Genomic DNA, 72,089 nt, shown 5'->3' with positions numbered 1-72,089 from the left:
CTGAATGGGGCATATTATATATTACAACATTCTCACTGAACAAATAATTGCACACATAAGTAAAATTTTAATATTGATATTTATTACGAAAGAAGGCGATGAAGAAGGATAGCAGCGCAGTATAGTAAAATAAATACTGTCTTTGAAATCTCAGATGTGGATTGGAAGTCCAAATTAGACATTTTCTGAACACATGCAGTTGACATTCATACTTACTCTTCTGTAAATGAGGATGTATTAGTGTGCTAGGGCTATGGCCATAACAAAATAGCCACAGACTAAGTGGCTTAAAGAACAGACATTTATTTTTTCACAATTCTGGAGGCGGGAAATCCAAGATGAAGGTGTCAGAAGCTTTGGTTTCTTCTGAGGCCGCCCTCCTTTTTTTTATAAGGACACCAGTCATATTGGATTAGGGCCCACACTAATGATCTTATTTTAAATTAATTACTTTAAAAAAGCAATTTCCAAATGTAGTCACGTTCTGAGTTTACTGGACTTTAGAGCTTTAACATCTGAATTGTAGAGGAATATATTTCAGCCCCAAATGGGTAATGACATTTATAATATATGATCTTTGTGATGATTAGATAGAATTAAAGGTGTAACACACCCAGGCATATGATATATGCTTTAAGATAATAAGGCTTATGATATTTTGAATTATGTTAACTGTAAATGAAATATAATTCGACTGCCCTGGTACTCTTGTGTTTTTCAAAATCTGGCAGATGAAGGGAAACCTATCATTTGACAAATTATATAATTTCTGTGAACAAGGACTGCCTATTTTACATTAATAATTTAAAGAAATGGCTTCCTACATAAGACAACAAGTGACAAACCTTCCACAAAGGCAACAAGTGACAAACCTGCCTTACTCCTTGCTCTGAAATATAAATGAGCCCTATTGGATGGGAGAGGATAAAAAAGAGATGGGAGACATTTTTAAAATTAATACATTTTATTATGTTCTTTTTCCTTTATAGGTAGTATTTATGTTTCCTGGTTTTAATTTTTTTAAAGTTCCCTCATTGAATAGCACAAGTATTTATTCCCATATTCTCCTGGAAGTCTAATAGTTTTAGCTCTTTCATTTAGGTCAGTGACAAATTATGAGTTAAGTTTTGTGCTATGTGTGAAGACAGTCAAGGTTCATTATTTTCCCATCCAGTTTCCCCACACAATTTATGGAAAATAATTTTTTTCTGATTCAATTACTTTGACACTGTGACATATTTTTATATGTATTACTTCTACATACATTATAAACATCAAAAGATAATTACACACTTTTTAGCATTTATATGGTTATTAAGAATTGACTAAGAAATAACAAGAAAAAAGCCAAAAGAAAGAAATGTGCTTTTGCATTTAGTCAGATATTTACCATTACAAAAATATCTTTATTTTCTGAAGACTAGAGTTTGTGCCTGGCATCGTTTTTTCCCCTCTTTCCATGTAAACCTTCCTGCATTGTTTGTGTAGTTCAGGTCTGCTGAAAATTAATTTTCTAGTTTTCTTTACCTAAAAAATATCTATAATAAACCTTTATTCTTGAATGATATTTAACTGATTGTAGAATTCTGCTTTGATATTTCTTTTTAACACATTGGTGTTATTCCACTCTCTCATATTCTTCATGGATTTTGATGAAAAGTTAGCAATTGATCAAATTGTCCCCTGTATGTAAGATATCATTTTTAGTTTGCCTCTTTCAATATTTGCTCTTTATGTCTAGCTTTCAACAGTTTAACTGAAATATTGCCAAGCCTGCATTTCCTTTTGCTTTATATCATTGATGGTTTGTTTAATGTCATTGTTGGTTTAGTATCTTGAGTATGGACATTTCTTGTCAAATTTGGGAAAGTTTGGAAAATAATATCTTCCAATTGATTTTCCCCATTTTGTCTATTTTCTCTGTCCAGTTACATGTATGTGTAATAACCATATGTATATAGAATGTTCAACGATCATTTGCTATCATCTAGTGAGCCCCAAGGTTCTGTTCCTCATTTTGTTCATTTTCTTCTGGCTGGAATTTGCTGATTCTTTCTATTAATCAATCTTCAAGTGCACTTTCTCTTTACTCTGTCATTTCAATTTGGCTATAAAATCACCTACTTTTTTATTTACCAGGGTGTCAAAAAATGTATACAAATGGACACTTTGATCAACGCTACTCAAGTAGTAGTTCGTCGTAATCAGAAATGTCTGGATGCTGATCGTAACCACTTTGAGCACTACTTCCGTGTTTCCCTGAAAATAAGACCTAGACGAACAATCAGCTCTCTTGCGTCTTTTGGAGCAAAAATTAATATAAGACATGGTATTATATTATATTACATTATATTATACCCAGTATTATATTATATTATACCCAGTCTTACAGTAAAATAAGACCGGATCTTATATTAATTTTTGCTCCAAAAGACACATTAGAGTTGATTGTCCCACTAGGTCTTATTTTCGGGGAAATAAGGTTATAATCATAGAAGTCAAACGTGACTTGTATTCATCTTTTGCTCTCAGCATATATTGAGTAGTACAACTTTAATATTTTTGTTCCTTTTTTAAAATGTATATACATTTTTGGCACCCTCTGTATTAAATTTATTGGGTGACATTGGTTATTAAAACTATATAGGTTTCAATACATCATCTGTATATTGCATTGTGTGCTCATCACCCAGAGTCAGTTCTCCTTCTATCACCATATGTTTGATCCCATTTACCCTCATCTACCACCCCTCCCCACCCTTACCCTCTGGTAACAACTAAACTATTGTTTGTGTCTACGAGTTTTTGTTTCTTTGTTTGTCTTGTTCCTTTGTTGCCTTAACTTTTATATCACACATATGAGTCAAGTGAACCTCCTTACTGTTTTCCATAGTGACTGTATCAGTTTACATTCCCCACAGCAGTGTACAGGGGTTTCTTTTTCTCCACAGCCTCTCAACACGTGTTACTACTTGTCTTATTAATGATAGCTATTCTAACAGGTATGAGGTGGTATCTCATTGTGGTTTTGAGTTGTATTTCCCTAATAGCTGATGAAGTTGAACATTTTTTCATGTATCTGTTGGCTGTTTGTATGCCTTCTTGGGTGAAATGTCTGTTTAGGTCCCCTGACCATTTTTTAATTGGATTGCTTGGTTTATGTTTTTGAGTTGTATATTTTAGATATTAGCCCCTTATCAGAAGTGCTGTTTGCAAATATTTTCTCCAATTCTGATGGTTGCCTCTTTGTTTTGTTGATCGTTTCTTTCGCTGTGCAGAAGCTTTCTAGTTTGACATAATCCCATTCATTTATTTTCATTTTTACTTCCCTTACCTTGAGGTCAAATTCATAAAATCCTCTGTGAGCATAGTGTCCATAAGTTTAGTACCAGTGCTTTCTTCTATGCAACTTAATGTTTCAGGTCTTATGTCTGGGTCTTTGATCCATTTTCAGTTAATTTTGGTATATAGTGACAGATAGCAGTCTACTTTAATTTGTTTGCATATGACTTTCCAATTTTTTCAGCACCACTTATTGTAGAGGCTTTTTTTCCCTCCATTGTATGTTTTTTGACTCCTGTGTCGAAAATTATTTGCCCATATATATGTGGGCTTATTTCTGGGATTTTGATGCTATTCCATTGGTCTGTGTGTCTGTTTTTCTGCCAATACCATTGCAGTTTTGATTCTTGCACTTTGCAGTATAAATTGAGATCAGAGGGTATGATACCTTCAGCCTTGTTCTTTTATCTTAGGATTGCTTTGGCTACTTGGAGTCTTTTGTGATTCCATACATTTCTGATGATTTTTTTGTATTATTTCTTGAAAAAATGCCATTGGAATTTTGATTGGCATTGGATTAAATTTGTGTATTGCTTTGGGTAATATGGTCATTTTAACTATGTTGATTCTTCCAATCCATGAACATGGAATATCTTTCCACTTCTTTGTGTCTTCTTCAATTTCTTTTAATAGTGTCTTATAGTTTTCAGCATATAGGTCCTTCACATCTTCTGTTAAGTTTATTCCTAGTAATTTTATTATTTTTGTTGTAAGAAAAAAGAATGTGGAAAAACCACAAATTCATAGAAATTAAACAACATGCTATTAAAGAATGACTTGGTCAAAGAAGAAATAAAATGAGAGCTCAAAGGATGCATAGAAACAAATGAGAATGAAAATAAATCATATCAAAATTATTGGGATGAAGCAAAAACAGTATTAAGAGGGAAATTAATATCATTACAGACCTATCTCAAGAAACAAGAAAAATGCCAAATAAACAACCTAACATTACATCTTAAAGAACTAGAAAAAGAAAAACAAAATGAAATTCAAAGTCAGCAGAAGGAAGGACATAATAAAAATCAGAGCAGAACTAAATGAAGTAGAGAACACAAAGACAATAGAAAGAATTAATGCAACAAAAAGCTGGTTCTTTGAAAAGATTTAATAAACGGACTAACCCTTAGCTAGACTGACGAAGGAAAAAAGAGATAAGACACGAACAAAATCAGAAATGAAAGAGAAGTTATGATGGATACCACAGAAATACAAAGGATCATACAAGACTACTATGAAGGACTATATGCCACCAAATTCAATAACCTAGAAGAAATGGACAAGTTCTTAGAAACATATAGCCTTCCTAGGCTGAATCATGAAGAACTGGAAAATCTAAATAGACCGATCATCAGTAAGGAAATTCCAACAGTCATCCAAAACCTACCCCAAAGCAAAAGTCCAGAGCCAGATGGCTTCACTAATGAATTCTACCAAACATTTAAAGACAGTTTAATACTTGTCCTACTCAAACTCTTTAAAAAAAACTGAAGAATCATCAATACTTCCTAACTCATTTTGTGCAGCCAACATTACCCTGATACCAAAACCTGGTAAGGATAACATAAAACGAGAAAACTATAGACCAATATTTCTGAGAATATAGACACAAAAATCCTAAAGAAAATACTAGCAAATTGAATACAACAATTAAAAAGATTATACCTCGTGATTAATAGGGTTTATTCCAGGCCACGGGGATGGTTTAACATATGCAAATTGATCAATATGATACACCACAGAAACAAAATAAAAGGTAAAAATCAATGCTTTTATCAGTAGCTGCAGAACAGGCATTTGACAAGATACAACATCCATTTATGATTAAAACACTTAATAAAATGGGTATAGAAGTACCTCAACATAATAAAGGCCACATACTACCAACCCTCAACTAATATCATACTGAATGGTGAAAGACTGAAAACGTTTCCTCTAAAATCAGGACCACCACTGTTATTCAACATAGTATTGGAAATCCTAGCCAGAGCAATCAGGCAAGAGAAGGAAATAAAAGGCATCCAAATTGGGAATGAAGTAGTTAAATTGTCACTTTTTGCAGATGACATGATTCTTTATATAGAAAACCCTAAAGACTCCACAAAAATATCTATTAGAAGTAATAAAAGAATACAGTCACGTTGCAGGATACAAAAAGCAATGTACAAAAATCCATTGTGTTCCTATATATTAACAATTAAATTTCAGAAAAAGAAATGGAAAACAATTCCTTTCACCTCCTTTTTTTTAATTTGTCATTTGTAATATTTCCATTTTTAGTGTTTCTAATTATCATCTGAGGTCCACTCTCTGTTGAGGTTAACATTTATTAAACATATTTTATTTTCCTATGTTGGAGGACAGTTGTAATAGATTAATTTTAAATCCTTGTCTATTAGTTGAAACATCTGGTTCATAACACAGTCACACTTTATAGATTTTCTTTTGAGAATGTATTTTTGGATTATATCCCAAACATTATGAATATTAGATTGGGGAGCCTCTGGATTGTTGCATTTCTTCAATAGTGCTGTTTTCTTTGTTTCAGAACATAATTTTCTTGTCTGAGTTTCATAAACTCTTCTTTAGTCCTTTCCTTTTCACAATTCCTGCACTCTGTTCAGTGCTGCTGGTGTTAAAACTTTCCTTTCCCTGTGTAAGAACATTGTGAATTTTTCCACATGTATCTCCACCACATTTGTGCTGCCTCATGACTTGCTGTAATAGCTACAGGCTAATACTGTGGAGAGGGTGACTTCTGTGTGTAGCTCCCTCTTTCCTCTCATTCATGTACTCATTCCCCAATAGCCAGTTTGCTTTTACTTACTTTACAGTACTCTCGAGTAGTTGCTTTTGTATTATGTTCCAATTCTATAGTTGTTTTTCTACAGGGCATATTCTAATATTGTGATAGTTTATCATAGTGAAATATAAAAGTTGCATAAATTTCTTGGTGCACATCTGAATTTGTGGGCTAATAAAATTCAGAACATTATATCAACTACATAAATAACCAGATATGAGCAACAAAATAGTGACTATGCTACAGTAAGACTGAGCAAAGGAGATAATTGTCTTCTAGGTGTGTTAAGTTATGGAATCATTTAGGTGAGCTAACTGAGATTAATAGCACTAATACTGAGGCAACAGTGAAGGAAATTTTTCAGATTAATCATGAAAGTTTCCAATAGAATAGAAATGAAAGCCATGGTAGCATCTGAAACTTCTATGTTCTTTTAATTACAGGAGTGCAGAATAGCCTGTGGTCAGGGTGTTGGTGTGATTTTGGGTGGTGGTGGTGGTAATAGTGGTGATGATAAGAATGATAACATCGCTGGCGGTGTTAACGGCGGTGAGAATATTAGTGTTGGTGGTGGTGGTTGAGGCAGATGGTGTGATGGAAAACCCTCCCTAACTGTGCTTCCATAACATTTTGCTCATATTTTAAAAAGAATTCTTATCATGACATAATAAACTTATTCCCTTGTTTGTATATTAATTATTTGATAAAGAGGAGTAGGCTTGACCGTGTGTGTTACCTTAGATAGCACTTTAAATGTTGTTCAAAGGTATAGAATTGTAACCACTATTTGGGGTGTGCAAAAACGTAACAATATTTCCCATTAAGTAAAAGTAATTTTACTCTGAGCTCTCCTAGTATTGATCAACTAGAACATATTTAGGAAATATTTAATAGAACTTCCTCTCTACTTACATCCACTCAATATTTTTCAAAGAGCTGCACAGCAAACCAAAGATTGATGACTCCACATATGGTCCATATTACTGTCTATGGGCATCCTATGATACTAGCACACATAAACCTTTACATTGCTTAGGCATGAGGTTCCTATGCTATGCTTGGAGGCTGAGGTGGGATGCATGATGTCCAAGGTCCAGCCTAGTAACAGGACCATCATCGACCCATACATCTCCCCTTACCACTTTATCTACTTCTACTTACCTAAGGTGTGCTATAAAAAGAGGCACGTAGGGCTGACAATCATGGAGCTTTCTTCCCTTCCCAATATGGCAATATCTACCCTCTCTCTGCTTCTTGCTTTTTATTTTCATCACCCCTATTTCTTTAGAATAACCCCACTCTAGCGTCTGCAAACTAAGCATAACAGGTATCCTAGAAGGAGGTTATCATTTTGGAAACTTTGTCTTCTTCTTTTCTCCTAATCTCCCTTTCATTGAGCCAATACAAAAGCTGGTACCTGATTGAAGTGGAGTATGTTGGGAAAGTGTAAGAGAAAAATGTACGGGGAAAATTACTAGTAACACCTTTATAAATCATCCTGCTGCATCCTCAGTGAATATTTGTGAAATCAATGAGAATGAAATTAGATACAAAAAAAAATCTTAATTCCATTTTAATTTGGGTGTCATCTCGGGAGAACTAATCTAGTAGTATTATTATTTCTCATAGTTCTCTAAATTATCATTATTTGGAATTTTTGTTAACCTTTTCCAGGTCCCTTGTAGTCACTAGTATTTAGAACTAGAGACTCCGAATTTGTTCGGACTCAGCAGGAAAGTATGGGATTGGGAGTATAGTGGATCTTTCCACACCACACTGTGCTACAAAGAAATCTGGTGGGAAACTTGTCAGCACTCCCATCTGCGGGATTAAATCATCCTTGGGCGGGTGGATGAAAAAATAACTGAAAAGGGGGTTTAGGCTGATGAGAGTCACTGGGGCTGTGAACAGAAGTTTCCAAATTTGGAAAGTGATTATCTTAGCCCACATTTCATATCTCATTACACCCTCCTTGCCTCAGTAAAAGTTATCATTGTTATTGCTTAGTCCAACCCGCAGGCCAATGCACTCTTTTTATGGATATTACAAGTTTATTGTAGCAAATTCTTCAGCATAGAAATTCTTCTATCTTATTCTGAAGATGAAAAATGTTACTTTGGCTTAGCCAGCTTGAAAAAAAAAGACCCAAATTTTCCCATTAGTTCTGTTCCTTTTTCTCTTGATAGTATCTAAAATAAATTAAACGCATGTGCTGATGTGCAGCACACATCAAACTCCTTACTTTGCAGGATTTAACTTCAAATATGTCCCTAGGGTTCATCCCAATTGAAGTAATAGCCAGGTCCCTACCAAAAAAATCTCTTGAAAGGAGCACAGTTTTCCCTTGTGAAATGGTTTCTCTGACAAATTTCTGCCTAAAGTACTGCTCCTCAAATGTAGTGTGTATATAAAACATACCGCGTCTTGTTGAAATGCAGATTTTAGGCCAAAAAATCCTAGAACTTCAGATTCAGTAGGCTTGGGGTGACACCTGGATCTCCGCATTTTTAATAAACCCTCTGGTGATTCTCAGACAAATGCTTTGCAAAGCCCACTGTCTGCCTGAGGTGATGCTTCTTGAGATGGTTCTCCCCTCCATCCAATCACAATAGAAGACAGAAGACATTATTTTCTTGTTTTGTTTTGTTTTGTTCAGTAACACCTCTCCTTGTCCTATAAGAAAACAGGCAACTCTAAGAACCTGCTTTCTATTTTCTACTTCAATCCTTTTTCACATACTTTTATTTCATTTTTCTTTCTTTTTTTTTCTTTTTATCAAAAATAAAATGTAGAGCTTTTTCTGGTATCCACTTTTCTTCTTCCTAACAAGTTAGGATATATTTTTCTGGTATTCTCTTCATATATTTTTCTGCTGCTATCTAAAAATTTATTAATTATTTATGAATTCTCTTAGTAAGCAACAACTTATGGTGTTGGGATGAATTCTGAATTCACTACAGTAGAACTCTGATGGTTAAATGGAGTGTATATACATACACTATTTTATAAATACCCCTTTGCACTAAAAATGTTATTAAATCACATCTGAAGGGGGAAAACAATACATTTGGAACATTTGTTACACTTTTTTATTCATAAAAAATCTTACTAACAGAATTTGAGGAGGCCTATGTTTTTTCAAAATAATTAAGAAATCTAATTTAGTCTATAGATGATGAAGATCACTAAAAATGTGAATATAAATAAAAATCCTGCAGCCTTTATTTGAGTGTCTTTCTCTTCAGAGAATATTTAAAAGTAGTTCTTGATATTTTCGAGATAAAGCGTGAGGAACTGTTTATAATACAATCTTTCTGTTGGTAACTTAACAACTTAATTTCCAACATAAGAAAAATTTAATTATGTGAAGCACATATTGAATTATAGAGCTGAGAATAGGTAAAATTGGGATACTAGGGCACTTCACTTACTCTAAAGTATTATATTTAAACAAGTAAAAAATCTACATTCAAGATAGTTTAGTAAAATAGTAAGCTGTATATGGTCAGTGCACTAATCTGATTTTCATCTATTTTCTTTTATTAGGAATATATTGAACATTAGTGTTTGGATGTTTCTGTTATATGGTCATTAATAATTGACATTATTTCTTCACTGATTTTCACACATATAGTAACATGGCACAGTTTGTTAATAGGTAGCCATGTGAGTTAAGTATCGGTTTATTTCTCTGTGTTGTTTTAATTTAATTTTTCTTCTTAACAGAAGTTTTATAAATAATGACATTTAATTTTCTCCTATCTATTCTGTATATTCAGAAATTACTAAAACCAAATGGAATACTTCCTAAAGTAATCACCAACCTTTCACTGTACAAGTGTTTATTAGTGTACAAAGTAATGATCTACTAGGGAATGTCAAATAAATCTTGTTACTGCTCAGATTTGGTGGAAAAATCAACAAGAATATAAGTCAAGGAGAAGAAATAGTATTTTAGACAGAGAAGAGTTTATAAATCACCCCTTGTCTTTAGAGATTGATAGTGAAATTGTAAACTGCGTGTAGTTTTGACTGAATTTAAACCCATCGTTCACTACATCTCTAATAAGTGATTTCAGTTAACATAACCTTGGAAAATGTTATGTTTCAATGATAAAAAATAAGGGGAAATGAGAAACTATCAAATATGTTCTTTGAAAATGTTCTCATTCATGAGACTACGGTGGTACATACACGTCCCTATTTGGTGCATGAATGTTTGACTGCTGTTTTAAAGTCCCCACTGGTCATATGTCTACAGACACAACCAAATAACTGATTAACTAAACCCAGAATATGAAAGATTCAATTCCGCAGACTCAGGTTAAATGCTGAAACATACAGTACTAAAATCATTGTTGATCTGTACCTTTCTTCAAAAATATTACCCTATTCGTCATATCTCTATACCAGGATGTTTATAACCATATTTCCGTAACTCTGTGCATTAGGGTGTTTCCTTGTAACTTTTCATCATCTCTTCAGCATAACTACAACATTGAAGAAGGTATTTTAAATAGAAATTATCAGTCAGAAAATACTGCTGCACTATCAAAACTATGTTTTCACTTTAATGACCCCCTTAAAATATATTTTGTTGTTATAATCATAGTTGGTTTTCTGTAGGGAAAATTAAGACTCATTATAATTAACATTATATATACATATATTATGTCAAATATTTGATATTTGAAATAATTTCTTTAGTTATTAATTTGTACTATTTACTTTAAATTTTTGTTAACATGATTAACGCAATGTGTGTATACAAAATCTTAATCTAAGTTTGTAAATTTAAGGATAGCTAATTAATATTATAAGTATCATTTTCTGTTATAATGCCATATCACTGACAAATTAGCTTACTGCATTTTAAAACAATTTTTGATTGGGAATTTTTTGGTGTTTTCATACAATACTTGATTGGCAGCGGCGTGATAAAACCAATTGTCCTTATATGGTGATGTCTAAGAACTCAGTAAGCCTACAGTTCATGCTAGAGGTCAAATCTCAAGACTAACGTCTGTTGTTGAGTCTTCCATTTCACAGGGAATCCACCACATAATCCCTGTGACCTGTGTATCCGTCCGTGGGATTCAGTGGAAGACTTTTCTGCAAAGTTCTCATCAGTGAATCAGAAGGCAGAAATAGCAACTTCGCCATCACTATGTCTGACGGCAGGAAGGGAAGTTGTCCTGTAAGTACAGGAATGTTCAATAAGTTGAATGAGTTTGTCTGTTTGCTTATAAGTGTCTGTTTGGTTTCGTTGGTTTGATTTTTCGTTTCCTTGAGGGGATTGATTCTCTTGAATTTTCTTTCATCGTGATATACTCACCAAAAAGTAAGGACATAGTAGTGGGAACTTACAGACCCTGTTCGCCCTACACATAACACTGAAATGACAGTTGATAAGCATCAAAATAAGCATGACATTCACACAGTGACCCACTGGTTAGGTCTGTTCATTACACTGAATATGTTGATAATGTCTAATCTTTACTAAGTTAATCTAAACCATTATAAATAGATAAGAATATATACATTCTAATATTTTAAATGTGTGTAGGATTATTTATTTCAAGATAAACCTGTAAAAGTTGGATTACGAAGACAAAGCTTTTGAGCATTTTTATGGCTCTTGGTTTGTAGTGCTATGTTGTTTTCCAAATGGGATACTATATATCAATTTATAATTATCCCTATACTTCCTTTAAGACTTAATAGTTATTAATCTGAGTTGTCAGGTTATATATCAGGTAAAGTGATATTCTTTTACTTTACACTTCTTTCATTACCATGAGAGATGAACATTTTTCCATGTTTGTTTACCATTTTTTATATGAAGTAAATTTTTCATTTAACTTCCCCAATTATCATTTGGGATTCTAATGTTTTCTTGTAAACTAAATGAATTATTTATATGCAATATACAGTAGTCAAGTATAAGAAGAAAGGGCATTGCGGGCAGGAGAAACAGCACATGCTAAGGCCTTTTGCAGAAGTGTGGCAAGAATATTTGAGGAACAGCGTGGAGATCTAGATGTCTAAAGCAGAGTGAAGTTGTAGGAAATGATGTTGGAGCAGTAGTGGGGCAGGTCCTGCAGTGCCTTATATGTCATTGTAAGAACATGTTCACGTTGAGAAGATTGGATGCCACTGTGGAATTCTGAGCAGAGGATAACATAACCTGGTGCACATCGTTACAGGATGTTGGCAATCATGAAAAAGAAATAGTAAATTGTGCCCATACAGAAACTTAAATCAACTTGGTATAGATGAATTTGGATGGAAATGAGTTAGCATTGACCTCTTCGTACCTGTGGTTACACCTAAGTCATGGCTTTAGTGAGAGGCATTAGACAAGAGATTAGAACTGTCTGCACGTGAAACTGACTCAGTGCTGTATTCAGGAAATTCAGAGTATAGGCTTGCAAGAACTCTAATGTTTCAGAACAGTGTTTGATTATAATAAAGCATTATAAAGTATGCTTAATTCCCAACCTTGTATTTTGTTGGCCTTTGCATAGCATAGATATTTCAAATAATAGACTAGAACAATAATTCATCACTGTCTCCAGTAAAAGGCTACAAGACACTCGTACTTGACAGAGGAAAGAGACCATGGACTTGTAGAGCACTGTGGAATGGACTACCGAATTTAGGTACCGAATTTTGTCAAATAGTATCAGTTCACTAGGAAAAAAACACTGACAGTTTGTCACTTGAGGAAGGACTTTTCACTTTCTTATCACTACAAACAAATTTCTCTCCCTTCTGCATGGGCTGTTTTCATTTTCCAAGCCTTTCCTTTATGGAAGTCAAAGGAATGTGTGTGTGGCCCTCAAAAAGGAATCCACCATTCTTCAGCTTTCTCATCCTGGAGAATCAGCTTGGTTTCTCCTTAAGTCCAGATTCCTAAATTCCCGGATTTGAGTCGTGCCACACACCTCAATCCCAGAATCCCATTCTGATTAAAGAAGAGGTCTGCAATGCAGCCTTGAAAAATGCAGCCATGTAACCTAGACTTTTGTAAGATGAAGCAGCTTCCCCAATTTAATTTCTAAATTTCACCTGAGTTTTGTCAAATATTGGTATAACTCCTACACTCTTTACTCCCATGTCAGGGTTAATACTTCAAATTTATATTCTTTATGCCATAGCTCCCCATATTCTTGTTGCAATATTTAATGAAGATTTGTACTAAGCAGGAATGCTGGTTGTAATCCTACTTCCTGGAAACTACAAGGCTCTGACGGGACATTGTGAGGGCAAAGCATGTTGAGCCTCATAAGTGAAACTTATTTTATGGGGAAAGGGAGAGTTTTCCAATGGTGTGCTTCACTATTTCTATAGGGAATTGTAGGTTCTATAGAATGATCAAACATGCTTTATAAAGAATCAAATGTACCTTCTAAAAATTAAAAAATATAACAATAATAAATGGAATGTGCTCTTAAACTAAAATGGGAATGTGGGAGCATAGGCAAGAAAATCCCCGCTGTTTTTTAGAAGATTGTCTAACTTACCATTATGCAACAGTCACCTAACAAAGGACTACATGTATTTAATATTAAATAATCATTCTTATCAGTGATAATACTATAGTTTAACACTGGAGTAATGCCCAGTTAGGTGCTGACTTATTATACCATTCTGCCTTTTCTTGAAGAAGAAGAGATTCTCTCAGCTGCTTTGTAGGAGATTTTTCAGTGTTGACAATATTACTACTATGACTACTACCACTACTATAATTAATATTATTACTTCCTGTAAACAGAATGTTCACCTATTAGTAAGTAATGATCTTCATTCAGAATTAGAATCTATAAATCTCACTGGGATAGATTCCTCAAAAATCTATATTTAATCTTTTGAATTAATCATGGGGATTCTAATTAAACTGACTAGTAGAGATAAGCACAATATAATTTCTAAAAAGAATTCTAAAGGAACAAGTTCCCCTGAAGCTACAGAGTGCAATTTCAAATTTTCTTTTTATATTAAAATATAAAAGAGATAATATATAATTGTGTTGTAAATTATACACTTTTAAAAATCCATTTTAATAAGGACTTGAAAAGCAAACTAGTTAAAAAGAAACAGTAAGTCCTGTGCTTGTGTAATATAGTCTGTTTCTTGGAGATAGTATTTTGATTCAATTATATCTGCAAGCACCATAATTTCTATTGATGAATATGGATTGACATAGTAGTTTAAGCCTATAATGAACTAAATGTTACACAGAATACAATTTTCCTCTTCATTTACCTTAATTTATTCTAGTTGTAAATGCCATTGACTACCATGATTACAGAATAAATCTCACTGTAGGATCAATTACTACAGTGTAGAATAAAACTTGTAGTTGTTTTGTAATTATATCCACTGGGCATTCCATTTTAATTTAAAATAGCTTTTGCAAAAATACTGAAGCCTTAATGAATGATGTACAAGATTATATCTGAACCATTTAACATGTAATTGTTAAAAATATTACAAATTGTTATTTTTTTTAGTCTGGTTAATATTCTAAATATATACCTAAATAGTATCTTTCTAGATTCAATGTGTAATTTGCATATTAGATGTTAGAAAATGCGTTTCTCAAAATTAAAAATTATATTTCATATTTCTGAATTTTAATGACTTTTTTCCCCTTATGAGACAGACTGAGAATATCATTTAGTAACTTTCTTCATCATTAAATATAACTGAAATATTGTCTTCCCAAAAAAGGTGGAGTAATTTAAACATCAAGTCAATTTTAAAGAAAGAGCATTACATACCTCTTTTACTTATTATAAATATGAATTTAAAAATATGACTTTCTTAAATCAGTGTTTCTCAAACTTTTTGGTTTCCAAATCTCTTTACCTTCTGAAAAAGTTATTGTGGCCCACAAAAAGCTTTGGTTTCTGTATCTTATATCTATGAATATTTACCATTAGAAATTAAAACAGAGCACTTTTAAAGTAAAATAATATTCATGCATGCATTCTAATAGTTGTCAGAGAAGTGACCTAATCACATTGTTGTTTAACTTCTGGAAAACTCTACTGTTCACTCATGAGAATATGAAATTCACAAGACCGAAATATTCTTAGGGTCCCCTCACCACAACTTGAAAACCTCTGCTTTACATTAATGTAAGCAATGATTTCATTAGAACCTAATTTAATTTTGAAAATCAATTATATATTTCTATTGATTGTAATAGGCTTTAGTATATCTATGACATTTCTTTATATATATATATTAAGTTTATTGGGGTGACAATTGTTAGTAAAATTACATAGATTTCAGGTGTACAATTCTGTATTATGTCATCTATAAATCCCATTGTGTGTTTATCACCCAGAGTCGGTTCTCCTTCCATCACCATATATATGATCCCCCTTACCCTCATCTCCCACTCCCCACCCTCCTTACCCTCTGGTAACCACTAAGACATTTCAAGTAACATTTCTCCTTTTGTAATAGCTCTAAGACCATGATTCATTATTTTTAAGTTACTTCTTTTTCTTTGATTGAACAAGTGTAATTGAATACAGATTATGGAAAACAGGTACTTAAGAAGGGCATGGGGTCACTTCTTAAGTTATATAAATGTCTAACAACTATGATGTACACCTGAAATACAAAATCATAGTGAATGCCAACTGTAACTGAAAAATTTAAAAAGTGGGAAAAGGTGAAAAGAGGTGAAGAGGAATAAGAGGTTCAAATTTCCAAGTATAAAGCATAAGTCATGGGGATGTAATCCACAGCATGGGGAATATAGTCAATAATACTGTGATAGCTGGTATGGCATCAGATGGTGGCTGGACTTACCATGGTCATCGTATCTTTAGGTATATACATGTTGAACAACTATGGTGTACCCCTGAAACTAATATAATATTGCATATTAACTCTATTTTAATAAAAATCTAAAATTAAAAAAAGACATAATCAGACCATCCAAATCAAGCAACAATTTTTTTCTGTTTTCACCAACATTAAAGCATAATAACATGAACTGATTATTCGTGAATACACATAGAATTAATCTGCACAGTTCGTTTCCTGAGCATAGATGCTTCGTACTGGAGATTGTACATACTTTTTACATTATTTTGTTCAAGTGCCTGTTTCAAGGTATTTTCTTTTAAATATGATTGAAATTCACACTCTGTTTCTTTCTGTATCTCAATTTTCTAAAGGCTAGGAATTTTTTTGCTCTGAAATTAAATTTGGTTATGGACATTGTGAGTAGAGCCCATTTATATTTAGACCGAAGAGCGTCCCTACTGTCTTCTCCTGCAATGAAGACAGACTAGCCAAAATAACACTGTGCTAGGAGCTGTGTTATTCTGATGGCCTGTACTCACCTCTATAAATAATGTCCTCTATAAATAATTTTAATTGTTAATACTTGATATGTATTAGAGTGCAGGGCAGTGGGCACTCTTATACATTAAAGCAATCTTCTTGAGGAAAAAAGGGAGTGAAGGAGTGGCTTTTGTGTGAAAAGGTATGATTTTATACTTTCCAGAAATTTTATATTACAAGCCCAGTTGTTCAGCAGGGGATTTAAGTGCCACCATTATTATTGTTTTTTCTATATAGTTCCAGAACTCCAGCTCATGTTTACAGGTGATTGTTCACAGATAACATCTACATAAATGTTTCTTTTTAGCAAATAAAAAAGACTTCATATAGTAAATGTGATTATTAATATTATATTTAAAATATACAAAATACTATTAATCACTAGCTTACTAGATAAACTGCTAGTTTTGGGGCTAGAGAAAGAGATAAAACAATTACATATATATGATAAGTATACATATGATTAATACATTGATAGAAATATGGAAAGATATAAGAGTTGACATTTTTATACTAACATTTAAAAATAAATATTACAGGCCTTCCTGCATTTAAGAAAAAAAATCATTTCTGTTTACCATAGTTGTCTTAAGTAGAATAAGAATGGAATGCATTAAAGGCTTGACTGTTGCAGGAAAGTTAGACTTGCCAAGCTTATTGACTATAAAGATTAAAAAGAAAATGAATTGTCGAATGGGAAGTGCAGGAAAAATGGGAACATTTAAAAGCTGCCTAATGAATTAGTCGAGGTGACAATTGGGCAGTGACAGGAAGTAATGTTTCAAAGAGAATCTGAGATGAGTAAGCACTAGCCAGTACTCAGGCAGAAGAAAAAGCTGGTATCAGAGAACGTTCTCAAGGAGATTCACAATGTCGAGTGAAGTGAGTTTAGAGAGAGTGATATGCGTGACGCTGCTCAAGTGAGCACATTCCATATTCCAAAGAGGTGCAGCTCTCGCTCTTGCTCTCACGCTCTCTCTTCTCTCTCCCTCTATCTCTATCATCTCTATCGCTACCTATCTCTCCATCTGCAGTGTGAAACTATGTAATACAGTTCTCCTCACATGAAAAAAAAAAAGTACGGTTGTGTTTTGACTGTCAAGGAAGATATTGTTAACAATAATTAAAGACATCGAATTTAAAGAAGGACTGTTTGGGCAAAGCAATTCATAAGCCGTGTGACATAATATTGTTATTGTCAGTGCTGTCATGATTATTATTTTTACAATGCCCTTAGCCTTAATTCAACTGAGATGTACAGTTTTGGGGCGCGGAGGGGGTAAGAGATTTGTTAGGGAGTTAGGAAAGAAATATTAGCTGAGAAATTATAATGAAAAGAATATTAACTCATTGGTAATTTCATTACTTTGTTATTTTTCCAGAAAGTTGATTGTTTTCTATTAAGACTGAACAATTTAATGTAGTTTTTATTCATAAACTGTTAAAATGGCATATTTATCAATGTTGCTTTTCCCTTTGTTTCTACTTCTGACATACACATGTTCACAAACCTGCTAATACATTATTTATATCTGTAATTATCCAGCTTGATCGTTTCATCAAAACAGAAATAGATAAAAATTAAATGGTAACACATGCTTTCATTACATTTGAATAAATGTCAAGTAGACCTCCCAAACATATACTATACTCTCTTATAAGAGTGATTGTCATGGAGCTGTGAAATTGTGATTCTCTTGTTCCTAGTTTATGTTTATTTTCATTATAATACATTATTGGCTGGAGTTATTTGTCAATCTAGAGCCTTGCCACTAGGAAATCAATAAAAGAACAAAACAAAACTATTCTTTCCATTAAAAAAGATGATGAATAGGTCTATCACATACATAAAAGGGATGAAATGAAACCATTGAAAATATAACTCCCACAAAACTTTAGAATAAATGGTAAAGGGCCTCTAAAAGGTTTTCTTCATAAAAGCAATGATAAGATGAGATAAATAAAATGTCGTAACGAACTTCTTTTTAGAAATCTGGAAATTAGCCAAAGGTTTGCATACAGCAGTTCAGGGAGTATTTATTTTTTTAAAAAGAGGTTGACTTTGGGTAAGTATAAAGATCTTCATGATATAATTTCCCTATCGTTATATCAGTCTGTCCAGCCCTATAGTAGATTTAAAGCCAACAGATCACAATCAGGCTGAAACCAATAGGCTGGCAGGCACCAGCGGAAATAAAACCCCATTCCAAAAGACTATTCTCATGGGAGCTACCGGGTGGTCCTTTGTAAGACCCCACTTGCAAATCTGTCTATATGTGACCTGACTGGGAACTCTTCGAGAGGAATCACCTTTTCTCCTGGGGTGATTGTCAAAAACAGTTACAGGGCACCAATTAACTTTGGTTTGCCTGCGGTGAAAAATAGGGGTTGGGTAAAAAATAGGCAAACCACGAAGCTGAAAAGGAAAAGTTGAGAAATATGATGTCCGTAGAGTCTTTGCAAAGCTCTAGCATATTCCTGGGAAGCTGCAAGGTCACACACATGGCTAGGTCTGTGCTTATCCACAAGACGGACTTCCGACATCAACTTCTCACCTGGGCCTCATGTTGAGACTCTGTTCAAGCAGGAAATAAAGAGAAAGGCAGAATTGTCACCTGACTGGCTGCATGTTGAAGGCATGCCTCCCTACACACACACACACACACACACACACACACACACACACACACACACACACACACACGCACACGGCCCTTCATAAGAGATTATGAGACATACAGATTCCAGACATTGAAGGAAATCTCTGTGCAATCAGTAGTTAAAACTAAAGTAACTGAGCAGAGACTTCAGTGGCTACACTTGGCAAAAAATATGGACTTTACAAAATTAAAATATCTCAAAAAGGTGTTAAACAAGCAGAGAATAACAACAGGCTCTGGAGAGGGTTGGGGATCTGATTTCCAGAATGCTGCATCATGGTATATAAAATGTTAAGAACTCAGCAAAGAATTACAAAACAAGCAAAGTTGAAAACAAGCAGTTTAGTTGATATGCTCTTTATTTTCTAGTGCGATAGAATATTAAAGAAACAAATATTAAAGGAACAAATTAGTACTGCATTCCCTCTTTCACTGTAAACAACTAAAACACTGAAAAATATTTAACAACTGTTTGTAGATACTGAATTAAAAGCAGTACAGGGCTGTCTCCCTACATGAGGGAAATAAATGTGGTGTATTCTATGATCACAATGGATTTCTTCGCAGAATTATTTTGTGGACAGAAGTTTAAGGAATTATATGGTTAGCAGAACGCAATGGTGTCATTGAGTTGAGAAGACAGTAGTCAGAGTAGAAGAAGTTAAAGTGTCTGGAATCCAAGGAACAGAGAGATGGAGAGGAGAGAATGAGCTGCCGAGGTATATATAAGGGTCCTATCGATTCTGTAGCTGAAAAATAAGCCTCACATCAAAAGAGTGAAACTCTCGAAGTTTAGGCAAAGGATGATCCTTAAGTGTCCACAAATTGCTACTAGAATAAGTAAATTTAACAAGGTTGCAGCTAAACGATTAATATAAAAAATCAGTTGTGTTCATATATGCTTGTAATAAGCAACTGAAAATATTTGAAAACATGTATAATAGCTTCAAACTGAACAAAACAGATACAATACTGGAACAATGAAAACAGTGTAGAGAGAGATTAGAAACACCTAAGAAAGTGCAAAATATACCATGTTCATGGTTTGGAATACCTACTATTGACAAGTTACCCACCCAAATTGATCTATGTAGACTGAACACACTCTCAAACAAACACATCTCTATTCACGAACACTGTATAAACTGAAGGCTCTATATAGAGAGAGCTACAGAGAGAGATAAAGGCAGAATATATACCATACATACATATAATATACACATATAATGCACATGTTAGATACATCTATATAATTGAAGGATCTAGAAATGGCCAAAAGAAAAATGTTGGAAAACACCCCTATTTGATTATAAGACTTACTAAAATACTACTGTAATCAAGATGATAGTGTTATACCGATACATTGACATGTGTTTATCAGTGGTACAGAATAATCAAGAAATAGACCCATTATTTGTCACTTACACCAAAACAAAGCTGAAAAAAAAGTAATAGAACCATACCTATATGGCCAATTTATTTTTTAATTGATTCCAAGGTAATTAGAGAATAAAAGAAGGCATTTTTTAAATTAAAGTTTATTGGGATGACAATTGTTAGTAAAGTTACATAAGTTTCAGATGTACAATCCTTCTTTAATACATCATCTATATATCACATTGTGTGTTCACCACCCATAGAGAGTTCTCCTTCTATCACTATATATTTGAACCCTTCTATAATACTGGAACAATGGGATATCCATAGGGAAAAATAGGCCTCAGCTATTATTTCACAACCTACATAGAAATTAAATTACTACTGTTATGGTGGGAATGTTAAGTGAAACAAACATATAACACACATTCTTATATTGTTAAACATACACCTGCCATATGACCCAACAGTTGGCATAGTCATTTATGTTTCAGCAAAAAATAGATGACTATGAAAATATTGTTTCACAAATATTAATGGTTAATTTGTTAATAATATGCAAAATGATTAATAATACAGATCTCTATTAACATGATTTTTGTGATACACATACTTTAGAATACTGCATAGGTATGAAATTAATTTAACAAGAACAACTTGAATTAATCTTTAAAAATTATGCTGAGTTAAAGAAGGCAGACACAAGATTTACATTAGTCAAAACTCATTGAACTTAATACTTAAAATGAATTAAGTTTATTGTATGTAAATTATACATCCAAAAGTATGAAAAATGGTATTACAGAAAAAAAGTGTCCCATTATATTATCAGGGAGCTAAAGTTAGAATTTGTTATAGTTTCACAGAAATGTTTTCACTGACATATATTTAATTTGACATCTTTAAACCCAAAATGCAAAGCAAAAACACTATATGAGAAAGTCTTCATTAACAACCCATTTAATCAATTACTTTCAGATGAATGGATGGATAGATGCTAGATAGATAGATAGATAGATAGATAGATAGATAGATAGATAGATAGATAGATAGATACATAGATACATAGATACATAGATACATAGATACATAGATACATAGATACATAGATAGATACATAGATACATAGATAGATACGTAGATAGATACATAGATACATAGATAGATACGTAGATAGATACATAGATAGATAAATGTATTGTTAGAGACTGCTTAGAGCTATAAAAGAAACTAGAGTTGGATAAGAGGAATCACTGGAACAGGAGGATGCGGTCCAATTACAGCATACAAATCTGATGGTTAAGTGAGACTTGAGGAAAAGTTGTTAGTGCTGAGGGAGCTAAGATGGAGCTTTGCAGGCAAATGGAGCAGCAGGATTGATGGCCCTAAAGTGAGAGCAGGTCAGAGAGCTAAGATCAAGGATGGGGTTGCAGGGTGAGGGCGGGGTGTATTAAACATGACATTCTAGTTTTGTATAAAATATTGGGCTAAAATACCTTGAAAATACATAAATATGATTGTCCTTGAGTCACAGAACTTGAAATTCAATTTCTATTTGGGATAAAATTGACTACCCATTTCATATTCCCTTTCATCTCACAAGCACCTAGCTGGTTGTGGTTCTTTGCCTACTGTGTTTCCTTGAAAATAAGACCTAGCGGGACAATCAGCTCTCATGCATCTTTTGGAGCAAAAATTAATACATTATATAATTAATACTTACATAAGACCCGGTATTATTGTATTATATTATATTATATTATATTATATTATATTATATTATATTATATTATATTACATTATATTATATTATGACTCGGTCTTATAGTAAAATAAGACTGGGTATTATATTAATTTTTGCTCCAAAAGACGCATTAGAGTTGACTGTCCAGCTAGATCTTATTTTCAGGGTAACAGGTTAGTAGGCTGACCCAAACGCTCATTTCTAAAGGGTCTAGACCATGGGCACTCCTGCCTAGTTTGGGTAGTTATAATTTTCTGTTGACTTTACTCACAATATGGTGTTCTCAGACACATCCGAGGAATCTTCTGTATCCCCGACGTATCCTTTCTATCTCCATTGGACAATAGTAGCACAATTTCCCCTTAGGAATGAGCATCAATCACCCAGCCAGCACAGTGAATCCTTTCTTTGCCTATTAGTTCAGAGTCATGGGGAGCCCAAAGTGGGAGGATAATAGTCTTTAATTAAGTAGAATCAGTTAATAGTACCTTTTTTTGGTAAATTTCTTAGAATTTGTCTGTTTTAAACAGGGTGTATGTGAATAAGATATTTATATATATTTTTCTTACCAATTGTTATGCCATTTTCTTTCTATTTCTTGCCAGATTTCCCTAGATAGTACCTCTGTTTTAATGTTGAGTACAAGCGCTGAGGGCAAATTGTTTTATTTCTTTTACTTTTTTTTCTGAGCTTAGCTGAGAGTATCTAAAATTTTGCAATTAAGCATTACATCTGCTCTAGGATTTCAGTAAATTCCCTTTGACATTCCGAGGACATTCTCTTTTACTTCTAGGTGGTTAATAGTTCTTGATTTTAATCACTTAAATGTTTTCAAATGCTATTTCTGTATCTATAAAGATGATCATATATTTTTTTCTTGGGTTTCTTAATGTGGTAAGTTACCTTAATTAGTTTTTGAATATTTAAAACAAACTGGGTCATCTTTGATTTCCCTTCCTTTTTATGTTGATCAGTTTGACTTCCAATTATTTTTGAAGTTTTTTTCCCCTATATTTGTGAATGAAATTAGTTTGTAATTTTATTTTCTTATAACATTCTTATCATGTTTGATCACTGAGTTATGCTGATCTCACGAAATGAGTTGGATGTGATGCTCCCTGAATTCCAACTATACAGGCATGTGTCACTTAATGACCAGGATACGTTCTGAGAAATATGTCATTAGGCAATTTCGTCATGCAAACATCATGGAGTGCACTTACACACACCTAGATGGCACAGCCTACAATACACCTGGTTATATGGTGCAACCTATTGCTTCTAGGCGACAAACCTGTACAGCATGTTACTGTACTTAATACTATAGTACTGTAACACAATGATAAGTATTGTATATCTAAACACAGAAAACATGCACTAAAAATACAGTATGAAAGATAAAAAAAATTGTACCCCTTTATAGGGCACTTACCATGAATGGAACTGGCAGGACCCGAACTTGCTCTGGGTGAGTCAGTGAGTGAGTGGGGAGTGGATGTGAAGGCCTAGGACATCACTGTACACAACTATAAACTTTATAAACACTACACTTAGGCTACACTAAATGTGTAAAAATATTTTTATTTAATAATAAATTAACCTTCGCTTACTGTAACTTTACTTTTTAAATGGTTTAATTTTTTAACTTTTTGAATCTTTTGTAATAACACTTATCTTAAAACACAAACACATTGTACAGCTGTACAAAGTGTTTTCTTTCTTTGTATCCTCATTTCATAAGTTGTTTTTTCTATTTATTTATTTTTTTCATCTTAAAAATTATTTTTGTTAAAAACTAAGACACAAATAGCCATTATCCTAGGCCTATACGGGGAGGGATCATTAGTATCAGTCTTCCACTTCTACATCTTATCTGAATAGAAGGTCTTCAGGGGCGATAACATGCAGAGCTGTCATCTCCTATGATCACAATGTCTCCTTTAGGAAAACCTCCTTAAGGACCTGCCTGGGGCTCCTCTTTAAGGAGATGTCATTTATTTTTGTTTTTATTTATTTTTTTCAGAAATATGTCCATGGTGGTTTGCTTGGTTTCTGTTTTCATCACATATTTTTTTGTGAGCTAATAATGAACCATGAACATTCTTCTCTATTAATGAAAACCTTTGTGTGTTGGGGTCCATGTTTTCAAACTTTTTAAGGAACTTGTTAAGGTCTGCAAAAGTTTCTGCTAACACTTTGACTGTGAATTTTCCTTCTCCTGCACTTTCTTTTCTCTTGCTTCTTAGTGCTTTCCTGTTCCAGTTCCATCATCTTCTCATTAGTCAATTCCTCAGGAACCAACTCGAGGAGCCCCTCCGTGTTATTCTCGTTCACATTCAAGTTAGGCTTGTTTGACATCTCAGCACAGAGTTGCTGAGTTTTGCAACCTCCTCATCTTTGGCAAATCCTTTGAAGTCATTGATGAGCCTCTTGAGTGTCTTCTTCCAGATGCCATTTATACACTCCTTGGTGACATCATCCCAAGCCCAAGTAAGATTCTTGATGCAGTTACAGACGTTATAATCCTTCCAGAATTGCTTCTTCCTCACTTGAAGCAATAGTCTAGGCAAAGGTTACCCTCAAATAGTAGGCCTTCAAAGCTGGTTGGATCAAAGAGGTGGTGATTGGAGGAGGAAATGCCACTTTGATATTTGGATGAAGATCACCAGTAAATGGGAGGTGTCTGGGAGTTTTATAAACAATATTCCAAATCTTGAAAGGTATGTTATTCTCCAAACAGTATTTCTCCATTTTGCTGACCTAGCAATTCAGGAAGGAACAAACTGATGGTTTCCAGAGCGGATGGTGGTGATTGGATGGGTGAAAAAGGTGAAGAGAATTAGATGTACAAGCTTCCAGTTATTAAATAAGTTAGTCTTGAGGATATAATATGCAGCATAGGGAATATAGTAATAATATCATAGTAACATTGTAAGGTGACGGATGGTTACAAGACTTATTGTGGTGATCACTTTGTAAGGTATATAAATGTTAAATCACTATAGTGTACTCTTGAAACTAATATGTCAACTATAGTTTAATCCAGTTTCTGAAAAAGTTTGTGTAAGACTATTATAAATTCCACTTTGAATATTTTATTAAAATCCCATATGAAATAATCTGGGCACTAATATTTCTTTTTAGGCACAAATGTAATTGGTTTAAGTACAAATATAATTGCTTTAACAAATATATTACTTTTTATATTTTTTATTTCTTCTTCTATCTGTTTTGATATATTGTGTTATCAAAGATAGTTTCCAGTCCATTGATTATACCTATTTAGAGTTATTCACAGTATAGTTTTATACTTTTAATACGTGCAAGATCTACGGGATTCTCCCTTTTTTTCCCCCCTGGTATTGGGAATTTGTGTATTCCTTATTTCTCAGGCACAATAAGTAAGGGTTTATTGGTTTAATTTATCGTTTCATAGATACAGTTTTTGCCTCTGAAGTTTTTCTCTTTTGTCTATCTGTATTCTCTTTCATAGATTTCCACCTTAATCTCTCTTCTATTTTATGTTTAATTTGTCTTTTTCTGGTACAGTTCTTATAATAGAAATGTTAATCACTTATTGTAAATGTTTCTTTTCCTACTTAATTATTGAATGCTATACATTTCCTATTGTTCACTGAATTAGCTTCATCCTGCAAATTGGATATGATTTGCTTTAATTATCATTTAATCCAAAATATTTCCCAATTTTATCTATGATTGAAGGATTCTTTACTCCTGTAGTAAGTTGCCTAATGCCAAAATATTTGGAGTATCTTAGGAGGTCTTACTGTTATTGACTTACAATTTCATGCAATTTCTGTTAGAGAATATATTCTGTATATTTTCATCTCTGAACTTTTTTGAGTCTTGTTGCATGGTCCAGAAAATTGTTCATCTCATGAACATTCCATATATACAAAATATGGATATTCTGCAGTTTTTTGTTACAGTGTTCTATAAGTGTCAATTAGATTACTTGGATGATAGTGCTGTTCTAATTTTCTATATTTAAATAATCTGTTCTTTATTGTTTTCTTTCAGTTACTGACATATGCATTTTAAATTCTTTAGCACTGTTTTATTTCTCCATTTAGGCTTATCATTTTTGCTTCATTCATTTTTAAGTTAATTTACGAGGTGCACATACTTTTAGAATCATTTTATCTTCTTGATGAATTCACACAGTTAGCATCCTAAAATTCTCTTTTTTTTTAAATTAAAGTTTATTGCAGGTGACAATTATTAGTAAAGTTACAAAGATTTCAGATGTACAATTCTGTAATATGTCATCTATATATCACATTGTGTGTTCACCGCTAAAAAAAGACAATCCAGAACTGAAATATAAACATAAAAAAGAAGATATAGAGGAAAAAATTATAGAATACCACCATACTGAAATAATAGACAGCAACAAAAAGGCAAAGAAAATGAAATCCTCTTAATCTCTGAAAATATTCCCTACCTTGAAGTATATTTTGTTTCATATTAATATGCCCATGTTATTATGCTTAGAGTTTATCTGATATCTCCTTTACCAGTGTATTTAGATTTAAAGTGCCTATACAGTAAATTGATGTTATCTATTTATTTTAATCCATCCTAATAATGTTTACTTTTATTATCAGTAAATAGTCATTTTTATGATTAGTATAATTATGTATACAATTGTGTTGAAGGCCACCATTTGCTAAGTTATTTTGATCTACGACACCTGTGTTGTGATCCATTGTACCTTCTTTCCTAGAGATCTTTGTTTTCATCTTGTAGAATTTTGTTTCATGCAGAAGAATTTCCCTTGATATTTCTAAAAGTGTGACGCTACTGCCAACAAATTTCCTCAGCTGCCTTTTAAATTAAAATGATTTCATTTGCTATAACTTTGAAAGTATTTTTCTGAGATATAGAATTCTAGGTTAACATATTTTTTAAAACAATTGGAAGTGTTTCTTCCATTGTCTTTTTTAATTATTATTCATAAGAAACCAGCCATCATTCATATATTGTGTTTATTTAATGGTAACCATTTTCTCTAGCTGCTTTCAAGATTGCATCTTCTTTTTAGCTTTTAGCAGTTTCAGTGTGATTTGTCTAGGTGTGTTTTACTTTCTTATTATAATATTTTTCTCAATATGGTTCAGTTTATATAATTTCTATTGGCCTCCAAAAATTATGAGTTTTATTCTTCAGGCTGGCAATTAATGGTGAATTTTCTAGATCTTGTGAAGGGTTGATTTTAGGTTTTATTTTGGCAAGTTTATTTCAGTTTGTCTTTAGTCTTAAACTGTATCCCTTAATCCTATTATGTAATCTTTATCCTTAAGGCATGATTTTTGGACCTTTTTCTGACAGTATGAGGTTTTTGCCAAAATCCTTTAACTCAGCAGGTTTTATAGTATTCCTAATCTAGTCTATACAGCTCTGGGTAGCTACTTTCCCCCCAGTTCAGCAATTTTAGCCTTCCTAATGTGGTTTCCTGTTGTGTTCCTACAGTGTGCAGTCTCAGCCTTCTTTTGCACTACAAGGAGCCAGCCATAGTTTTAAGATGGATTTGTTATAATTGGTGGGTCACCCTTCTGTTTCTCTCTTCATGCTAAGACTCTCCTCAGTGTGCAGCCACCTCGCAAACCCAAATTCAAATTCTGTTTCCATAATCCAGTTAGGTGGCTTGTATAAATTGGAAAATTTTCGGTTATGTTGCTTAATAAATATGTTTTTAGTTCTTTAGTTTGTTTCCTTCTGTTTTTCTGCTTGCTTTGGATTTCTCATCAATGTCTTTAAAGAATTTCATATATATATTTTATATGTTTTGCTTATATATACAATAATATATACCTCAATAATTTATGTTTTATTATTATAATTTGATAATGATTGATTAGATATAATTGTTATGAATGGAAGTAAAATTCCTGCCAATCAATTTTTTCTTTAGATCTTTAAAATACAATAATACTGAATTCATTTTAAATGTAGAATAATAATTCTAATAGTTATTAGTGGATTTTTTAAATAAAAAACAATAGTATTAAATTTAAAAACTGGCTATGAAAGTAAATTGATTATATTATTAATAATAATGTACTAAATGCTTTTGTTCAATGCTTTAAATTTATAAATGTACTTATCATTTATTTGATCTAACCATAATCCTACAAACCAAGCATTACAATATCTCATATACAGGTGACAAAAGAGGTATCAGGAAAATAAAGTCACTTCACCCAAGTTTTATTATTGGGCAGCACCTATCCTAGTTTTATACAGCAAATCCAGTGTTGAGGCTCAAATACCAAGAACTTTATCTACAAAGATCTTTTGAAGTTCCTTAAAAGAAAACAGGTTGTTAAAGCTGTGGCGGTCAAGACTAGCAGCATACAGGAAACTTTAGGTTGGGAAATAAGAAAATAGGTGTACCATTTGTGAAGTCAGAATCTCCTGCATTGTAGACCTGGGTCATGTAGCCTTTACACTGTTAGTGAATAAATGAGAATTTAGCTCTTTTCAGTCCTTTTTCAATGTGAAAGAACAGCAGTTTGAAAGTAGAAATCCTGCTTAAAACCTCTTTGTATTTTATATTCTTAAGCCATTGGGACCCTTGAGATAGTACTTTTATTCCAGATGCAGTCTTGCTCTCAGTGATGGAATTCGGCATTCCACCCCCTCCCCTGATCTTTAATCCTTCTCTTCTACCTCTCCTTGTGCAGTCATTATTATCCAGTGAAATTTAGGTATCTGTAATAATCACTCTCTGATACAATGCGCACACACACACACACACACACACACACACACACAGCGTATATATTCATACGGCATCCTAAAAACTTGAAATAAATGAGAATCTGTTCATCTATATTTTATCTTTTTGCTTCTCATGGAACAAGGGTCTAAGATAAGTGTGCGAAAGGGAAAATAAATCTGTGAAAAATCCATAATATCATTCTATACACACTAGGCTGAAACACACACCCATATAGAGCACACACACACACATACACACTCACACATGCGCGCACCTATTTTTAGTTCTAAGAGGACTGTGTTTCAAAATAAAACAAATTCATCAGTCTTAAATCTCTTGTAGATAATGCTTCACCTGAATTACCTTCTTCAATAATTCAGATAATGCCATTACAAAAGTGCAATCTGCTGAGGTAGATTATCTTACAGGTTTTGTAACGCAAAGCTTTGTTCTTAAGGAGTTTTTGAACCCCTTTCACTGCTTTTGTTTTTCATCTTCCCTGTCTTTAAATTAACTTCGCTATCTTCTTTGTTTCATTTTCAAATAACTTGGTAAAATACAAAATAACTAGCTACTTGAGACTGTTCACTAATTATTTTACAAATTAAAAGCTTATATCGATGACATCATCAAAATGGTGGCGTGAGGTGAGCCTCTGTAAAGCTCCCCTGGAGTTTACAACGAATCGAACAACAATAACTCCACAAAGGACTCCCTGCACAGCAGACAGGCAAGATGAAGAGGCTCACTACCGAAATCACCTACAGGTGGGAGATTCGTGCGAATGGGGGGAGGAGGGAAGGGAGAAGCGCGCGGAGACGTAGCCGCTCGGGCGCAGGACGCAGACCCAGCTCAGTGCTCCGAGCTCGCTGCTTCCCGGAACTACCGCAGCTGCGGGAGAGGGAAGAACTCGGACTGCTAGGGCTCCGCCAGGGCTCCACAGGGCTGAGGGGACAGCATATAACACGGCTGAACCCAACGCTCACGGCAGAGACCTCGGAGAAAAGACTGAGGGAAAAAGGCTGAAAACGGTGGTTTAAGCCCGCACTGCCGAGCAGAGAATAGAAGCCTTAGGCACTGAGACTAGCTGCCCCCTCCCTACGCTCCCAGAGCTCGCCCCACCCCCACCTGCCTGGTGCTAGAAACGGGACAGTAGCAGTGTCAGATGAAAAGAACAGAATATTTGCTGTTCTGAGAACTTTGGACCACAGACACAGATTCATAGCCCAACTAGTTCCGGCAAAGGGGAGGGAGCTGTGGAAGCAGGACCAGCTGTGGTGGTGGTCACTGCCATTGCTCTGGACCACCTCTCACAACTCACCCCGCCCCTGACCCCACCTATCTGGATGGATCCCTGCAGGAGGAAACAGAACTGCTGAAACATACAGGGTCTGAATCTGGTGCAGGAAGAGCATTGGAACTTCAAAACCTCTCCACGTACCCACCAGGACACTGTGCCCTGTGACCCAGGCGAACTACTAACAGAGGAGAAGCCCATCTCCCAGGGAATACCCCCATTGTGTGAGAAGCTGGAATAGTGCAGAGAAAACAGCACTACCATGTGAGAGAGAGAAAACAAGGCTGCAGTCGGAGAGAAAATAAAACATTCTACCAACAAGTACTGGAAAACAAAAGAAAGACCTCTTCCTATCAACCTGTTGCAGAAGCCACTCCTATAGATGTCTAGGGAGAAATAATAAATCAGTAATTGCCATGAATAACCAAGGCAACAAGACAGCTCAAAAAGAAGGAGAAAACTCTCCAGAAAAGTAACTTAAAGATATGGAAACATGTGACTTAAATGACAGAGAATTCAAGATTGCAGTTCTGAAAAAACTCAACAAGATGCAAGAAAACACAGAAAGGCAGTTTAATGAACTCAGAAACACAATCAAAGAACAACATGAGCATTTTACGAAAGATATTGAAATTTTAAATAAAGAACCAAATAGAATTTCTGGAGATTAAGAATTCAATAGAAGAAATTAAGAATGAAATAACCAGCTTAGGTAGCAGAGTTGACCAGATGGAGGAAAGAATCAGTGACATCAAAGATAGCAACCTGGAAATTACACAGATGGAAGAAGAAAGAGATTTAAAAGAAATGAAAGAACTCTACAGGAACTTTCTGACTCCATCAGAAAGAGCAATATAAGAATAATGGGCATACCAGAAGGAGAAGAAAGAGAGAAGGGAACAGAGAATATATTCAAACAAATTGTCGATGAGAACTTCCCAAATTTGTGGACAAAACTGGACCCTCGAATCCAAGAAGCAAATAGAACACCTAGTTACCTCAATCCCAACAGGCCTTCTCCAGGCGCATTGTATTGAAGCTGTCTAAAATCAACGACAAAGAAAGAATCTTCAAGGCAGCCAGAGAAAAGAAGATGGTAACCTACAAAGGAAAGCCCATTAGATTATCATCAGATTTTTCTGCAGAAACTCTACAAGCCAGGAGGTAGTGGAACCAAATATTCAAACTATTAAAAGAGAAAAATTATGAGCCAAGAATAATATATCCAGCAAAGATATCCTTTAGATATGAAGGAGGAATAAAGACCTTTCCAGATATACAGAAGCTGAGGGAATTTTCTAATACACGACCTGCACTAGAAGAAATATTAAAGGAGGCTATTCGACCACCATCAACAGGGACAATTTGTGGCAACCAAAGCATAAAAAGGGGGAGAGTAAGGCCTGAACTGGAATATGGGAATGGAAAAAGTAAGCGTGCTGAAGAAAATGGAATACTCTAAATATCAAACTTTCTTTTACGTAAACTTAAGGGTAACCACTCAAAAAATCCAGAACTGAAATATATACTGTAATAAAAGAAGAAACGGAGGGAAACATCATAGAATACCACCACACAGAAATAATAGACAACAACAAAAAGGCAAAGAAACAATGGAGACACAGCCTTACCAGAAAACTAAAGATAGAATGACAGGAAATCCTCACATATCAATAATCACCCTAAATGTAAATGGACTGAACTCACCAATAAAAAGGCACAGAGTAGCAGATTGGATCAAAAAACTAAACCCAACCATATGCTGTCTCCAAGAGACACATCTCAGCTACAAGGGCAAGCATAGACTCAAAGTGAAAGGGTGGAAATTGACACTCCAAGCAAATGGTACCCAGAGAAAATCAGGTGTGGCCATAATGATATCAGATGAAACAGACTTCAAGGTAAAAAAGATAACAAGAGACAAAGATGGACATTTCATAATGGTAAAGGGGACTATACAACAAGAAGACATAACAGTCATTGCTATTTATGCCCCCAATCAGGGACCACCAGAATATACCAAGCAACTACTAACAGAACTAAAGGGAGAAATTAACCAAAACACAATTATACTAGGGGACTTAAATACATAATTGACGGCCATGGATAGATCATCCAACAGAAAATAAATAACGAAATAGCAGCCATAATGACACATTAGATGAGATGGAAAATAATTGACATATATATAGCACTTCATCCTAAAACATCAGACTATACATTTTTTTCTGCTGTACATGGAAGATTCTCAAGGATAGACCATATATTGGGACATATAATCAGCCTCAGCAAATTTAAGAAGATTGAAATCATACCAAGCATATTCTCTGATGACAAGGCTTTGAAATTGTATATAAACTGCAAAAAGAAAGCAGGGAAAAACACAAATACATGGAGATTAAACAACATACTTTTAAAGAATAACTGGGTCAAAGAAGAAATTAGAGGAGAGATCAAAAGATACATAGAAACAAATGACAATGAAAATACATCCTACCAAAATTTTGGGGATGCAGCGAAAGCAGTGTTAAGAGGGAAATTTATATAATTACAGGTCTATCTCAAGAAACAAGAAAAATCCCAAATAAATAACCTTATGTTACACCTTACAGAACTAGAAAAACAAGAACAAGTGAAACCTAAGGTCAGCAGAAGAAAGGAAATAACAAAGATCAGAGCAGAACTAAATGAAATAGAGAACAAAAAGACTATAGAAAAAATTAATGTGACAAAGAGCTGGTTCTTTGAAAAGATTAACAAAATTGACAAACCCTTGGCTAGACTCACTAAGATAAAAAGAGAGAAGACGCTAATTAACAAAATCAGAAATGAAAAAGGGGAAGTTATCACGGACACCACAGAAATACAAAGGATCATCCAAGAATACTATGAAGGACTATATGCCACCAAATTCAATAACCTAGAAGAAATGGAAAAGTTCTTAGAAACACATAGCCTTTCAAGGCTGAACCATGAAGAACTGGAAAACCTAAACAGACCGATCACCATTAATGAAACTGAATCAGTCATCCAAAACCTTCCCAAAAGCAAAAGTCCGGGACCAGATGGCTTCACTAGTGAATTCTACCAAAACTTCAAAGAGGATAGAGGATCTAATGCTAATCCTGCACAAACTCTTCCAAAAAATTGAAGAAGAGACAGTACTCCCTAACTCATTTTATGAGGCCAGCATTACCCTGATACCAAAACCTGGTAAGGACAATACAAAAAAACAAAACTACAGACCAATATCTGTGATGAATACAGATGCAAAAATTCTAAACAAAATTCTAGCAAATCGAATACAACAATGCATTGAAAAGATTATTCAAAACGAAACAAGTGGGGTTCATCCCCGGGACACAAGAATGGTTCATCATCCACAAATCAATTTGATACATCACATAAACAAAACAAGGGACAAAAATCATAGATTTTATCAATTGATGCAAAAAAAGCATTTGACAAGATACAACATCATTTATGATTAAAACACTTAATAAAATAGGTATCAAAGGAAAATACCTTAACATGACACAGGCCATATATGACAAGCCCTCAGCTAATCTCATAATTATTGTTGAAAACTGAAGCCCTTTGTTCTATGTTCAGGAACACGACAGGGCTGTCCCCTATCATCTCTGCTTTTCAACATAGTGTTGGAAGTCCTTGCCAGAGCAATCAGGCAAGAGAAAGAAATAAAAAGCATCCACATTGGGAATGAAGAAGTTACATTATCACTCTTTGCAGATGACATGATGCTATATATAGAAAACCCTAAAGACTCCACCAAAAGAAGTATTAGAAACAATCAACTAATACAGTAAAGTTCTTGGCTACAAAATCAACGTACAAAAGTCCATTGCATTCCTATATACTAACAATGAAATCTCAGAAAAAGAAATACAAAAAACAATTCCTTTTGCAATTGCAGCAAAAAGAATAAAATACCTAGGAATAAAGTTAACCAAGGATGTGAAGGACCTATATGCTTAAAACTATAAGACATTTTTGAAAGAAATTGAAGAAGACACAAAGAAATGGAAAGACATTGCATGCTCATGGATTGGAAGAATCAACATAGTTAAAATGGCCATATTACCCAAAGCAATATACCGATTTAATGCAATCCCCATCAAAATCCCAAGGGCATATTTTAAAGTAATAGAACAAAAAATCATCAGATTTGTTTGGAACCACAAAAGACCCTTAATAGCCAAAGCAATCTTAACAAAAAAAGAACAATACTGGAGGTTTCACACTCCCTGACTTTAGCTTGTACTACAGGGCTACAATAATCAAAACAGCATTGTATTGGCAGAAAAACAGACACACAGACCAATGGAATAGAATTGAGAACCCAGAAATAAAACCACATAAAACTGGACAGACAATTTTTGACAAAGAAGCTAAAAACATACAATGGAGGAAAGACAACGTCTTCAATAAATGGTGCTGGGAGAATTGGTTAGCCACGTGCAAAGGAATGAAACTGGACTGCTATCTGTCACCATGTACCAAAATTAATTCAAAATGGATCAAAGATTTAAGCATAAGACCTGACACAATAAACTGCATAGAAGAAAACATAGGTACTAAACTTATGGACCTTGGGTTCAAAGAGCATTTTATGAATTTGACTCCAAAGGCAAGGGAAGTAAAAGCTAAAATAAATGAATGGGACTATATGAAACTTAAAAGCTTCTGCACAGCAAAAGAAACCATCGACAAAATAAAGAGGCAACCAACTGAATGGGAGAAGCGTTTTGCAAACAGTGCCTCCGAAACGGGGCTAATATCCAAAATATACAAGGAACTCATGAAACTCAACAACAAAAAAACAAACAACCCAATTGAAAAATGGGCAGAGGACCTGAAGAGACATTTCTCCAATGAGGACATACAAATGGCAAATAGACATATGAAAAAATGCTCAACATCACTAATCATCAGAGAAATGCAAATCAAAACCACAATGAGATATCACCTCACCCCAATCAGAATGGCTATCATCAACAAGTCAAATAGCAACAAGTGTTGGAGAGGCTGTGTGACCCAGCAATCTCTCTCCTGGGTATCCACCCAAAAAATCTGAAAACATTTGTACATAAAGACACGTGTGCTCCAGTGTTCATTGCACCTTTTTTTACAGTGGCCAAGAGATGGAAACAACAAAAATGTCCTTTGATAGATGAATGGATAAAGAAGTTGTGGTATATATACACAATGGAATACTATTCGGCAGTAAGAAAAAATGATATAGGAACATCTGTGACAACATAGATGGATCTTGAGACTATAATGCTAAGCGAAATAAATCAGACAGAAAAAGCAGAGAACCATATGATTTCACTGATATGTGGTATATAAACCCAAAACAACAAAAGAACAAGACAAACAAAAGAGAAACAAAAACTTATACACACAGACAATAGTTTAGTGGTTACCAGAGGCTAAGGGGGGTGGGAGGTGGGAGATGAGAGTAAGGGGGATCAAATATATGGTGATGGAAGGAGAACAGACTCTGAGGTGGTGAACACATAATGGGATTTATAGATGATGTAATACAGAATTGTACACCTGAAATCTATGTAATTTTACTAACAATTGTCACCCCAATAAATTTTAAAAAAAGGGAAAAAAAGGAAAAGATTTCTAAATGATATCAATTATAAAGATAAATGCATAAACCAAAAAAAAAAATGCTTATATCTTGAGTTCCATCTCATATCCATATTCTTCAAATCTTAATCTATAACGCTTCCATTAGCTTATTTGTGCAGGACTTTATTTGTGTAGATCATTTCTGTTTTCCTGTTTTTGACTTACAGGGAAAAAAATTAGTCCAACTATTTGGAAAAACTAAAGATTTAAAATTTTACACGCAAATGTAAATCGATATTATTATAAAACAATGGTGGCTAAAACTTGACTTGTATCATATCTGGATGGCTTAACAGGCATGTCTATAACCACATTGTTAATACGTTGAAGAGAATGGCATTTGTTGAGTCATTCAGTGTTTTACCTTGTACTAGGTACAGAGATACATCTGATTAGTTATTTCAAGATTACATGGTAATTAACACATTTTAAGACACATGAGCTTGTATTTAATAAGATATCAAAATGATGTATGTTCTTCAGTTTGAACTCTGTCATCACAGTATTTTCAATTCATTGTAAAGAAATAGAATTTAATACAGTCTCTGGAAAAGATCATTTAATTCTAAAAAGAGAGTGCCTCTGGACATGAAAAGCACCAATAACAGTAACAACAAAAACACAAAGCTGCTAAACATTTGCATCTACCTGTGATATATATAACTCATCCCAGCATGTTTTAGGTTTAATCTATCGCAGTTCCCCCCACCCCCTGAAATCTATTCTTCCTAATGTATTTCTGATTTAAATGAATGAGATTATTTGGAATCCTGTTGCTGAAGCCAAAAATACAATTCTCATCCTTGATTCCTCCATCTTTCTCAGATCTAACTTTGAATCAGCTAAAATTTCTATCCTATATTTTCCGATTATTTTTCTAAAGCAGCTTGTCTCCTTTCCTACTGTTACCACCTGGGGCCAGATCCTCCTGTTGTGAAAACTTCTTGATTAAGCTCTCAGCCTTCAATTTTGTCTCTGTCTATTGCATTTTCACAATAGCAATAAGTTATTCTAAGGAACAGTGGTGGTTCGAAGACTATGGCTATATAAGATTGGCTTATATTTCTGAGAATTTTTATAACAAGAGGACACGGTGTGAAGCTGTGTTTGTATCATGTTTGTAATAACATCTAGAAAACATTAAATATTCAACTCAAGAATGGATGAGACTATTTGAAATGAGTGAAAGGCTACTAAATCCCCATGAGAAACCCTGTGGAGCTGTATCTGCTAAGAAACATGTCTCGTCATATCTGCCTCCTGCTTAAACCCCTTCAGCAATGCTTCATTGTTTTCATGTTGCATTCTTTGGAAGACCCTTTGGGATCTGACATCTAGACTTCAACATATCAGCTTCATAACATAATTCATCCTCGTCTGGCTCTATCTGCGTTGGCCAAATAGATCCACTTGCATCACTTTGAATAGGATAAAGCCTTTGAATATTGTCTTCTCTCTGCTTAAATCACACTTCTGCATGTCCAACTGCACTAATTCCTCGGTGACTGTAGGAGGGTGTTGTGTGTAAAGGTCAAGGGAGCAGGCACTGACCTCAAAGTGGGTGTGGCAGGATTTCCGGTCTAATACTAACACGTAGTGGTTTGAGCTTTACCAAATCCTCACATTTACCCACATGGAAGGAGACCCTGGATTAAGATGAGCCCAAAACTTTCCAATGAAAACAATTATTTTTAATCTTTTAAACCACAATTACTTTTGCACCAACTTAATATATATTTAGTAGGTAAAAGGCTCACTGTCCTGATATTAGGCAAATCCATATTAATACTTGAAATAAATTTTCCAGTGACAGCATCACATTTGAACTTTAAAAGAGTTGTACCTTAAACAACTTCAAAGAACAGACAAAATGATGATATGCTTAGGCTATCAAATGAAGTGTCAGTTGTGACTCCACAGGGCATTTGGTCATTATAAGGATTTATCCCATAAAGAGTTTTATAACAATAAATGCATTGGAAAAAATGAGGGTGGAGACATTTATATTAGGGTATGAATTTCTTTAGTATGAAATTTGAAATGATTATAAACAGACGTTTGAGAAATCCACATCTTTAAAAGTGTGCAAAACTTTTTTTTTGGTTTATGCTTTTTATCTTTATAATTGATATCATTTAGAAATCTTTTCCTTTTTCTTCCCTTTTTTTAATTTATTGGGCTGACAATTGTTAGTAAAATTACATAAATTTCAGGTGTACAATTCTGTTGTGTACATTCATGTTTTCGCTTAGCATTATACTCTCAAGATCCATCCATGTTGTCACAAATGTTCCTATATCATCTTTTCTTACCGCCGAATAGTATTCCATTGTGTATATATACCACAACTTCTTTATCCATTCATCTATCGAAGGACATTTTGGTTGTTTCCATGTCTTGGCCACCGTAAACAAAGCTGCAATGAACATTGGAGCACACGTGTCTTTATGTATAAATGTTTTCAGATTTTTTGGGTAGATACCCAGGAGAGTGATTGCTGGGTCATGTGGTAAAAAACATATGTTTCTTTAAGTGTACATTCTAATTCAGGCTATGGCATATGAAATTAAACTGCTCATCATCTCTGTCTATATTAAAACTTTCACTTCCCCTGGCTACGGATATGGATTTGAATAATGCAACACTTCCTCATGACCACAGACATATTATAACATTCACATCTTAATTGAGATCTCATTTTATGAGCAAAGTTAGGCATCTTTGAGAATGCATTTTAAACATATATGAATTTTAAGAAGGACAATGTGGCTAAGTGGTATAGTTAGAAAATTGATGAGAAAAATTCTTAAAAATGAAGAACAGGTATCAAGTAAATTAATAAAATTCAGACTATTAAAACTTATTATTTTGAGGTAAAATATTATGCTTCTTTGCTCAGTGTCATGAATGCAACACATACTCAGACGACTAACAAAAATCTGTAAAAACACACTTTTATTTTTCCGTTAGATATTTAAGAACTTTGAAAGTCACTTCTTTCCAGGCAATTCATTAAGGAGATTTGAACATATTTTTGTGAAAATGTGTTTAATTAGTCTTGATGATTATGTTGATTCCTTTTCAGGAGAGTAGAGATGATAAATAGTACACAAATATCTTATGTTAGCCTATTAGCTTTCAGATTTCAAGTAGATAAAAAATCGGGATGCCAGAAGTAAAAATCGGTAAGCAGAAGAGTTATGTGGTCTCGTTTACGGTTTAGCAGCATCATTTTGGCTGCTTTGTGGAGAGCAGACTGTCAAATAACAATTATGCGAGTGTAAAGACAAGTTAGCAAGCTATTGAAATAACGCAGGAGAGAAACAATAGTGACTTGAACATGAGCAGTGTTGGTTCTGGAAAGTAGCCAATTCTAGACAGATGGTGAAGTTTGGTTCAAGAACATTTGCAGATCAATTTGGATGAGAAAATGAGAGAAGTCAATAATTTTCTAAAGTTTCTGTTCTAATGATATAAAAATGGATTTCCATTTATTGCAACTGGTTAGAGTGAAGGAATACATTTGGGGAAAGAGAATCAGGAATAGATGTCTAATATAGTTAGATAGAAAGCAACGGAGTTCAAGGGGAGTTAGGGACAAGAAATACACATTTGGGAGCCATCAGCATAATAGTGATATTTTACCTAGGGGTAAATTGAGAATGTGCTGGGAAATGGATAATGTCCTGGGAAGAACATACATTTATAGGTAGAAAGGTGATGGGGAATCAGAAAAGAAGAAATGTTATCAAGGGAATTTTGTATAAAAATTCAATCTGAATCATTGAAGAATTCATAGATGTAGAATGACTCCTTAGGCCCATATCTAATATTGATTTCTGATTGAACCAGTTCTTAGTAAAGAAATTAAAATAAATTAAAGTTTAATATGTTTAGGTCAGCTTTATATCTCATCCCCAGTTCTGAGTGAGCATGAATAATGCTGGACATGTTTTCGATTTCACCTCTTACGTTCACTTACTTTCCTTTTCTCTCCTTTTTTTCCTTTCCAAAATGAAAGTAGTATCTAGATAAAGAAAGACGGGAAATTTGGGAGTTCTGAGAGGTTCATTGAGCAGAAAGAAATTGTCCACCATAGTAATCACATCTGCTATCTTTTTATTTTTGCACGAAGACCATGTCCTCTCTGACCTTAGTGATGAAATACATAAATAAGCAATAATGATAGGCAAATAGTTCTGAAATTATTTCTAAATTAGATGTATGGATTTCAATGTACATTGGTAGGTGTAATTTAAGTGGTAATTTATCTAAACCTTTTGAATAATTCCAGTCAAATTCCAACATTTACTTGCAATATAGATGGGTAGGACAATAAATATGACTGAACTATCAAGATTATGGTGTTAATTTTAATGTAATTTAGAATGCATAGATACAGTTGTGATGTAAAACAGATTTGATATCTTAGTAGTAGATCTGAAAATTATATAACATGATAAAAATGTATATCCTTTTTGATGATAAGGATTTACAATATTTTGTTAGTAATTTAATGATGACTTTAGAGTCTAAAACTTAATTGGCCTGCGTGAGAAAGGTCATATTGTCAAACTTGAACATTGAAGATGACTTTTTAATCTGAAACATTTTAATCAGTTTAAAACATTTAAACGATCGAAACATTCTGTAAAATCTGAAATTGTTGTCTGAAACCTTAAAAGACATTTTGCTTATCCCCTTGAACACTGGTGTCTGAATTGCTGAGGACTAGAAAAATATAAGTGAAGTAAAAATGTAAACTGCTCTATAAACCCAATGCTTGGGAAGTGGTTTTAAGGACTTTGTTATTGTCAAACTTGAATGATGAGTCAATGTAAAATGGAAACTTATACAGATTTTTCTGTACAAAGACATATAAAATGGAAATTTGTACAGTTGTGACTTGTGTGTGTGCGTGTGTGTGTGTGATTTAAATGGTAGACTTTATTCTATTTGTCATGATCCTTCAATTTGAAGTGATCTAACATCCTGGGCTCTGTGATAACACACTCATCTGTTGTACAACTTTGTGCCTATAGTGAACAACCCTGTATTGTACACTTAGAAATTTGCTAAGAGGCTAGAACTCATATTAAACGTTCCTACCACAACTTCAAAAACAAACAAACAATATTTAGAGTACTCTTGCTGACCATTATCAAACTCTATACAAAGATAACTGGAGATTGTTTTTTATTGAGGGTCTTCGTTTGTAGATTTCCCAGCTTACCTTGACCCAAAGTGATATGCTTCTCTGATTAGGGGGATATATAAAACACAATGGAATTCAAGTAAATGAAGTCATTGTTTTTGCTGATCTTTAAATTTAAATATGGAAGATCTTTTAAAAAGCTTGTACCTATTGCATATTTATTTTTGTAAAATCCTTCAGGTTAAATATGTTGTTTGGATATAGACTTTCATAATTTCTCCTAAGTCACACTTCCGATGCTAGTCTAATATAGCTTATAGTTTTTTATATATATGTATACATCCATATATACATACACACATTGTATTCCCAGTAGCAGCAATCACTCTATTTGTTTATGGGTGAAAAGAAATAAAACATGCAAAACTCTTAGAACAGTGTCAAAATATAGGAAGTATATAGTTAATATTTAGATAATTTTACTGCAACATTTACATAAACATTTAAACATTACATCATATAACAGTTCATAGCTAAGGAATTTTAAGCAAGCATATTTGGAGAGATCATTCAAACAGTAATTTAACATTTTTAACTTTTCATCTAAAAGCTATTAAAATTAGATTTCTAATTTAGTTAATAACAATTATTGATTGCTATGACTTGTAGAGATTCCTGAACATTCTGATATTTCAAATCAATATGTTTATGCCAACCAAGAATTACCAATAATGCTTACCTTAAGCTCATCTTCACGGAGCTATAGAATAACATCTTTGATTTAAAAATCCATAACCTGTACTTTTATTTACGTACAATAGAATGACTTTTTAACTGGATTATTGCTAAATTTAGTGAAGAAAAAGATCAATCAAAAGTTGGTTTTCTTTTGTTTATTTTAGTAAACCCATTGGCTGATTATTTGAAACTTTTTTCATTGCTATGGTTTGGAAACAAAATATAATTTCTTGGCATTCTTCTGTGGAGAATCTGGCACATGAAGAGATAAAAAACATGAACACCACCAAAAGTCACTGAATTCCTGAGTACTTAAACTTTGAAAATTAATACAATTAAATCTACTTTCTTTACTATATTGATCTTTCCAACTGTGGAAGAACAATAGTTGTGAAACAAAGAATAAAAACTTATTTAATACTTAGAATAAATCTTAGCTAGCCATTGTCAATTGAATTAATAACTCACTATGTTTTCTGAGAGGGCCCCAGGAAAAAACACTGATGCTTTACAAGAGTTGTACAGTGGTTTTGCCAATATAGTCATCAGCGTGATATGAGGCTGCCAATCCAATCTCTGCATATTAAATAATTTGACATAAAGAATGAACATTCTAAATTGAGAGAATACGGGATACATTGTTCATCATTATCCTCTTTTAAACATTCTGGAGACATGTTAACTAAAGTTGTCAGCTAAAGAATAGAGGGCTTGCTAAAGTAAATGTTCACCAGCTGCATAATGTAATTCTTTTTGGACTCCAACATTTTTGTTTGTTTGTATAAAGTTACTTGATGAATTTTAACACAAATTACCTAAAAAACAAAACGTATTTAGGGTTGAAATTCCCCTAATGGCACTGTGAGCAATATTTCTTCAATTCCAAACTAATGTAATTTTTGATAATTGGGCTGCCATTAATGTTCCTGTTTTCTGAACTGGATGCTGCTATGTAATTGTGTTAAATTTTTGAAAATCCATTATTCTAATTAAATTAGGATTTGGGGGGGCGGGGATAATACCTGTGGGAATCATTCTCAAATCTAAAGCAAAAATAGTGTAAGTTATTTATGAAGACTAAAAGTAGGATGCAGCTTCACATTTTCTTATCTTCACGTCTTTTAGAAATAGAACAGTAATATAGGAACAGTTAAATATTTTACTGCCAGAGAATGAAGGGGAAACACCCCTGCTGGTGGTTGCATAATAGACATCAAAATCTTCACAGTCCTTTATTGAAATAACGGATTGGCTTACCAGATAGCAAGTTTTTGTCACGTTAGGTTTTCAAGAATGTGATATATTTTTAAACAAAGAATTAAATAGTTGTTTTGACTAAATGATCTTTAAGATCACCACTGATTTTCTATATTTTTATTAATTCTTATTAAAACACAACAGTAACAAAATAATTACCAAGGGACTTTCCATTAAGAGTTTAATTTACACACATCACCAGATCGTGTAGAATAACTGGGATTTAAGAGACTGTACTTAATGCTGTTTGTTGCCGAAATAGTTTCCATTCCACATGAGTACACAGGCATTCATGTATATTAAATGCATGTGAAATACACAATATATTTGAATTTGGAACATAATATATATCCAATGAATGTTAGTTTTACCATTATCATCTATATTACTAGTATTAGTATTATTAGTAGTATTAGTATTAGTATTACGAGTAGTAGCATGATTCCACTTGGCATTTTGTTGACTCATTTGTCCAAAGATGGATAGAGTGACTTAATTTGTCATGCTGGGTTAAAACTTAATGGCTTCAGTACTTGGCAAAGAGAGTCTCTTTATTCCACTGGATGGAACAAAGAATCGAGTTTCCCCAGAGGCTTCCTGAAGCTCAGATATCTTGTAATCATGAGTGGAATTAGCCTGAGAACCAAGCTGTCACATCTCAGATGACATAGTGAAGATATGGAAAGTATCTTGATCTTTGATGACCCTGTTGAAATGCTGAATCAACCACCCCTGGATTCTCTGCCCAACTCTCTAAAGACTTTGTTATGTGGGATAAAAAATTTCCCTACTTTTTAAGCCAAATAGAGTCAGTAATTATGATAATTACAAAATCTTCCTAACTGATACTGACAAATTTTAAGTACTCAATTTTTGTCTCATAAGCTTCATGGCCTTTGAAAATACTTCCATTTGAGTTGATTTACTCAACTATAAAATTATTTGACTGACCTATTCCAACACAAAATCATGAAAATTTTCCTGTGGACATAATGATAAAATTTAGTTATAAAAAATCCGAGTATGCATAGTGGAGGCTTTTTGTGAACCACTTAAGCAATTTATGATGCAAATTTGAATTTTTTCCTCTATTCTCCAGAATCAAATACATAGTATTATGTTCTTATATTCCCTCAAATTTCTGGCAGTGGAGACTCCCTCTGAAATGATATTAAAATTTTAGTTATATTAGGCATTTCTTCTTGGTTGAAGTACCTGTAAGTTAAAAAACCATCAAAGTCAAACACATGTTTCTCACAATATCCCACCTCAATCTCCAAAGCAGTTGATGAGCCTGCTAACAAAAAAGCTAAAGAAATCATGTTTTTTCTTGATATCTGAGAGCAGATGTGCACGATGGCTGTCTAGGGTGAAATGTAAATTTGGGTACTCCCTCTTTTTTTCCTCCTGAAGCATTCTCAATTAGGTTTTGGAGAGTGCTGTCCACAATCACGGTGTCACCATCTGCTCTTTTAACCAACTGCACTGATTTTTGCTAAACTAAATGGAGCTTATATAATGGAATTTGCATTGTAATTTATTTAATTTTGTAGTTTAAATCAAAAGGAGCAAGGCTAATGAACCTGCCACTTCCATCTTTTTTTTTTAATTAAGATAACCCTGCTTTTTCACTTTTACCAGATTCCCTTATTAGCTTTGCTGAAGATTGTGAGACAATCTGCTTCAGCGTTTGTTTCTCTCATCAATGAAACTTGCATCTGTCGACCTTTGAAGAGTCCATATTTTTTGAAAATCATCTGCTCAAGGAAAAAAAACCCATAATGAAGTTACGTGGTAGACAAATTAGGTATAAAAGAAGGAGCTCCATAAAATGTCAATTGCTCATAAGGAAACACCTGTATAAATCTACTTTTGACCCTGACGTGTACTCAGAGGGAGGAAAACCAAAAGGACATACCGTAACTCACATCATACCCACCTGAAAGCAGCCTTTCTCCCTTGCCATGCAATTAACGTAGTAATAATAATAACGATGATGATAGTAACTATAATCAAATGTTCCTACGTTGCCAAGTAGAGAAATACTCATAAGAGGACTTTTATGGAAACATTTTCCCTTACAGGATTTGACTTAATCAGGATTCACCCTGCACCCAGCTGCGGTCCCACATGAGTGCTGTTACTCTCTGCTGCAGAACCATTCCAGGGTGCCGTGCTCACCTTGGCCTGGCAGGGGTGATGCAACAGCCCGGGGACACCCTGTTTTTTTCTGGGGAGTGAGCAGGCCATCCAAGCCTGAGTCATGCTCACTGGCTTGGCCTTGTGGCACTTGGGCAGGTGCTCATGTCACAGTGTCTGACCAGAGTCCTACAGAAACTGAATGGCATAGAGAGGTAGGTCTTCACGGTTACAAGCTTTTGCAGGGCCCAATGATGGCAGCCACAGCAAGTGACCAGAAGTAACTGATTAGACTGATGAGGTTTCCAGACGTGACCATGTGATTATTTGGGTGACTCTGGAGGCTGGTAGAACAGTGGCCTGTCCTGTGGGCATATGTCCCAGGTTGGCACGAGGCAGGAGAGGGCAAAAATGGTAATGCTGAGAAAGTGGCTGAAAAGCTAGAAGCTCTTTCCGTGGAGGAGAGCAGGGAATCCAAACATGAGGAGACCAGGTGAAAGTGAGGAGACACAGTAAGTCTTCTTTTTCTTTTCCGTCCTTTTGTTTTAATTTTCCCTGCCCTTTGTTTTCAGTTTGTTTTCATTCTGTTTGTTTTTACAAGGGACTTTATATAGAGACCTGAATTCCAACAATACATTTTTACTTAAGCATGAAGAAAGATAATCTACAAAATTAAATTAAATATGAACTCCTAATATTTTCACCTTTGCTTATCTGGCCTGCCAGTCTTATTTTGTCTATATTTTACTAAGCTTTTCTCCACTAAACCTTAGCTTTTCATGATTCAGAGACATAACACATAATGCATTATCTCTGCTTTGTTTCTCTTCTCTACCTGTCACATTTTTATCATATTTTGTCTATCCTAAGAAGACTTCTCTATTACCCAAGCTGAATTTCTGATTTTCAATCTTTAGATTTCTTTGGCATGGCTTAAGCATACATGTTTCATTTTAAATTTATGTGTGTGTATTCACATGCCATAAATACATTGAACATCATTAAGATTAGAGACTGCAAGGTAGTCATGTTGAAGTCACCTGAAACTTTTAATAAGTACCTGAAGATATTTATGACACTGAGGTAATTATTCAGACTCATACAAATATAATTTGTTGGAATTTTAATTTTCAATGATGCTTGGAATTACCGTTTTTATTATTCAAGTTATGTTTTAGAAAAGCTCAGCTTATAATGTAATTGACAGACTAGTCAGAGCTACACAGAATTCCAGAAAACAAGTCTTTTGATCCCTCGGTTTTTACTCTTTATGATCGTGACTAAGTCTGTGTGTCATTAAATACACATTCCCCCAAATCAGCCATTTGCCGTTTGGGGGATGAATGATGGAACTTTTGGTGTTTGGGCGATGAATGAGGGTCAGAACACAGCTGACTCTCAGTGCTGCTCAGACCTCCTAGGTGCTTGGCTGGGTCATGCGTGGATTGCTGAACTTCACAGCCCTGGATCCCTCCAGGCGCTAATGAACCTTCTACACCTGAGCCACGTTAACTTTCTTAAAGCATGTTGCTCTCCTTTTCTTACAGTATAGCATGCCAGTTTCTGAAAATCTTCAAGCAAACTAATAATAAGTATTAGCACACATTTATCAAGCACACACAAGCTAATAGGCAGTGTTCTTAATGCTTTATGTTGCTTATGTCATATAATAATCACAACAAAACTGAAGACAACCATTTTTTTTTTTTTTTTTTTTTTTTACTGTTATCCCCATTTATAGAAAACTTAAAGTCAGAGAGGTTAAAAACATCCAAGATCAAACTGCTTTGGGGAGGTAGTGGAAGACAGGATTTAAACCAAGCTGTCTGACTCAGTCAAGTACACATAAACCAGCTCTCCGTTTTGGTGGGTGGAGAGGGAAACACTGACTTGTAATGTTTGAGGATGTCTGTGGTTTCAATATTCCTGTCATTTTCAAATTTAAGATACCAAGTTGACATTCCTGAGTAAGGTCTTGGAAGATATATGTGCAATGGTTCTTGAGCACCTTAAATGGCTCCCAAAATTGAATTATTTTGATATCCTCCGCAAATCCCATACTATCCCACCATGGAACCTTGCTCTTGTCATTTCCACTATTTAAATATTACCATTCTTTTCCCTAGGAACAAGGATTGTTCATCCCATGCAAATCAATAAATGTGGCGCACCAACCACAATGATAGCATGAAAGATAAAAAACCTACGATCATCTCAATAGATACAGAAAAAGCATTTGACAAAACACAACATCCTTTCATGACAAAAACCCTCAAGAAATTTGGTATAGAAGGAACATACCTCAAAATAATGAAGTCCATATGTATATGAAAAGCCCACAACTAATAACATACTCAATGGTGAAAGGATGAAAGCTTTTCCTCTAAAAAAGTAACAAGATAAGGATGCCCACTCACTACACTTATTCAACATAGTCCTGGAAGTCCCCACTGGAACATTCAAGCAAGATAATGAAATAAAAGCCATCCAAATCAGAAAGGAAATAAATAAAATAAAAGAATTGAAAAGCTTCCAAATCAGAAAGTGAAATTGTCATTATTTACAGATGATATGATATTGTAGGTAGAAAATCCTAAAGACTCAACCAAAAAACTGTCGAAACTAATCAACAAATTCAATAAAGTTGCAGGATATAAAATCAACATACAGAAACCGGTTGTATTTCTATAAACTAACAAAGAGAACAAGTGAAAAAGACATAAAGAAAATTATCCCATTCAAAATACCATCAAAAACAATAAAATATGAATAAATTTACCCAAGGAAGTGAAAGATCTGTACAATAAAAACTGTAATACTTTGACGAAAAAACTGAAGAAAACACAAACAAATAGAAAAATATTCTATATTCATGACTTGGAAGAATTAATATTGTTAAAATAGTCATAAATTAGATTCCAAAGCTAACTATAGAGCCAATGCAATTCTTATCAAAATTGCTAAGGCATTTTTCACAGAAATAGAATAAATCCTAAAATTTGTTTGGAAGCACAGAAGCCAAATGGCCAAAGCAATCCTGAGACAGAAGAACAAAGGCAGAGGCATCACACTTCCTGACATTAAACTATACCACAAAAATATGGTAATTAAAACAGTATGGCAGTGGCATAAAAATAGATGCATAGATTGGAACAGAAGCAAGAGCCCCAAAATAAACCCATGTATATACAGTCAACTAATATTTTACAGGGGAACCAAGAATACTCAATGGAGAAAAGACAGTCTCTCCAAAAAATGGTGGTCAGAAAATTGTATATTCACATGTGAAATATACTAAATATTATGATTTAGATTGCATTGAACTTCATGAATAAAAAAAGAAATATATCACGTGGTACAATTTGAAACCATGCAGGATTATTCATACTTCAATTGTTGCAATGAAGGAAAACACCTATGTTGGGACTTTGAGTTTTGATTTAATCTGGTATTTGCTATAAAAAAGCCTTATTATGAATAAGATACTTTTTACCAAGTTACTGTTTAATACTAAGTTACTGAAAGCATTAATTATTGCTAATCATTTTAAGAGCTATTGTAATTTATATTGAAATATTTAATTATATAATATAATGCCTCCTTTAATGTTTCAAATAACTATGAAGCATTAATTATCTTTTGATGCTTCATTGAATTAAAAAAGTATTTGTTTCATAAGTTGTTCTTCACACATTATGTATTTGTTAGAAAACAATAGACTTCATTATGTGAAATCCAAGCTAATGAAGAGTAGGTGCATTAAACTATTCAAATATAGGCTCATTCTTTCTTCAAAGTTAAGCAAGGGAGGTCATTTAGGTGAAATTTCATTTTTAATCATTGGGAGAACAATTAATTTTTTTTAATTTCATTTATTTCTTTTTTTTAATTAAAGTTTATTGGGGTGACAATTGTTAGTAAAGTTACATAGCTTTCAGTTGTACAATTCTGTATTAACTCATCTGTAAGTCCCATTCTGTGTTCACCACCCAGAGTCAGTTCTCCTTCCATAACCATATATTTGATCCCCTTTACCCTCATCTACCACTCCTCTCCCCCTTACCCTCTGGTAACCACTAAACTATTGTCTGTGTCTATGAGTTTTTGTTTCTCATTTGTTTGTCTAGTTCTTTTGTTGTTTTTGGTTTTTATACCACATATCAGTAAAATCGTATGGTTTTCTGCTTTTTGTGTCTGACTTATTTCGCTTAGCATTATATTTTCAAGATCCATCCATGTTGTCACAAATGGTCCTATTTCATCTTTTCTTACCGCCGAATAGTATTCAATTGTGTATATACAGGGCAACAGTAATCAAAACAGAATGGTATTGGCAGAAAAACAGACACATAGACCAGTGGAATAGAACTGAGAACCCAGAAATAAACCCACATAAATATGGACAGATAATTTTTGACAAAGAAGCAAAAAACATACAATGGAGAAAAGACAGCCTCTTCAATAAATAGTGCTGGGAGAATTGGAAAGCCATGTGCAAAAGAATGAAACTGGACTGCAATCTGTCACCATGTACCAAAATTAATTCAAAATGGATCAAAGACCTAAGCATAAGACCTGAAACAATAAACTGCATAGAAGAAAACATAGGTACTAAACTTATGGACCTTGGGTTCAAAGAGCATTTTATGAATTTGACTCCAAAGGCAAGGGAAGTAAAAGCTAAAATAAATGAATGGCACTATTTCAAACTTAAAAAAAAATATTTCTTAAGATAGCCTCAATTATATTGTTTTCTTCAAATTAATACTATTTTATTAATACCCATATGTAGACAATATAGGTTCTCTCAATATCATTTATGAATGCAGTAATCAAATTCTTTATATTCTACAGAGCACTGCAAAGTAATAACCCTATTGTGTTTATTATCAAGGCAAAGTTTTGCTTATGTGCATTTGAATGAAAAGCTTGCTTCTTAGGTTCCTTCTATTTAAAATGAAATATGGCACATTGGAGTAAATATTAGATTACTTAGTTTAGAAAATTAAAATTTATGGAGATTATTGCACGTTAGGAAGTGAAATTTATTTCATATGGATCTGTACTCCAAAGCACCTAGTATTTTCACAAATTCTAAATACTCATCAATATGATAGACTGTCTTACTTCAATAAAATGTTACAAAGTAAAATAATCTAGGAATGGCAAATAATCTGGCATCGCGGATATTGGTAATCAATTAGAGTACCCATCCTGAACGAACTAATATCCCATCTCTCATTCCTCATCCATACTGATATGAAAACAGTAATTACCAGTTGATTGGAACTGTCTTTTGAGATTAAACCTCATTGTTATCTGTAGGAAGACATATCTTTAAAGATCAACTATAAGGTGTGTTGCAGGTATAAGTTATTTATAATATATGGTGACACAAATATAAGGATGAATCATTTAATAACTTGTACCAGGTACAGTATTATACATGTAATAGTGTCAGTTATACTCAAATATACTCTCTTTAATGAGGTAGATAAGGTATTGCTGCAGGTATGTGAATATAATCTGAAATATGCGCATGTGTCAAGATTCAGAAATATACTACAAGAAATAGTAGACTAAAGAAAATGTTTGGAAAGAAGTTTCAAGTTAGGGGGAAAAAACATGAGTATTTTTGCATCAGTTCTTTAGGTAGCCCTTTGTCACAGTAAATCAGCCATACACAATAATTAGTGAATGAAGTTTTCATTGCTTCCTTTGGGACGCGAGATCAAAGTCCCATGTTGGGAATGTACCCCACCACTGCTTCAAGGTTGCCCCACACCACTGGGCAAGTATAAATGCCACATCACTGTCATAATGTTTTGAAATTGTTTTTTAGTTGATTCTATTTTTGTTTATTTGTTGTCAGTCTTTGACAGGTTTCCAGAGTTCTGACATAATTCTAACATTTTCTGCTTGTTATTTGATGTTCCTATGGAGGTATGAGAATTTGGAGCTTTCTGTCATTTTTCCTCTTGGTAGGCACTTTTGCTATCTCTAGTATGGCAGCTGAATCTTTATATTGTAAGTAATATAAAATTTCTTGTGAAAACTGGCTTTGTAATATAACCAAACCTAAAATACATTGGCTTACCCATTGAGTGTTAAAAACCAACTTCACAAATATTGCATATAAGAACGTTTGTGATCCTTGTTATTCCATAGAAAAGAGTTAGTAAAACTTTTCTCCGAGATACTTTGGAAGCCATTCTACAACGTGATGTTTTCTGGTGTTTGATTTTTTTTTTTTTTTTTTTTTTTACCCCAACTGAAGCAGTGATTCGAAGTTGCTTGAAAAGGCAGCCTTAGAAAGAATCAATAGTGGCCACAAAATTCCTGAAGAACTGCCATTTCCATTGTCATGGAAACTTTCCATGACAATGGAAGCCAGCCCCTCAGCAAAGATAATTTGAGTTTTTATCTTTCCAGGCAAGCCTATGGAGTCAAGAGAATTTCCATTTATTTTGATGAGTTGTAAAAACAGTCCATCTTATAATTAAAGACAGAATTTTCAGCATTAAAAACTGCTAGTCAATATTACCTTTTGCACACTCACATTACTGAATACTTGTGATGGAATTCTATTTAATACTTATCCTGTATTTGATTGGACAGCTATAAAAAAATTATTGTTAAAGAAATCACAAGCCTGGCATGCAGAAACTTATAATTGGTAAAAAACCAAAGGCAAACTTAAGAAAACACAAAATTGAAGCATATGTGCATACCATTTGGCCATATTCTGTAATATGTATGACTATTTCAGATGTGAGTGTGGATGAAAGTAGATGTAGGAGATTCTTTCAGAGTCCCAACTAATGGTGACGAAATGGGGTAACCAGGTGGAAGAGTATCTTTGCCACTGAATACTGATTGTTTTGTTTTGTCTTGGTTTGTTTTAGTCAATAAATGTTGGGACAACATGAGAAAAGGACAGAGAGTTTTAGAAAATTGTGTGTCTATGCACTTGCCTGTGTGATTACTTCTTTAATTGTGCCTCAAATTATTGTGATAATAACAAGACATTTTTATACTAAACGACCAACTTTAAGAGCATTGTGTGTTACTATTTGATTCCCTGCTACATTGCAAGTTGAATATCACTCCTAACTATTACATTTTCACTTAAACATCTGTTAACTGTGGGGATCTATTCCTTTTCACCACACATTCACCACACATTCTATTTCATTTCCCTCAAAGTTCCTGTACAGGTTTTTATTCTTTCAGGAATCTCTCCTATATAGACAGTCACTCTTATGCACTATTGAAAGATGTTTAGTTTACATAAACTTGCTATTTGCTGTAACTCCTTTTGTCTGGAATTTACATTCTGCTTGAAATGGAAGGGGCAAGACACAAATGTGAAGGAATTGACCATACAATATGGTATCCAGTGAGCAGTGCCGTTCTGTGAAACAAACATGCACGTATTTCCACTATGTGCTAAGAACTATATAGTCCTCGACATGTCTTGTCCTGGAGAACCTCACAGTTATTGTAGTTTATAGGTTATTATAGAAGCTGTAGAAGGGGCTCAGGGTTTATTATAGAAAATCATAAAATAATATTTTATATATTGTAATAGAGGGATATAGAAAGTGTAATGAGGACCTGAGCAGGACAGTGGATGAGCAATAGTCATAGGAAAGAGTAATTCAGGATATTTTCATGGAAGAAAAACAGGGATTGGACCTTCAATACTGGATAGAATTTGAATAGGAGGTGAATGTTTTTTCCAATAAAAAGAAATGTAATCTACAAAAAAGATAGTAAATTAAGCCATGTTCATGGAGTAGAGAACAATCAATTTGTCTATGCCAAAGGAATTGTGTAAATAAATAACAGGAAGTTATACGAGAGTGTTAGATGGTGGTCACCTTAATACTAGATTAAAAACACAAAAGTCATTGTAACCAAAGGGACAATCAGTGCAGGATAATGGTCAGAGAAAGACATTTTTCCTACAACATTCTGTGTATATTCCAATCATCTCACTTTATTATGTTACAACTACTTATTTTTACGTTACATGAAAATGAGATATCATGTTATATTTAGTCAGAGCAGTATCTGTCACCTGTAAATACTTAATAAATGTTTAATTAATGAACTGATATGCCATTTGCTCTGCAGTGTATAAACAACCCAATACAAAGCTTGAGTCATGTAAGAAAACTAAAATTAAAAGAAATTAGCAATGCCACCTAAAACTATTTAGTTTTTACAATATAAAAAATGTTTTATCACTTATCTAGAATTACAGCAATAATATTAAGAACATTTTTCATAAATATTAAACTGACTTCATTAAGCTCTCCATTCCTAGGACTTTCTTTTTTTTAATTTTAATTAAAGTTTATTGGGGTGACAATGGTTAGTGACGTTGCATAGGTTTGAAGTATACAATTCTGTAATACATCATCTATATTATCATATTGTGTGTTCACCACCCAGAGTCAGTTCTGCTTCCATCACCATATATTTGATCCCATTTACCCTCATCTACCACCCCTCTCCCCCCTTACCCTCTGGTAACCACTAAACTATTGTCTATGTCTATGAGTTTTTGTGTCTTTGTTTGTCTTGTTCCTTTGTTGCTTTCCGTTTTATATACCACATATCAGTGAAGTCATATGGTTCTCGACTTTTTCTGTCTGATTTATTTTGCTTAGCATAATCTCAAGATCCATCCATGTTGTCGCAAATGGCACTGTTTCCTTTCTGTAGGTAATTTGGAATAAACTTTCAGGCAGAATCTGAGTTATTTCTCTATAAACAAAGTTAATAGAATGAACCTAGCAAAATTATTTTATTGTATTTGATTGTTTATGTATAGTTAGGTAGAAATATAAAGCAGTTCCAGCTTTCTGTCATAAGAGGAACTGTGAAACAACCAAATGATTATGACTCGAGGCTGGGAATGGATATAGAGGTATGTATCTGGATTTAGGCATAGGTTGGGCTATGGAAATAGAGGCCAGGTTACCTCTATTGACCTAGGAAGAGGTAATGGAAACCTATAATTTCTGGAGATCAAGCCAGGAAGGAATGATAGCTATAATGTGATTACGATAAATAGCATAGCAGTGTATGATAATATCTAATTTATCAAACTACATGGGAGGAAAGTATGTGAGTCTTCAGAATTTAAATAGCAGGCAGCAGACCTGTTATTGGCATCGAGAATTATGATAACATTCTTACAAGGAAATAAAACTCAGGAAATTGGATATCTGGGGCCAGATACTTAAAGGCCATTAATTAAAAACTAAGATACAGTCTCCAGGAGAATAAGGTTCAAGGTCAGAGAGATGCCTGAAACACCACAAACTCAAAGATGGGTTAGAGAGTCATTGAGGTGGAGCATCTTTTATTACCCATATCTTACGTTAATTAAACTAGCAGCACCCCACCGTATAATATGCCTTCTGAAAGAGAGTTGCTGTTATAGACATGAGTTATTGTACTCTGCAGTACATAGTCCTCAGGAAATATGACTGTGGGTACAGTCTTGGAAGCAATGTCTCTGTTATGTTTGTTATAAGGTACAAAGAATTTATTCTGGGCGATCTCTAATTATTGAAAGATCTAAAAAAAAAAAAAAAAAAATTGGAAATATGAGGCAACCCAGAGATTGGCAGCTGTGAAATACCACTGTCTCCTGTGGACTACAGGGACTGTAGAAAGATGGTAGCCATGTAGGGAGGGGCTGTCTGATGTTAACTGGACACAAAAGACGAAGATGATCTTGGGCATTGCACCCCATGCCCTCACATATGGAAAGAGGGGCGTGAGGAGGTTTGGAGCAACATTACACAATGATGTTAAATATTCAATTTATATAAAAATGATGTGACAGAAATGAATTGCAAGGATATAAATTATTGTATTGTGAAAATGATATTCAAGTAAATACTTAAATAACATACCCAAGTAAAACACTAACACAGCATGAAAGAATACTCGTTTTAAATTTTCCACTGAGCAAATATGTTAGTAAACTTAATTTATCTCAGTCAGATTTTAAAATGCACTAGCCAGGCATTAAGTTCAACAAAATTCATCAATAATCAGAAATTAATTAAATTTTTCAGTTTAACATTGCTTGAAGTAGTACCATCAGGGTTAAACTGAATTCAGTATGGGAAATCTTTCCCCTTACCCGTATAATCTCTAACCTACCCAAGATCTGTACATTTTTACATCTGATAGTATATTCAAATTTGTTCTTACTTTTGTTTTTAAGAATTACAATTTAAGAATTACAAAATTTAAGAATTACAAAAATGTTTAATTCTAGATAAAAAATATAGCATCATTTTTTTTCATGATGAAATTAATTTTCCCAGTTTATATCAAGGCTTTTAGAAATTGTTCTTTTAGACATGTATAGCTTTGTTTGTCCTTAAATTTATTCGTATTTTGAGTGTTGCTGTAGGAGAACGGAAAGTTTGCAAGAGCAGCACACTCTATGCTGTGTAGCAGATACTTCCATGTTTGCTGGATTTTATTTCGGACTGTGCTGGCAAAGACAATTAAATCCTTTCAGGTTTAGGATGATGAAAGTCACTACATTTTTTCCTTTGAAAGAACAGAATGCAGAGCACTTTATTTCTCCTTGTCTTTATCAGAACTTTAACAGAGTTTCAGGATGCAAAAAGTCTCAAAGGTTGTTCTTGTTTCTTTTTAGAGAATTAGTCTTCAAATAAAATGTGCCCACTAATTTTCTTCAAGACTTAACTGGTTCACTTGTCATTGATAGTATACCTGGAGAATAACTTTGTTGTATGTCTTGTGACATCCATTTCAATTATTAATTTTGTTGGAAAATGAAGAAAATCTTTCCCCTGAACTACTAACTTGCTCAAATTTCTCGTCCTAGAAATTTTTCTTTTTAATACAATGGAATGTATTTTTCCCCAATATTTACTTGTCTTATAAATTAGTACATTAACCTATGCCACGCATAGATGTTTCTGAACAATTATTTTGCAATAGTGGATGCTTTTATTTGTCCTCCGTGCAGAAACTTTTTCTTCCTATCAACTTTCCGTCCTTTCATTTTCCATGGCTTCATTTCTAGAATAGTTCAGTTTGGGCTGTTTCTCTGTGTGTCGTCAAAGAATACTTATCTATTTGTGTTTATAAAAACAACCTAGAAGTAATTGTAGTTCTTGGACTAAAAGTAAATAATATATCAGTGCTTGCCCCAGAAATATCATTGTTTTGTTTTTTCCTACTCTTAACCTTGAGAGGATAGAGCTTGTCTTATTTGTTTTTTTACTTTCAGTTTCATATCCCACTATGAGTGAAGTTTTATGGTTCTCGACTTTTTCTGTCTGACTTATTTCACTTAGTATGATAATCTCAAAATCCATGTTGTCATAAATGCCAGTATTTCATCTTTTCTTATGACAGAGTAATGTTCCATTGTATGAATATATAGCTGTACCACACCTTCTTTATCCAATCATCTATTGAAGAACACTTTTGCTGTTTTCATGTCTTGGCCACTGTGAATAATGTTGCAGTGAACATAGGGGTACAAATATCTTTACAAATAAAAGTTTTCAGATTTTGGGGAGTAGATACCCAGAAGAGGGATTGCTGAGTCATATGGTAATTCTAGTCTTAATTTTTTGAGGAACCTCCATAGTAATTTCCATAGTGGCTGTACCAATTTACATTCCCACCAGTTGTGTACAATGGTTCTTTTTTCCCCACAGCCTCTCCAAAACTAGTTATTACTTGTCTTGTTGATAATAGCCATTCTAACAGGTGTGATAATAGCCATTCTAACAGATGTGAGGTCATTGTGGTTTTGATTTGCATTTCCCCAAAAGCTAGTGAAGTTGAGCATTTTTTCATATATCTGCTGGCCATCTGTATGTCTTCTTGGGAGAAATGTCTGTTCAGGTCCTCTGCCCATTCTCTCTTCTATAGAGAAGATGCCATCAACATTGCAGAGTTATTCACATTTAAATATGAGGATTTGGCTGACAAACATATAACACTATGTCATCTATTTCCTTTAATATCTAAAGGTAAAAGTATTCTGTTTCTCTTTCCCCACCCAGCAATTGTTTGGAAATCTTATACGCAGAAATGGCAATCAAATTAGATATACGTGTACATTCTTAAGTATTGTGCTTGATCACTGAAAATAAATAAATTTTAACAATTTTAAAAATGACTTTTTTTTGTCAGGAATCCTTTCACAGTGAACACATATATCAATTTGTCACAATGTAAATTTTAAATACCTTATAGTTTTGTCAATTGTACCTCAATCAGGCTAAAAAAAAAAGTGAAAATTTAAATACCAAAGATTTACTCCTATATTAAGGCATGATAAAACAATAATCTTATAGCCTTTGAAGAAAATAATAGCCTTTGAAGAAAAAATAAAAGTTAAGGGATCTTCCATGTGCTGGAATGTACCATTTACATTTAGTTTTTTGGTGATTCATGACAATAATTAAAATTAAAACAATCTAAATGAGAATGACAATAGAATTTATAGGACAAAACAGAAGTGAAACATAGTTCTCAGAGTTACATATTTTTAAAATATTCTTTCTGTTGCCTGTTTCTCTGTAATAAAGGGGCACCAATGATTTTTTCTCATGAACGTACTCATACCATTAGAGGTAGTGGAACATGGTCTGCAGGCTGCCATCTTTGGGCAAAACCTGGCCTACTGCCAGGTTTTGTATGGACCATGAGTTAAAACTGGTTTTAACATATTTAAGTGGTTTTGGGGGAAAAATCAAAAGAATAATCTTTCAAAACTCATGAAAATTATATGAAATTCAAATTTTAGTGTCTATAAATATTGAGGGGAACATTAAAAAACTGAACTTTTCAAATGACTGAACTTGAATGTACGTTTATCTTAATCATAAACTAGAGTAGAGAATTTGGAGGCTACATTTGTACGATACTGTAGTTTACTTGTAATTATCTCTAAGTTGATGATTGGATTAATTGTGAATAAAATATGTATGCCTCACTAAAGAAGATATACAGATGGCAAATAAATGCATGAAAAAATGTTCAACATCATCTTCCACTAAGGAATTACAATTTTAAATAACAATAAGGTACTACTACACACCTGTTAGAACGGCCGATCCAAAACACTGCCAACATCAAGTGCTGGCAGGAAGAATGTGGAGCAAGAGGAACCACTGCTGGTGGAAATGCAAAATGTACGGCCACTTTGGAACACAGCTTGACAGTTTCTTATGAACTTAAACAGGCTCTTACCAGATGATCAGCAATCGCCCTCCTTGGTATTTACCAAAATGAAATGAAAACTTATACTATACACACACACACACACACACACACACACACACACACACACAATCTGCATACAGATGTTTATAGCAGCTTTAATCATAATTGCCAAACTTGGAAGTGATTGGAGTGTCCTTCAGTAGGTGAATGGATAAATAAACTGTGGTACATCCAATGAATATTACTCAGATGTAAAAAGAAATGAGCTATCAAGCCATAAAAATAAATGAAACTTAAATGCATATCACTAAGTGAAAGGGCTGCATCCTATTATAATTCCAACTACATGACATTCTGGAATAGTCAAAACTATGGACACAGTAAAAAGATCAGTGGTTGCCGGGGATGTGGGGAGGAAAGGATAAATAAACAGAACAGAGGGTTTTTAGGGTAGTGAAACTACTCTGTATGCTACTACAAATGCTGGCTGCATATTTGTCAAAACCCATAGAATATACAATCCATAGAATTAGAGTGAACTTCTAATGTAAACTGTGAGCTTTAGGTGATAATGATGTCAGTGTAGGTCCATTGACTGTACAAATTTACCACTGTGATGAGGACTGTTGATGGTGGAAGAGGTGGTGAGTTTGTGCAGACAGGACTGTGACGACTCTCTATACCTCCTGCTCCATTTTGTTGTGAACCTCAAACTATCTAAATACAAAGTTTATTAAATTTAAAAAAAATGTAGAATCTGTGCCAGGGTATAGCACTAGTCTTTTTGCCAGTGGTCTTATTGTTCTTTTAAAAGGATCAAATATAGAAAGCAGCCTTCTGGTTTTGTGCAAATATGTTGGATATAAACAACAATCATAATCATCACCCAGAAATCATAACCCAGTTTTCTACTCTCTACACATTTAAACTGATGATACAAAGATAAGTAGCACATTTTGCTAACTCTGGACTGGCTTACAATATAGAATAGAGGGTTAAAAACATTAAAATTAAGTTGAGAAGGCAACTACTCTGGTGCACATTATACGTGACCAATAAATGTTAGTGATACTGTACTGGATGTGAGGATAATAATGATTACATTTCCTGGAGCCACAATAGAGAGAACCAAAGTTAAGTGCCCCAATAGTGCAATAACGAGCCTAGTGGAAACAGGGTAAATTAATGTATTTGCAATAAATAGCTATCGCTTTAACGTCAAATCCTAATAAAAAATCATAATATTTGTGATGGTTGATTTTATGTGGCAACTTGACTGAGCTAAAGGATGCCCAGATAGCTGGTAAAATGTTATTTCTGGGTATGTCTTGAGAGTGTTTCTCGAAGAGATTATCATTTGAATCAGTAGACTGAGTAAAGATCACCTTCAAAACAAAATATTTCGTTGTCTATTTTCACTTTCTTGATTTTCATGATTTGGATAATTTGACTAAAGTTTTATTCTGTTATTAACAAATGAGAAGTAACTTCTTTCAATATTTATCTTTTTAAACTATTTCTGAGGGAGTCATCATGTGCCATAAACATTTTCAGGACCATAGAAATATTTCCGAGTTTTAGTTCAACTTTATTGCTTATATTAGTCATGGTAAGAGCCATATGTTATCTTTTAGTTCATTTTTCCACATTGGTACCTCAGTGCTGACAAATGAATTCCTTTACTAGATGCTTTCATAGTGAAATACAAGAAGATAGCATCGATGATAAATCTTAAATACGGATGAATCTGACAAAAACTTAAGGCATCTCCAGAATGACAAATGTTAAATATTGAAGAGGGATGCTTGATTTATTTTCTTTATATACTAAGTACCAAAAACTATGTTTTATGCACAAAAATCTGTTCTTCATTTTTAAACACACCATGTTGACATTAGTTGGCAGACATGTCAGGTACAATTGTTTGAAGTCATGCCAAAAGAAATGGATCTCATTCTATTTAATCTGTGACTGTTGAACAGCTTCTCAGTACACTTTTCACAATCAATTGATAAGAGCTATTTTCCACTGAATTACATATTCGATAGGTTAATGGAATCATTATCTCAATTCAACAATAGAAAGGGCCCATTAAAAAGAAGAATTACAAACCTAGTCACAAATAGAACCTGTATACTTTTAATCTATTTGCATTGAAGTTGTATTTTGGGGAACATATTAACATTGAAAACGGTAAAAAAAACAATTTACCAGGATGATTTGAGTCTATAGCTAACTCAAAATCATTCAGGAAGAAACTTGAGCATATTTTCTGTAATAGTATTATTACTATATGTACCTATGATTTATTAACTATTTATGATATTCATATCCAGTCATTATTTCATATTATTATTTGCTCAAATATACTGGCTCCATAATAATTGTGGGACAAAATTCACAAACGGCTTATACAGGCATATAAGATCTTCCAGAGCTAAGCACTAACATATATAACCAATCTTGTCCTTGTCTAGTTAGCGCGTAGTAAGATACCTGTGTTCCACATTGATTTGTTTCTGGACAAGCCAGTGATATCAATTCCCACGTTGTTTAGTCTCCCCAAACTGCCACCCACTATAGGCTGCTTAAAATGTTCTGTATCCCTTCTTCAACATAAATCCTACCTATCATTCATCTATATATTAGGATCACCTTTGGAGTTAGTTGAAAAAAACCAAAAAACCTCAACCCTTTTGAGAATCAAAAGGAGTGGATCCAAGATCTTGAGGCCAAGGCTTAAACTCTTAATGTTTTATTCTCACCTGCTAATCCCTTGATAAAGCAAGTTGTCATGTTATATGCTGCTGCATAGAGAGGGCCACAGGGCAAGGAACTGAGGGCAGCCTTCAGTTGATATCCAACAAGAAAACAAGGCCTTCAGTCTGGACACCTGGAAATGAACGCTGTCAACCATTGTGAGTTTGGAAGGGATTCTTCTCAGTAGAGCTTCTGAGGAGAACCCAGCCCTGATGAGTCTTAGATTGCTATCTTGCAGAGAACTCTGCTAAGTGATGCCTACACACCAGACTCACAGAAATTTGTGAGATACTGAACTCAAAATAGTTTTAAGCCATAAATTTGTGGTAATATTATTGCTGAAATACAGACATGTGTTGATTCTGCTGCATGCTCAGTATGTTTATTCTGATAATGTGTTCCAGAACAGGAAAAGTAAGCACAAGGTGGGTCTGGGGACTCATTGAGCCCTCTAGAAGATGGACTTGCACTAAAAGTGGATTGGATTTCCTGACCTCCATACATTCCTACTCTGCATTATTGGACCACAGCACTGTGTTTGTTTGCCAATAATTTCTGTCAATTGGAAGCCAGAGTCTTGAGCATGATCATGATTTTTGAGCATTACGCAAAAATATGATGCACAGTGATCCTATTAAATGTCCATAGGTGTGTCTTAGGAAGGCTACAAGAAAGATTAAAAGTAGTATAATTGTTGGCATTATAACAGAGGCCTTCCCCAAGGGGACTATGCTTACATTTTATTCTTCAGTGTCTGGGTATGTAAACTGACTCAAGCCTGTGGATTGGTTGAGGGGCTGTGACTCCTGGTTTGGGAGGTTCATGTCAGACTGCTGTCCATTGGACCTAGAATTTTTCTGTTTGTACAGATTAGACCATGGTTATGATTCTGCTTTTCATCACATAACCGGTGCTGATGGTAATCTTGTTTTGTCTTTGGTGATTTAAATTCCTTCACTTATCCCATCACTGCATGGTCCCATCCTCCCCTTCATATTTAGATACTTCAGTTCAGTGGTAGAATTTCCCCTATGATATCTCACCCACACTGAAGAGGCACTATAGAAAGAGCCCTTCAAGAACACTTGGGCTCCATCACAGCTGTGGTGAAAGGTGTGTCCTCTGGCCACTGGCCAGTGTGTGAGCCAGTCTTATAAGATAATATCCAATCTCCCTAAGCCATAGGATGCCATGTCTGCACTATAACAAATATGTGTAAGTTATCTATTACCACGTAATAATGTTGCCACAAAATTAGCAGATCAGAACAACACGCATTTGTTATTTTACAGTTTCTGTGAGTCAGGAGCCTGACTATGCCTGTAGTTTGGTCTACCACAGGCTGTAACCAAGATGTTGGATGGGATTGTGGTCTCAACTGAGGGAAGGGTTCATTTATTTATGTGTGTGGGTCTTAACAAAAATAGCTAAGTGACCATTATCCTTACTCACCTCATTCTCATGGATTCTTTGGCTTGAGATCTTGGGCCTCTTCCCCTTATAATTGAGATTTTCCCCCTTGACATTTAGGTTTGATGTGTTGTGTAAAGTGCTTTGTTCCTGTGCTCTTCATAGACATTTTTTTTTTCTGGCATCCTTGTCTTAAATACTATCCTTAGATGATACAGTTCTGATAGTGCATGGAAAATCACTGTAGAAGTGGAGCTTTTTTATGTGAAATGACAAAAACACAAATGAAAGTAGCATCAGCCAAAATAGAGAGACTGGTTGTCTAACAAAACTCAAAATACTGGGAAGGGACTGGTGTAAGGCAGGGCAAAATTTGGAGACTTGTAAATATCATTAAGATTCTGTCTGTGTGTATGGCGAGGGAGTGGGTGTGTAATGGAGCTTCAGAGATCTAGTGAGTGGAGTTCAGGACTGCTCTCTACCTTCTATCCTGTACAGGACAGCTCGTCACAACAAAGAATTATCTAGCAAGTTCTGCTGAGACAGAAATTCTGGCCTAGAAAGAGATTACACTTTCATTATTAGATAAATAAAATTGGGTGTGACAACTTTAACACTTGAATCTTATCAAGGACATGGTAAGACTAGCAACATTATGAAACTATAGTATAGTATAGTATAGAATATTAACTATGTAGAATATTATTATAGAATATTAACTATATATGGTATCTGCTATACTATATTAGTATTATAAAGTTGTACTATGTATAATATATTAATATATGTAATATATTATATAGATTATTATTATTATTCTACTGCACCGATGTAATCTGTAGCCATTGACCTCTGGGAGGAAGAGGAGGATGGGATATGGAGTGTGAATATGAGCTATCAACATATTGTCAATTTACCATGAGGTTGTCCTAATTTCAGCTTATGTGGTACTAATTTTATCTTTATATATTTCTAATATTTGGTATAAGATTGTTGAACTGGCAAAATAATTATTCCCAATCCCCATGAATGAGGAAGATTTAAAGCAATCTACATTTACATGAGAAATGCACAAGTTCTCAGTCACTCTCTTATCTCCAGACTGTTATTTTTTTTAACTTCTAAAACAATATAGTCTGTGGGAATCCTGGTTGCTGTGACATTTTGTGGAACATCAAGTTGATTCACTGTATTGATGAGCTCATATTAATTGGAAGTAGGAACAAGGAAGGGTTGCATATACCTCAATGACTTAAGAAGACACTTGTATACCAGAATATGGAACATTAAATTCCGTGAATGTTTAGGGGCTTGCCATATCAGTGAATTCTTTAGCAGTTTATTGGTCTGGGGCAACCTTGGATATCACTGCTGAGATAATGTACAAGTTGTATACCACAGAAGATTTCCTAAAACAAAAACTTGACCCACTGGTGATATCAAAATTATCACATCCATTTGTGCTTTGTAATATGACTGAAAAACTGTGCGAACATTTGAGTTTAGGCCAAAACATCATTTGTAACAGCTTACTAACAAATGCAATAATAATTCTGTAATTTTCTGCTTTAAATTTGTAGGTATTTGTAGTATAAAGAAAAGAGAAAGCTAATGAATTATGAGTTTAACTTCACTTCCCTGAGTTTTGCTTGTACAGCATATTAAAGATATGTTACCTTCCTTCAACCTAAATAAGAAGTGATAAAAATCCCCACCTAAGAATATGACTTGGCCTGACCTAGAGAAAAACAGTAGAGTCTTACCTTCTGCACACGTTAGATTAGTTTAGGTACCAGTGGCATCCCACTGCATGTAATCAGCATCCTTCAGAAATGTATCACAACGAAAAATAATCCATCCCGTGGAAGTTTTTTCTCCATCATTGGGACAGATTTTTACTTCACTGGCTGAACACCAGAAAGGCAGTTGGCTTAAGTTTAGAAACCATGTCTTAAGACAAGACATTTACATATTAATTGAAATATTCCCTCTCCGTGTTCTGATAAGCCCACTTAGGAGAGGCTTGTGGGAACTCAGTCCTGCTGAAGGAACACTAACCATTCCTCCCCTCTCACACTCACTCCAGAACATATGCTCACATATTGGAATGATAGGAAGGGTAGCATTTGGTATTTAAGGTGTTCTCCTGCCCTTTCTTCTCCTCCTTGTGTGTTAATAAGTTGTACTTATAATGTTTTCGCAATGTGATGTCAATGTTCCTCTTGGGTTTTGCGTCATTTTTATTTGAAAGATTCTTTTTAGCTCCTGGAAGCTAAATTTGACCAAGAGTTCTTAATTTTATTGATATATGAAAATGCACATGGGGGAGCTGGAAGAGATTTCCGATGTTCAGATCTCACCCTAGACATTCCTGTTGTATAGTAAGCATACCCCATATGTCTTGGAGTGCCTCTCTATCTCAATCCTTTCTCTTTTTTACATTTTCTTATTCATTCTAATGGGCAGGCAAGCGTGAGAACCATTGCTACAATTAAAGGCGTATTTAGGCAATGTGGCAGGAGCAGCTTCTGAATTGACCCTGCTCTACATAATACTGTAAATCCAGAACTGTTGTGGGCAGCCTACTATCAAATTATGCTCATTTTTTGCCTTTAATAATAAAATATCTAGGTTTAATTTTCTCTCAAAATGAATGTCCTCCCCTTTTGGGAAGTGGTCTCATTTACTATTTATGCACTGGGTTACCAGAAGGCAAGATCATTCTGGCTCTCACATCACTGGGGAGATCTCAGAAGGGACTGTCATCCTTATTCCATTGTTCACCTCAAACTTCCCTGAAAAAGTTTCCCTGTTGTGTCAGTCTAGACTTAATAATTCAAGACTGGAGGAATAATACATCACACGGATCATTTGTTAGTCTGAGGGATAAATTACAGGATCAGACGAAATCCAGTGGGAAGGCAATTGTTATTCTGAAGAGATAAAAATGGTTTGTACTTTGTTGTTTTAAAGCAAGAAACTACCGAGAGAGAGAGAGAGAGAGAGAGAGAGAGAGAGAGAGAGAGAGAGAGAGAGAGAAAATATTGTAAGGAATTGGCTCACATGATTATGGAGGCTGACTAGGCCCGAGATCTGCATTCAACTGTATATATCCAGTAGAACCTATGGTGTAGTCCCAGTCTGAAGGCTGGCAGGCTTGAGACCCAGGAAGAGATGATTCAGTTGAGTCAGAATACAGGAAAACACTGGTATCACAGCTCTAGGCAGTCAGGCAGGAAGAGATCCCTCCTACTCACAGAAAGGCCAGGTTTTTTTCAACTCAGGCCTTCAGCTGGTTGGATGAGGGCCACACACATTAGAGAGAACAATCTGCTTTACTCAGTCTACTGATTTAAATGTTATTGTAATCCAGAAACATCCTTACAGACATACCCAGAATAAGCAAACATCTGGGCATCCACATTGCTCAGTCAAGTTGACTCATAAAACCATCATAGGGAGTATGATGAAGAAATAATCTATAGAGGAGTGAGTGCCAAGTTGCAAATGTGAGACAAACACTGTGTCCTATAGGGGTATATATATCTGGCACTTGGGTCATACAAATTGAGGATCTCGACATGTTTAACAGGAAAATGCCCGTAGCTTCTCAAGATAGAGGACACATGGTATTTTCTTAAGAGAGCCACATTTCTATTGCATTAACAAATTTTAAAAGGCATGAATATATTTTACTGATAATAATTACAAATTAATAATAATTCCTTTCTATATTCTTGTGTTGTATTGTCTTAATCAAATAAGAAAAACAATTCAGAACTGAGGTAATGATAATTTTCCCTTTTGACACTTTTTGAACTTTGAAATATTTCAATTATTTAATTTATTTATTTCTACTTTACTCTTATGTACACTGCTGCATACAAGAGCAGATAACCAACATTAAATTATTCACACCAGAAAATTATTTAATTTAACTATAAATGTGAACATAGAGGAAAGGGCAACATACAAGGAAGAACTGAGGCTATTACGCTTATGTGTAATCACTTCATCATTACTAATCCAAATTATATCAATTCATCTAAAGTAATTTGCTAAAATGATTAATTATCAATGCCATTTGATCTTGATTTAAATCATCTTCCTGAATACAATTTTTAACCCCAAATTTATTTTTCTACATTGAGATTTTTGTTTAATTGGAGAAGAAATAACTGGGACACATAATATATAACAAAAATCATCATTATTTTTAAACAAGAACAAAGATTTTAATGATTAAAATATTCTAAGTTATTAAAAATGTAGAAACTAACTCTAGCTCAGTGATAAATGTGGGAACTGATTCTCAATTTCCCTCAATCAGGACAGGCATTTTGTATCACTTCCAGACATATAGGCCCCTAATGGACATTTCTCCCTTGCTCCTTAGCTCACAATGATCAATACCAAAGAGAGATGGCAGAGAAGATGGATGGGCTGCAGCGTCAGAATTAGTTCCTCCTTGCAACTAAATTCCCCAGTCATTTTGTTGCTAGTCATCTAATTTACAATTCACTCTATTTCTGACTTTTTCTTGCCTGTTACTTGACTTTAATGCAATATTCAACTTTCATTTTCAGATCCATAGTTTCTTATTCCATGTGCCTGATTTCAGTCACTTAGTTCCTCCTGCTGCCATATTCCCAAGCAGTGTTTTCAGACCCCATTCAACAACCTCTCCAAGTTTATTCCCCACTTCTCAAAGTTTATTCCACTCTTGTAGTGGTCATGATTAACTTGGAAAGTTCTAGGTTTAGAAAAGCCAGCTATGTCATACTCATTAAAACAAAACAAAACAAAGCCAGTTTTCCTCTCCCCTTCAGAAAACCTCCCATGATATTTTGCAGGTTTCAATACAAGGTAGGATAGTGATTGCATGACCCTGAGTCTGGCAGGAAGAATTCACCTTGCTATGGAAAAGATATATCTATACAAAAACTATAATATTCACCTAAACTTAAAAAACAACAAAGGAAGGTAGTGGGGATTTCTCCTTCACAAATTGTGAATTATCCAAGTGTTTAAAGATGTGTATGTCTGAAAATTATGTTGAGAAGATTTTTCTTGACCAATATAAAGCATTTAGCATTTGGCAAAGTGGCATTCAATAAAATATTATTATTTTATTATTCTTAGTGTAACTGCACATACAACTAGAATGAAAGAGATATTTTGGCAATTTATGAATTCATGTGGTGATTACATGTCTAGAGTTGGACTTGTAGATATACCATATGAACTACCGTATGACTATCTGTTAGAGGAACTAGCAAAACAAAAACAATGAATGAAACCAAACACTGACATTCTTGGCTTGCGGTTCCAAGCAACTGAATTTAACTGGATAAAATGTGTTCACTCATTCATTTATCTGTTTATTCATGCCCTAATCCATCCACTCAATCAATACTTATTGAACACTTACCTTTATTCTAGTAAGACTGAAGTGAAAAAAGAACGACATGATCTATGTCATCTTGATTTTTAGGCTGAAACAAGAAACCGCAATAATATTCAGTTGAATATTGAAGCAGGGGATTTTATTTTCAAAAATGGAAACACTCATTAACTATTACTTCTCAACTATCAAATCTATTTGAAGAATAAGTAAGAATGAACTAGCATGGGCATAGGAGAGATATGAAAAGCATTTCAGGCAGAAAAATGTACATTTACAGTGACTCCAAACTAGAAAAGAGCATGGTGTATTGTTGATAAATGAAAAGGTAGGAGGTGCTTAGAGAAGGTATAGAGCAGCATGAGATGAAACCAGTGAAAGGGACAGGTGCCAGATCTTACATGTTCTGGTAAGCCATGTTAAGGATTGGAAGATAATCACTAAAAGATAAAAATAGGGGCTTGATATAACTGTATTTGTTTCAAAAAATAAAAAATCCTCCAGCTGCAAGTACAAGAAATGCATTAGTGAATGGCAAGATTGGATGTTGGGAAACAAGTTAAGGACTATTGTAATAATTCAGGTGAGATACAAAGGTATCTTGGATTAATGTGGTGGAAATGAACATGTTAAAGAGACAGTTAAAGGTCCAAATCAATCATAGCTGAAGTTTGAGAGAGGGGCTGATGCGAATTATGGTTAAATACGGACCAATTCCATAGCTTCCTGATTGGTCTCCATATTAGTACTCGTGCCCCATTCTAATGCCATCTTCAGTGAACAAACAGATTAATATTTTAATGCAGTTGTGATTGAAGCATGTTAAACACATTCCTTGAAACAAATTTATTTTGTTTTAAAATAAAATTAAAAACCCGAATTGACCTCTAGCTGTCTACTTTTCCAACTTCTAGACTCATTTCCCCCTATTCCTCCTCATTGTACTGGTGTTCTATGAATCTTTTAGTATTAAATCCCTTCCAGGATTCCAGATCTCTTAGTGTTCTTGTTATCTATCTATCTATCTGTCTATCTATCTATCATTTCTACTTGGCAAACTCCAATGTTTTGTAAATTATAATGAAAGTCACTTTCTCAGGAAGATTTACTCTAACCCCTCAGGAAAAGTGATTCATTTGATACACATTTTAATGGCATCTTGTAATTTCATATACCCACCTGTAAAATAGGTGAGCTTGTTTACAATATTTAATTTGCCTTAAAAATATTATAAATACTCATAGTCCCTATATTCTGATAAGAAATATAGTCTATATTAACCATTATTTTTGTTCACTTGTACATGTCATTTTAACATAAAATATTACCTCACTTAGATGCTTCTCACCTTCGGCTCAAATATATTCTATCAAAAGAGTTTACTTAGAAGCATGAATTTCATTTTCGTAATCCCGTGATATTTCATATCATTATAATGATCAGATTTCCTAAGTTTGTCTAGGCCTGGTCAATAGTGACAAGTAATTGGTGTCACTTTCTGTAATGTATAATTTAATTATGCCACTAATGACCTCTAAAGGTTTTACAATGCTCACTATTTAAAAGTTAAATTAGACATTTATTTTTTTTACCATTTCCTCACATGCTAAATCCCAGTTATATTTATTATTGATCACTTACTGTATAAGGATTATTTAGAAAGTAGGAAAATGAATGTTGTTACTAATATGCAGGACATGCTGGTTAATATTTTCTAGTAATTTGTTCTCCACCTGTTTGTTTTGGTATGTGTACATAGTAGCCGATCACAGATTCAGGGTGAATTATCAGACCTGGGAGAACCCAACAAAACTAAGACTATAAGAAAGAATAAAGGGCAGAGTAGGGTATAATATGATGGCATATGTTTTACAATATTGTGTAGTGTTTTTTTTTAAAGAACTCTCATATTTTATGTTCTATTATATTTCTGATATTCCCAATTCTGCCCCCACCTACCCATCTTTGATCCAAATGTTTTGGTATACATTAGGCAAAATTGAATTTAAAAATGCATTTTCCTTTATAACTTGGAATTAAAAATTAAGTTCTTACAGAGTTATAAGAAAATTTCAAGAACTTATTTTTCTCTTCGTTTTATTTAAAACATTTAAGCTAAATTTGACTAAATACACATACACAGAGAGAAGTTCATAGATCATAGGTTTAGTGTTTCTTTTAAAGTTTTCTTTAATTTATATTTCAAGCTTGTCTGAAATACAGTCATTGAAGAAATAGTTTGTTAATTCTGCCAAAGTCAGTCAAACCACTTCTGCTTCTGGGTAGGATACAGAAAGACGTTGGAGACAATTGCTGCCACCATAACCAAGAGAACAACTTGATTAACTCAGGGTATAATTTTAAAACCCATCTCTTCATAGGAGGAAAGAGACCATGGTTATTTTCTCCCCTGATGGAGTGGTAAAGAAAGGAGGGCTCTTTTAGAAAGGGTGGCAACTTTCAATCTTTCAATGAGCACATGATGACTTCATGTGAGCTGCATTATGGATGAGACCCCAAGTCGACAGCCCAAGCCACGTGATAGTCAATATCCAGCCAGCAAATTTTTCTCCAGGCCTTGGCTAAATGCCTGGGTTAGTATTCTAGAGACTGGAGCAGGGCAAGAGAGATGAGATAAACCTTTCCAGAGTCCTCCAGGCCTTCACTAAGAACAAGTCAATGGTCCTCCAAAAGCAGACAGTGGGCAAAAGACCTATGAAAAATTCCGGTAAGATACCGCAAGCCTTCAGAAGCACAGAGCAGATGATTAAGGCTGGGGTCAATGAGGGATGGCTGCGGAAAATGTCTCTAAGGCACCTCAGCATTCAACCAGCCCAATGAGGATGCCCTCCTCTCATCTTCTGAGATGCAGGGGCGGGACTGGTTTGCACAGACTTTTGGTTCAGTCTCCCAACAGTCTGGTGTGTGGTCTGTAAGCAGATTTGCTGTAAAGCAATTTTGAAAAGCTGCTCCCTGGACTGTAAGTCACAAGACAATGCTAGAGCTTTTACAGGGCTAAGATCCCAAGTTGTACTGAAGGGAAAATCCCAATCCGATACTCAAAGTACCTGAAGCCCTTAATGAAGCTAATCTAAACTGACAACAGAACTAAAACTGAATTCATCTACAGATCAGATTGATTTAACCAGCCCTTTCTCTGCCAGTAGCATTTTGACCTAAGTATTTGGAGCTAGGTCCTGGAAGGAAGTAATTCAGGTTAAATGGAGCTGTGAGGATTCGTGTCTTTATAAGAAGGGGACATCAGAGCTCACTGGCGCGCTCATGCGCTCTCTCTCTCTCTCTCTCTCTCTCTCTCTCTCTCTCTCTCTCTCTCGCTGAGGAAAGGCCATGTGAGGACAGAGCCTGAAGGCAGAAAGCCATAAGCAACTGATTCAGTTGGACCTTGACTTTAGTCTTCTAACATCCAGAATTGGGCAGAGATAGTCATTTCAATCTTTCAGCCACCCAGTCTATGGTATTTTGTAATGACCGCCCAAGCTGAGTAACATAGGATGCGTCCTTTTTCTGTGAGGAAATACTAACTGCATCTCTTCTTCTACACACAGTGCTCCACTAATTGTACATCACCCAAAAACTTAAGTAGGCTTTAGATAGTAACACCCATGAAGCACCGTATGTAATGTTGAATTGGGGCTGGGAGGTCACAGGAAACTGTTCGCAAGATGAGGAAACTGAGAAAACTGGTACAGACAGGCAATAAAAAAGTGGAGAGCAGGCTGGTGTGGAAAGAAACAAGAGAGAAATTTTGATTGATTACAATTGCCTAGGCAGCCAGGAATTTTAACCCATCTGTTCCCACTGCTGTTTGCATAACACAGGACCTGGCTACATTCATTTTATTACCTTTACTTTATTATTCCTGAGACCTCTTCTTCCTCTTTTTATATGAGCCAGATTAATTGAAGTACTTTTCCTGCAACCAAAGTATCTCTGACTTAAAAAAAAAAAAAGAAC

The 72,089-nt window shown here is 34.3% G+C and overlaps 1 non-coding gene across 1 annotated transcript; it reads left to right on the top strand.

Moving 5' to 3' along the window:
* The first annotated feature begins 45,249 nt into the window (after window positions 1–45,249).
* On the top strand, window positions 45,250–45,376 carry LOC141567783 (small nucleolar RNA SNORA77). Its single transcript, XR_012490612.1, has one exon. It is a non-coding gene; the product is annotated as a small nucleolar RNA SNORA77 (small nucleolar RNA).
* The last annotated feature ends 26,713 nt before the right edge of the window (window positions 45,377–72,089 follow it).

This window comes from Rhinolophus sinicus, chromosome 8 (assembly GCF_057876585.1).
Source record: "Rhinolophus sinicus isolate RSI-liver-muscle chromosome 8, RSI-T2T, whole genome shotgun sequence".
Classification (NCBI taxonomy): Eukaryota; Metazoa; Chordata; class Mammalia; order Chiroptera; family Rhinolophidae; genus Rhinolophus; species Rhinolophus sinicus.
Note: the sequence above shows the minus strand (reverse complement) of the source record. Positions and strands in the feature narration are given on the sequence as shown.